The sequence below is a fragment of the Antrostomus carolinensis genome, unplaced genomic scaffold (assembly GCF_000700745.2).
Source record: "Antrostomus carolinensis isolate BGI_N321 unplaced genomic scaffold, ASM70074v2 scaffold10246, whole genome shotgun sequence".
NCBI classification, from domain to species: domain Eukaryota; kingdom Metazoa; phylum Chordata; class Aves; order Caprimulgiformes; family Caprimulgidae; genus Antrostomus; species Antrostomus carolinensis.
This window is the reverse complement of record NW_010319772.1, coordinates 64,952-137,040: the sequence shown is the minus strand read 5'-3', so window position 1 is coordinate 137,040 and position 72,089 is coordinate 64,952.

Sequence of the window (72,089 nt, the reverse complement as noted above, 5' to 3'; positions counted from 1 at the left end):
GTAAAGTACCTGTCATCATACACTATTAACACCTTCATGAAAGAGTTGCCATAAATCTACTTTATAACTAGAATCACAGTAATTTTTTGTGGAGGGTGATGATATTCAACTACAATACAGACTGACTCACTACCTAGAATTCTCTTAAATGTTTCTTATTTTCTTTAAATATTACCTACTTTGCTTGTTAAAACCATATCAAAGCATGCTTTTCAACAATTACATTTAAGCACATAGCTGTTGAGTTTACTCCCATTATGGTTATGATGGTGGTACAGAATACTTTCCAGAAAAAAAATGTTATGTAATGACTCACATTGAGTTGGTAATAATATGGAAGTCAAAAAGGTCAATTGTCCTGTCACAATTAAGGTCACAATCCTGTTAAATATCTTTTTTTTTTTTTCTTAATTAACTAAGTCTTGCTTTAAAGGCATTTAACTTTCCATCTTGTTTTGAGTGGTTCTTTAAACCAAAAATCCAAATAAGACTCCATCTTTTCAGGACCTAATTTTGAACATCTTACAAACTGGTCCTGGAACAACATTCCCTTCTAGAAGGTAGGACAAATCTATCTGACAAGAGTGCTTCCTTGCAATCTAGCACAACAGACACTGGAGAATTTCAGTTAGACTCTACTATTATGTGCTTTTTCACGTGTTCATAGCATGCAACTGAGCAAAACTAGATTTGTTGAGATGGGCAAGGATCTGAGTAGCAGTAATGCCTTTCCCTGTTTTGTTAATAATGTCTCAGTCACCCACTGGCTATTAATTTTGTTTCGATATTTCTTCAATTTCCATAAGCTTTTTAGAAGCTTACAAAAAGAAAAAAAAAATACAAAAAAGCCTGTTGCCACTGTGCTTTCTTCTCTAGAGAGATTTTAGATTACGGCTGCATTGTTAAACAACTTCTCATTACCTGTGAAATATTTTCTCTATATCCACAAAAAAAATGGAAAATGAAAATAAACACTGCTTAACCTCAAAAATATTATCTAATTAATTTTATTGTGTGCCATAGGAGTCTTTGTATCCAGCATGTCTTGCACAGCATAATAAAACCATAGAGTTGATTTATTGCCTAGTGTTTAGCCACAAAAAAAAAAGCGGTCAAGTGTCCGGGGAGCTCTGTCTGTGAGTCATGGTACCACTTCTGCCTCCCTTTGTTTGACCTGGACTATTGAGTCCTCTAGACTGACTCAGCAGCTTGAAGAAATGGAAATGACCAAGCTATTGAAGAAATGGAAACGAAAGTTCCTGTGTCAGCCTGACTTCCCATTCAACTACCACCTGCAATACAGACTGACAATGGGACATAAGGCACTCTTTATCCTTAAATAATCTTCTTGGATATGTGAATGTGAAGTGTTGGCCTGGTAGGCACTGAGGGTTACTGTTGATACTCAGACCTCCAGTTACATCTGTGACTACGTTGACCATGTGATGGACATAGAGGAACTTGTACTGGTTGGAAAGGAGCTAGGGAGTGTGTTTACTAGCGGGGCTCTTCAAATCTCCCCAGGCAGCACACCTCAATGCTCGAGGTGGCATAACTCTGTCCTTACTGGGACACAATGCTGCACATATTAGAGACTGAAACAATTGTGAGAAACTTATTTTGAATAGGTACATCATGGAAAGTGACCTACTCCTTGAAGTACTTCCTTTTCTTTCTGGTAATCAAAGGTGTTCTCTTGTTTGTCGCTGGATCATTTGTTGCTTGTTGTTCATAACATATTTTGGCATTCTTAATTATAATAATAACGTAAATTTTAATCTTCTATCTAATCGTTCTTCATCATTATAATATGCAAACATACCTGTTTATGCAGTAAACATATCTTATGCAATTACAGAAATTAGAAGCTGTTAATAACTTCCAATTAACTGTAATTTATACTATCATCATTTCATCATCTTATATAAATATCATTCTGCATCAGAAAACATGGAAAATAATTGCATTTAGACAGGGTACAAGGGTCTTGAAACTATGTGTTAAACAGGAAAGATACTAAACTTTAACAAGTACATTGAGTGTTTCCCCCCTCCTCGTACTCACAGCATAAACCTTATCCAAACCTTATAAAAACCTATGATAATTTTCACAACTTTAGTTGATTATTCTGCAACAGCATATAAAATGAACCAGACTGATGCATAATCCTAACAACAAAAGAGTGGAAAGAGCCTTTTAAGTATTATTAAAACATGTGACTAATAACGATTCCATATGGAAAGTGTCTCCGCACTTAGAAAATATACGAAGACAAATACTGTCAGATAAACAGTACTTGAGAAAGGAATCCTGACATCTTCCATGGTACCCCACAGAAAAGTCCTGAAAAGCTCATTCCTGAAAACCATTTCAACAGAGCACAAATGTGATACTGACGCCAGTTTAGCAAAGACAGCACAAAGAACAAAACCCTGGGTTACTGAAAGGGCTTTGTGAACCTGTATAACACCGCAGATTTAACAGAATCATCTTGAAAAGGTGACGAATACACAGTCTGTCACCATGCAAACTCTATGACATATGGCCAATAGATTGTTGGTAAATATTTAATAAAATGAAACATTAGTCTCTGACGTAAAACCTCTACTATTACAAAGAGGCAAAGGTACAGCAACAAAGCACGTGCGCTTTTTTGACAATGGTGCTGTGTTTCAGGTTGCCTATATCTACAGACTAAAATTAAAACTCAGTCTGTTACCACAGTGTAATACAACTCAGCAGAAGAGGCCTCTGTAGATTTTCTTTTTAGTTAAACCCAGCTTCTATGGTTCAACAGCTTGACAGCAGTGTAAAAGTAAATTGTTTTTGCTGGAACACGTCCTTCAAGTTATTACTATTCCAACTTTAAAATTTTTACTGTAAAAGTCAGTAGAGTTTGGGTGTTGAGTTTGGTTTTTCCCTCTGTTAATATCTTATACTTTGTGTCAGGTGTAAAACGCACATGTAGCACCGGAGTGGTGCTTCTAAATTAACAGAAAATTATAAAACATATCTCAATTTGCTAGTCACAGCTGCTTATGTGATAGAAGACTGGATTTTATAGAGGACCAATTAACTTTTAACTTTGGAATTGTAATTTTAAATCAGAATTACTAGTAAAAACTGTTTGGCAGCTTCAATTCCAGTGGAACTCCAGAAAATAACATATTTGTCAGCTCCATTCACGACTGGTGTGAACTGCCAGAATGCAAAATGCCTGCATTCAGATATACCATACCAGAGTTATGTGCAATATTGTCAATCCAAATCCTAAAATCATGGATGATTTTAAAAATCTTTACTTCTTTAGAACAGTGAACACTGAGGTGGGTTTTTTCCTCAAGTTTTCCTATTTTTGCACACTTAGAGTCACACTTATTTCAACTTTTTCTCATTTTGGACCACAAGACTATAAATGTAATTTCTTCATGAAAATGAAAACACAAATGCCATTTCCTGATTTCTGCAGATGAGTTTTTAAGATACCAAGTTGCCTGATAAAGTTAAAAAGTGGTAGAAGATAAAAAGATCTACGCTTGAAGATGCATTATGAAGACTGACAACTGGCAACATTGTGCATGGGAAGTATAAAGAGCGCTTGCCAAATTTCTGTGATGGAATTAATCAGCCGTCAGAAATGTTTTTCTCAGCCCATTTGCTGCAACTGCTTCACTTTCCTCTAGAAGCAGTAACTTACTGTCACACAGACCTACTACAGACAATGCAGCACTTGAATGGATAGACATGTGAATGGATGTGCCAGATAAATCGCAGGGTCAGTACGTCTGTCTCAAAAGCTGTTATCTAATAACACTTTTTTTTTTTTTTTTACAAATTAATCAAAGAACCTCACATTTAACTATCAACATTACAGATTAAACTTCTCTGAAATGCTGAAATGCTCCTTGTCCAGCAAAGAAAAGGCAGAATTTTTTTTTTCTTCTATTAGAAATAGCAACAATCTTTTTTAAAATCATTCACCCCACAGGGCAACAATATTTCTTCAGGACAGTCAAATCCCAAAACTGCAGTTATGCTTCTTTGTATAATGTTATAATCCTTAAACACTCCACACAGTGGAGTTATTTTCTGGTCAGTTTACTAATTTCATTGCCTCATTATTCACAGTCAAAATTTCAGTCAAACTAAGAACAAACACATATGTAACACTGAAGAAAAAAATCCTGGCATCAGTTCAAATTAGTAATAACATTTTGAACATTTGTTATTTAAGTTTGTTTAATTCCTTCTATCTTAAAGTGTGTAACAAGGCAACTTGTCTCTGCACCATCGTGAGATCATCCATTACCCAATCATGTATCAAGAAAACATGAAAAAGTCAAACTAGAATAGCATCTGTTAATGTGTTTAAAGTTTTAAAGCTGATACTGATCACAAACAGAGTCCACTAGATGGCATAAAGCAATAAATATCATGATAAAAAACGTAATGAAACCTCTGATTTCTGTTATGGTATTTCCTGATTTCTTTTATAAAAAGATAAAAATCACACAGTGAGAGAGCAAATTTCTGCTTACTGAAATATTAATAAATATTAATACTTGTTTATCCTACACACAAAGTACTATAGAGGGGAACAGTGAGGACACAAGCTTGTGTAAGGAAGTGAGGTAATATTAATATGAAATTTATCAACACAACCTTAACTCTACCCTTTGAGTTTTTGTATTCTAGTACAACATTACTACATAATCACACACTACTTCAAAAATAATACAAGACAATAATTTAGTTTTTTCTATATAGTTTTATTCACAAAAAAGAAAGTAGCACTTCCCTTCCCCCCCCCTTTTTTTTTTAGTATATTCGAAGTGACTGTGCCTCATTCTTACTAACTGTTAACAAGACATCTTTAAAATCAAGACCTGGCCTGGAAAATTTCTCCAGCCCTCAGGAACCTCTCCCAGTCACCACAACCTCTCAAAGATAATTAATAATGGCCTTGCAAGGACATCAGCCTCCTCTCTCAACTCTCGTGAGTGGATCCCATCAGGTCCCTTGGACTTGTGTACGCCCATTGCATTTACATGGCTCTTGATTTGTTCCTTCTCTACCAAGCTAAGTCTTCCTCACTCAAGACCTTCTTGCTGGTCTCTGGGGGCCTGGGACTCCTGAGGGCAAAACCCTAGCAGTAAAGACCAAGTAGAAGGAGGCACTGAATATCTCAGCCTTTTCCATGTTGTTTGTCATCAGGTCTCCTGCCCCATTTCGCAGAGGGCCCACATTTTTCTTAGTCTTTATTTTGCTTTTAATATATCTAAAGAAGCCCTTCACATCTCTCACCAGATTAAATTCCTGGTAAGCTTTGGCTTTCCTAACTCTGTTCCTGCACTCTCAGGGGAATGAGGAAAAGAAAACCGGTTCTTAATGTAACTAGATTAAACATTGGGTAGTGTGTTGGGTTTTATAATTTTATTTATTTAATATTTTCTTATAAACTTTCAACTTTTTTAATTCTGAATGTTATGAACAAATGGTTTTATGTGCATTTAATGTTACCCATGCTCAGTCTAATGTGATTTAAGATAACTATGTAACAGCAGCCCTCACCTCAGGTCATGACAAGTCCATAAAGCAAGACCCTGGGGCACTTTACCAGTAGCCCCAACTCTCCAGCTCATCCTCCACTGTTTCCAAAAGGTAGGTTTACAGCTGAGCTGCTCAGGCCAAGGAGAGAACAGTCACTGCAGGAGTTGGGAGGAGCAAAAAGGTTCAATACTGTTTACACTAAAGTCATTCTGGAATGCAGAAAGGTGTTAGGACACCACAGAGTCACAGATAGCTGGTGGATATTCCACACTTGAGAGAAATACTCTTTGGCTTCACTGAAATTTCTGATTTCTATATTTACACATTGCCTTGGTTGAGCACTTTTATGCCTATAGACTATTCTAGCCTATTGATGCTATCTGTTACTGTAGTAGAGCCAATACAGACCCTGCTCTAGAAACAGGGACCAGGATGCTCGTGAAGATGTTTGCAAACCAGACTGGTGCTATGTGAAAACTTCATAACATCAGCTGATGCTCTTTCAGAGTGTGCAGCTTCGCTTCTACTTTTAAACAGTTTCTGTAGTTGAACCTGACAGTTATAAAGCTATAGCCTTCCAAATACAAATTTATTTCCAGGAAGGTGGGGCAGCTTTTTGACCAAAACTAAATTATCCTTTTCCCTATATGTATATATCTACTCCCTATAGATATATACACACATACACACATTCCATATTCTCCCTATAGATATATTATTCAAATATGTATATAAATTGAAACATGTATGTGCATATACAAATATGTTTACAGATATATATTAATTTTCATTTCCTGGTGCACAGGGGGAATCAAAGATGATGAAATAAATTTAAAATCCAATAAAATGTCCTTTGCAAACAGTGCGGAAAAGCCTTTTGTATAAGGGAATCATATGAAGCAGACCATTTCTCCTCAGCATAGTAATACTTGGTAGTTATAAGTTCTTCTCTCCAGTTTTTCAATTAGACTGTTCCACAAATCAGAGCTTATCTCTAGGTGGTAACCAACAGACGCCAGCATTAGACTGGTAGCAGCCAAATTGTTACATGATTTTGGACAGAAAGTAGAATAGTCTCACAAATTTCTTCTACACCTTTATTTCTTTTGCTGTCATGTTTCTAGTTGTGTAGATGCACCAAGCTTTTGGATGTAGTCTTTCACTGATATTTAATTAGCTGTTCCATGTATTCTGCAAAGCCATTCCCTGTATGCTTTCTTTGTATGCTTCCTTGGATGCTGCACACATATATTCCCTTCCCTGTATGTATACATTCCCTGTATGCTTCCTCTGCATACTTTCACACGCTTGCTCCTTACTTACCTTACACTGAAGTGTTCTTTTACGTGCTACTTAAAACTTTTCAGCTACTTAAAACTTTTCAGATAAGTCATGTCTGCTCCAATAAGTAATTAACATCAACTTTAGCTCTTTGCAAGTTTCCTAAGCTGCAAACAAAATAATAGTGGGGAAGTACTCTATTTTTCATATTTAAAATATTATAAGCCTTTCTGCACAAAAAGCAGAGTATCTGCATATGGCTTATTAATACCACTAAATGCTCCACATTAACTATTTTGAAAATTAAAAAAGTAACAGCTAGACAAACAAACAAAAAGTAGCTAAGAAATAAATACTATAAATATATAAATCCAATATATAATATGGTGTAGAAAATACTTTAATATACGTATCATAGCTATCAGGATAGTTTGCTTCACATTTTGCATACTTACAAGGGTTGAAACTTTGATTTATGTTTAAGTGTGATGAGATCTACTTGAAATAAATGGGCTCTTTACCATCTCTTACTATCCACAGTAGGACATACTTGACACATGTCAGAATGACATAATGGAAGCTCTGTTGTAATACACTGTAGGCACTGATCAATTAAGAGAGCTTGACTTATACCACAATGCATTACTAAACTGACATCACAACAAACTTGGTGGGTTTTTGGCACTAAAACACTTTTCTGGTAGAGTTGTTGGACAGCACAAATGTAAGAGCATAAAAATGGTTCTTATAAAATAGGTAAGACAGTTATTTGACCTTCTCAGTGATGCTGGCCAAAGACAAAGCATTACAAAAGACTGCTGAGAAGAAGAAGATATGCTACAGTTTAGCAGTGCCCATATATATATATCACATAGATAAACCACATTCAATCAGGCACTAAGCTGAACACTAAGTTGCTACAGAAATTGAAGATGCTAATAAAGTGCCACGTTGTGGCAGTATCAAAACTCAAAGAATTCATTCATGTCTATGTTGAAAATTATTCTGTTCTGAATAACAATACACCATAGATTCCATTTTCATGGTTGTCCTTGTTAAAATCTCTCTTCTTTTCATTACCTATCAGCTGTGCCTGAAATATCTCACTATGTAAGTATTAAATAAGTCCTTGGAATATACAACTGCTCCCTAAAATGGGGAATTGTGCTGTGGAAACAGAGAATAGCCATGTTTGTTTACAAGTGCTACAAACCATTTTGTTAGTCTTGAGCAAACATTGTTCCTAACGTGATCACAGTCTGCCAAATGAAGCTCTACATCCAGCCTCATTAGGTAAAACCCAGTTTCTTCTTCAGGCAGTACAATGAACAACTTCATTTGTTGCCAGGTTACTCCATCTCTAATTTCTTTTGCCAAAGGAAGCTGGAATTGGCATACATCTGAAGATGTCACAATGAAAATGGGTTGGCACAATTTTGTTGAGAAATTACTCCTCTTTTATGATGAATTTACAAGTCAACACAGTGAGTAGTGGCTTGAAACGGGTATGCTTCTGATCTGTTTCTGCTATAACTGCTATGTGGCTTCTCAGGCCACTCCAAAAATCATCAAAGCCCCACTGAAGTGCATGCCTTAAGAATGGAGAGGAATATAGACAATCTTCTGAGATATTAATTAAATTCCTTCTACTGAATTGATAAGATTAATTAAAAGCACTAACTCTGGATGGCCACAGTCCCCATCAGAGCAGTATTCTGGTAAAGTCATAAAAGATCCAGTCCATTCCAGTGGTATTAGTAGTAGCAGAAAAGTAACTTTGAAAAATGTTACTTTCAAAAAATCTTGTAACTCTAGAAAAGCACATAAAACTTTGGATTGAGAGGCAATCTTTGGCAAAATGTTACATTTTATTCTGACTCTATTTTTCTACTGACACTATTTTTGGTACAAAGAGTTCTTTCTATTGCAGAAGATAGATCTCAGACCCTTTGTCCTTGCCAGACAGTAGTAGAGAAAACAGCCCCCTCCCTTTTTTTTTTTTTTTTTTTTTTAACTTAACAAACCAGGAACAGCGGGGATATGAGTAAGCAGGCAACAAAGGTATGTTTTCAACTTCCTAAAGATACAGTAACTAAATCTACTTCATTAAAAGCGAGCTGTTCCTTTATATTCTTCCTCCCTATCCTGGCCACTGGCAAAGTTGCATTATTATCCTATGAGTCATTCTTTCTTCAAAATATCTCTCTGGGTTGTACTTGTTAATTAAAGTTTCTCATCCTCTCTCTCTTTCTCTCTTACAGTTGTTGGCAACAGTCTTGTATCCTCTCTTTTGAATAGACATCTATATGTACTCTCCCATTATGAGAGTAGTAGGAAGGAACTGACTATCTTTTACCATGTGTGCCTGTTGAGCATACAATTACTAATTATATCAAATGTGCCTTGTGAGTGCTACTGGTGATTTAAATAGTACATTTTCTTCATCTCTTTAGGACAATATGATCTATTGTACAACATTTCTGTCTGATTCTTTGGTGGCATTTTAGCTAGTGAACTTGAAAAGTTCTTCAGTTTCATAAAGAAAAATGTGGAACATCTGTCCCTTTTCTGTGGATGTGACTCTGCAGTAGCTAAAACAGCCTGCTGTTCAGAAATGCAGAGTAGGAAATAAATGTCATTTGAATACGTGTGGTAATAATAGCCTAGTGGCAGTGCCATAGCCAAAACCAATAGTTATCTGAGTTGTATCTAGTAAATGTACTGATTTCATACCTATCTCATATGTACTGTACCTATCTATAAATGATAGAAAGAAATATTCACAACAACTAGGTTTCACTCTCGACCATACAAACATACATATATATTTCATGATGAGTCTGTCCTACAAAATATATAGACAAGCAACTAAGCATGAATGAATCAACTGAGTACAAATGAAAGGACAATAGAGCTGTTATTTATGCTTAATGAAACAAATTACAAATTCCATAGTAATTCAGTGCATAGCTCTGTACAGAGTAATAGCTCTAGCTTTAAGCATATGGCAGGACAGGCAAGGTAAAATATGTGTGAAGGGTAGCTGATGCATTGGAAGAGTGAGGTAAGCAGAGAGACAGCCTGCGCAGAGTAACACCTGAAGTTCTTAAACTGGAATCAGACCTCCACCATGGAGGCTAGGGTAGAAATGAATAATTAGAAAGAATGAGAAGTCTTCAGCTAGGACTGAATAGGAAGGGATAAGAATTCAGCAATGGATTTAACCTAGGCCAAGGAGCAAAAACCAGGAAAATAACCTAGCCCTTGGAAAATCAATCCAGACCTCATCCAGAAAACCATTCCTTTTGTAAGTAGAGACAGAATAACAGGGATTGCTGTGCTCTGGGTAGCCATGAGTCTGCCTTAAAGCTGATTTGCAAATCCCTCAAAGTCTTTTCAAGATCTATGTTTCAACGAATTCAATAGCAAGATAAAGATAACGAGAACGGGCCATTATATGTGTGATGTTTGATCTTTTTATTTCTGTCATGTATGAACATCAAAAGCATTTGTTGGGATTGCAGTTGTCAAACTGTAAGCCAGCATGTGAAAACAGCTGTCTATCCTCAGCACCAACAAACATGAATAGATCTGTCATCATAATTACAGCTCAGAGCTGGATTGTCTTCAAATACCAACAACAGTCTGCACTGTGAGCGATGTCAAATAAGCCTGACTCAACTGGTTTAGGATCCATTTTTCTAGAGAGCATAATGACAGCCTTTATCTTCTACGAAAGGTCGCAAAAGTTTCTGTATAAGGAAGTCTGTTATCTCTCATGTTAAATATTTCATGACTTGCTAAAAGAAATCATTCTAGAAATCAAAAAATGATTTACACATTTAATAAAATAATTATGCAGTTTATTTATGTGCATATAATTTTAACTTGATTAGACTCCAACAGTCTTGTTTCCATATTACAGCAGTAACTGTCTTCTGATATTGCTTTATGGCTCTCTCACAAATGTTTATTTAGATACATACAGTAGCTCAAGGGGGTTATAATGGAATACTGAGATTTTCGTCCCAAAAGAGCTGTACATTGGCAAGAAGTGACCAAGACATGTTTGAAAGTATCTCCTGATTTATCAGTGGCCTAGACAAAACTGATTTGTGAATCTCATTAAGAATTAAATTGTATAATGTAAATATCACACTGTCAGCATAGCTGGTAAGCAGATTTAGCATGATTATTACACTTCTCTGTTTATCACTGACAATATGAAAAGGAAACAAGCTTGTTTGAGGAAAAGAGCTAGAGACAGTCATTTCCTTTGGGTCACAGAAGAAAAATGGACCAAAAAATACAAACATTTGAATCAATTCCCAGTCTCTCTTCTGAACCAAACCCATGCAACTCACCTGTGTACTGACTTTCCTCCAGAAAGCAGATTACAGCGTTCCGATGTGCAGATTATAACCTGCCATTTTGAAATTACAACTTCTAATATTTTTTCTCTAAGGACACAGTTTCTCTTGAGTCTGGATATTGTTACATGGTCAATGTTCGTTAACAGGCAAGTCAGAATACTCTGCTTTCTCATCATGCATTACTTGTACATTCATGAATTATTTTAATTATCATAACAGTCACATACAAACAAACTACAAAAGCATTTTAGTAAAGTAAAAACATTAAGCAACTGGAGTTCCAGGTTATTGATACTATTATTGATATAAATCAAACTGGCTGCACAGAGGAAAAGACTTCTGCCTCTCCAAATCTTCTAGCCTGAGAGTTTGCACACATTTGAGAGGAAGGTTTGTTAAATGTGCACTTTTGGGGCAAATAGTGAAAAGTGTACTACTTTTGAATTACTATATGGAGTAACAATCTAAAAGAAGTAGCCATATTTCTAAAAGAAACAAGCAGGAAAGGAGAGGAATGTAAGAGTGGGAAAGGGCAATAGCTGGCTGGTAATTTAGTAAAGGAATAAATAAAAAGAGGAATTTCAAGTCCACTGTCACAGGACCTAGATACCAAACCCCTTGCTAGATTTACTTGAAGTTAATGATATAAAAAATATGCAGTCACAGAATCTTAGAATCATTTAGGTTCGAAAGGACTTCAGCAGCTCTTCTGGCCTATCCTCCCTCTCAAAAGTCCAAGACATATCAACTGATTCGATTTTTATGCATGTGCATGCTCCTGGAAACATGAAGTATGTTCTGTTTAAATTTTTAATTAGAAAAAACATTGTCATTATATTCTGAATATTTTTTCACTTAAAAACATCCGAAACAGCTCGCTGAAAGAATTGCAAAGATCTTAAAAGACAGAAATTACCCAGTAACACACTTAAACTGAAAAGTACTGGTAACAAACTGATAGTTACCAATGGAGTAAATGAAGGACACTGAAATAAAATCTGGTGATGACTCCTCTCTCAGCCTGCAGGTTGCAGAGTATGAGTTCAAACCTAAGTTCAATATTTTTGCCATTTCCCTTTCCATCCCTCCCTGCCTGGCAGACCCAGCTGTATATGCACTCTTGGTGCCTGGATGTGGGAACCGGGGACAGGAAAGCCGTTGGCCACTTCATTTCACTTCTAGGATACAGGTAAAGGGTTTCTCCCTCTGCCCCACGACTCTCAGAAAAAAAATGAGCACACTTCAGTGTTTATAAATACAAATATAACTGTGCAACACAGAGACACACATACATAACATGTTGCATAATACAAGAGAGTAAACGTGGCATAAGTCATTAGCTTAAATTCAGCTGAGCGTTAAAGATGCAAGTGAACATAAAGGGAAGATGAAAATCTAAATATAGCTCATTGGTGTTCTTTAGGATTGATTTTCCCAGTGTCACAGTGTATATATACTTGCTTAGATTGTATCAGAGAATTAACTGCAGCTTCTAACTGCTGAGAAAAAAAATGCAATAATGATATAAAAAAAGTAATAGAAGCAGTGTGGGAATGTGCACATTAGTCGGCAATTTGAATCATGAAAGAATTAATTATTATTAATTCTAAGCAATTCTTGTTTAAGCTGCCATAATTCCACTTCACACTACAGTTCAGTGAGATGACAGCTAATTCACATTTCTAAAGGCCATTTTTTGTTTCTGAGGAATCTAGAATCTCAGTGTGGTTTATACACTCTCTTTTTCAAAGTTTTTTCATAATTCATAGGTTAGAAATTGAGAATCAACTCGTACCACTTTAGGATCTACTTCCAACTGATGATGTAAATTGTGGGAAGGGAAGAATGAGGTTTTCTATAAAATGTTGAGTTCCTGTGTACCTTTAGGGTACTCTAGAACCATGGGGATCGAGGGAAGGTCATTATTTTTTAGGCTTTTTTCCAGAATAGAGAACTTGCATTTCGAAGAGGCCTGTATAATACAGTATTGTTCCCCATGACTAAGCTTTGCAGAATCTTCTTCAAGTTTCACACTGGCATATGTGAGGAATGTGCAAAGAACAGAGAATAAAATATACTATCACAGATCCACCAGTGATGCTTTCAAAGTCAGAAAGTATCATGTTATTTGTAGGCATGAAGCTGGGTTAATGGAAGACCTTTAAGAATCAAACAAGCTATTATTTGAGACATAATAGGCCATAATCTCCACTTCTGATTATGCAACCCAGCAAGAATAGATAGATATCCTCAAGAAAGAACCTCTGAAACCCATTCATCTTTTGTGTCAGCCTGCAGAAAGAAAGGAAGAGAGAGGGTATATTTCAATTCCATCCTGACTAGATGGTGAATATGTCTGTAACAGTCATTAACATTTCTTAGACATTTTCTTTAATCACATGCACAATAATGTAATTAAAGGTGCAAAACCACCAAAAAATTAAAGGCTTGTCTAAAGAAGTGGTGGTTCACAAACTGAATACACAAAACCTGGTTTGAGTCTGAATCATGTGGAGCTCAGTGTACTACTGATTTTTGCCAAAGGCAATTGTAATAATGTTGAAAAAGATTAAAATTTTAAATACAATTAAACTAATTAAGAACTTGTTTTGAAGCTTAAGTGGATGTGGCAGTGGAGAAGAGGTTTGGATGCAACTGTGAGTCATGCCAATTTCACTTTGAAAGACTGCTCTCCAAACACTTGAGTTGTACTCTGCGGTTAGGAAAATGAGTTAAACTGGTTTTCCAAAGCAGTGTGCCTGTAAAAGTGAGAAAGTTCACTGACCCATAAATGCTGTTTGCTACAGCGCCTTCGCAAGTCCTGTATCCTACCAATCGTGTAATAATCTGAGACTATATTTGAAACCGATAGGGAATGAAACTGAGAGGGAGGAAGGGTTGGCCAAATTAAATATGAAGCTTTTCAGTTTAAAAACTTGTCAGAAGCTTGTCAATAGGGATTTAAATATGTAGGATGAGCCACATTCTGGAAAAGTCATTTTCTCATCACTTTCTATACAGCTTGTTTAGATTATACAACAACTTCTAGGCATTTATATATAGATCTGAGGATTCCCACTTACAGAAAATAGAAGAAAATTGGAAAACTAGAGAAATGGATCACTTCTTATTTGTAAGAAACACTATTGTAACTCTCTAATAGAGTTTTTACTTACTCATGACACTTTACTCACTCATGAGCTCTGGTCTTGAGCTAAACAATTCTAGTTTTTCTGCTTTTTTGGTACAAAGCTTGTGAATTAGTCAGAATTATTTTCCCTAGTGTTGTTGAAGGAGCAGAAGCTACAAGTTGTCCTTAACTAAAATAATCTGCACTTACCTGTTAATATTTACAACTGCATTTGAAGCTTTCACTAATAAAGCTGGTTACTGTCATTTATTTTAAAAAAAAATTAAATAAGATACGTATTTCCTCACATGATTGACAAAGGAAATAATTTTTAAACAAAGGGTAAGAAATAACCAAGTACTTTCCTAAGCCAAACAGTAAATGAGGTAGTCTCATAAAATAACTCAACTATTTTTTTTCCCCATGTAAAGTCCCTGAACATATATGTTAACAAGGAATCATTGTTTTTTGTAGGGCTTTGTTTTCTCAGGGAACTGAAATTTCAACAATTTCAACAATTTCCTGGGAAAATATATACAGATCAGCAAATTTCATCAAATCGACAAAAAGATCATTTTGTGTTTTGACAACATTAATACAATTTCTTCTAGAAACAAAATCAGAAGGTATGCAGCAGTCCTCGCATTTCATACCTTGAATTCTCAATATACTTTTAAGCTTGCTATTCTGACCTTTCAAGTCTGACCTTAATAATTCTGACCTTAATAATTATTACTAGGGGGTAGCCTTCATTTTCACTAAGTGTACTAGCGAATCCCTCAGCAGGTGAAACACTTATTTTCAAAAGCCCAGTCTCAGTTATATGAACCATTTAAATACTACATACATTGACAAGGGATGGTTTTTTGTTTGTTTGTTTTAATGAATCCGAAAATAATAGGGCAACAGTTCACAACATATTTATAAAGCCAAAATTTTGGGCTAGCACTGAACTGAAAAATACCAAGTTCATTGATTTAAATTTCCAGCCTTGAGACTTCTCAAACTCTAAAGACTTTATACCAATATATCCTTAGTTTAGGGATAATTATACTGTTCCTAAAAGGTTCTGACCTAACAAAGTATGGTAAAAAAAAGTGTGGTTATCAGTTAACTCTTTTGTATAACACCAGGGAAACTTTTTGCATGACACTAGATAGATTTTGATCTAACTAATGGCTGTCCTTTCATGGATTACATTGGAAGTCAAATAAACACTAAGGTGAAAGTATATCCAGCAAGCATGTATACAGTTGATTTTAATGACTTTTAATGACTTCGTGTAAGACAGAAGATTACTAGTATTGTAGTCAATTTTTTCTAGCTCAGTTCAGCTCCACCTGTAGCTTCAGAATGTCACAACAGACTTTCATGGAAGGAATGAAATGTGATTAACTTTAAGCATGTATTGGTGAATTGGGGCCTGAAAATACAAATATAGATCAAAGATTACTAGTTCTGTCCAATTCTCTCTGGGATGGTACTTTCAAAGAAAATGTTCAAACTAGTGTACTAAATAACTATTTAACCTCGGATAAACAACAATTTGTTATATAGAATAGACTTCAAAACAGAGTATTGTACTGATGCCAACAACGTGTACACACCTGAAAAGGAAATTTTCTACTTTCATACACAGTTCCATTCAGTGCTAAGATCTTAAAACTGACCTAGTGCAAATAAGCATCTTTTCCAATGCTTCATTTAGCTCTGCAACAAGCCCCACGTTTCCTAAATATCTTGAGGACAAAATAACCACCATCTTGACAATAGCTATTAAAAAGATAACATAGTAACAACATGCTTATGAAGAACGAACCATTTATTGTCCGATTCTGAATTTTCCTCTGGTGAGAGCAAGCTTTGCAAAGAAATTATTCTCTTCACCTTCCCAGATGCATTCCTATATCTACATGCTCCTCCCCAATCAACATTACTTATGGTAAGTGCAGTTACTCAGTATTCTGTATTTTAGTGGGAAAGGGCTGGAAATAAAAGAAATTGCTTGGAATTAAACTATTTCTTAGCAGTTACATATAATTATATAACAAGTCCTAAACTACCCAGTGTGAGGAGTCATATGTGCACCTCCTTCCCAAATCTGATCATTATTCAGAAATAAGACATTCTTGAACCTCAGACCTCTGAATCCTCACTTTTGCTTTGTGTAAAATCAAAACTGTAATAATCAAAACCTAATGACTTAAGAGATATCATGTGTGTGCATGTACAGATTTCCTATTTGTTGCTCCCAGGACTGTTCTTTTATTTTATACAAATCCTGTGCTTATTGGCAGTACAGGATTCATCCTAAAAGCAGACATGGCATCTAGTCTCTTTTCTCGAAGTCAATGTTCTTAGCACTGTACTAAGCAGACAGTCTCCTTTTTGAATACTTATTCTCTTTAATTTTCCCTTACAATGAAACAGATCTTCAATTATAGGTCATTAGAATGATGGGGGAGAGTGCTATTGTTCAAACCAGACAACAGCCAAGTTCTGGCTGCCTGCTTTCCAGAAGTTGGACATCTAGATCTGACGTAAAAATTACACCTAGACAACTTTCTACCTGCGTGAGTGTACCCAACAACAGACTTGTAAACTGAGGATCATCAGTTAAAAAAAAAGGAAAACCTGTGAAAAGAGCTCAGTTCTTTGAAAGAAAATGGCTAGCATTTTACTGTTTGTACAATTTTACACTGTATAATCCTCTTCGAAGCCCTGACAGAAATGCCACTAAGAGGAAAGAGATTTCAGACCTTACTTGGTCCTTCATATCTCCTTTATTAGCTCAAGCAGGTCCCACATTGTGATTCTGCCTAATCTCGTTCTTGTGCTATGATGCAAAATATAGCATTTTGCATTCCATTTATACCTGAAAGTGAGGGGCTGTAGTCTTAAAAGGATTAAGTACTTCTCTATTTTAGTTGCCCTTTTATAAATAATTCTGTCTTTCTTTTAGTCTTTATCTTTTCTGATTCCAACTACGTAATTTCTATTGGTCAGGTACTGACCATTAGTACTTGTTCATAGCAATGCATTTATAGGCACTGCTACAGTACAGATAATAAAATAACAAATAATAAACCATTGTCAGTGAATGAATGATGCTCTGTAATGATGCCAAAGCCTACCTGATCAGGCACAAAGCCTGAATCATCTTCATATTAAATCTGATATTCTCTTGCCCGTTCTAGTGAAAGATTCGCTTTTCTTACCTGCTCTCCAGTCCAACAGAGAGCTTAGGAAGGGTATGCAGCACGATACTGTCATAAAAATAAGAAGGTGGAATACATCAATGGAAACAGAAGCAAAAGTAACTCACAGTGCTGGTTCCCATCATAGATGACAACAACTCAAAAAGTTGCAGTTCATGAGTTTGTAAAAAAAAAAACAAAAAAAACAAAAAAGTTGTCTATTCCACAAGCTGTTTTGGCCCCCACCTCATGGCTGTATGACAGTAGTTTAGTAATTCTTGATATGAAAGTTTGTCAGATGCATATTCCAGGCAATACCTCCTCCCCCTCGTTGAATCATACAGGCTGTGTCCTAATCAAATTATATTTTTGAAGTGTTTCCTCACTGAATCCCACAAGATTGTTTCTCATATTTCCCCCCACACCTGCTTTTTTAACTAACTATCCTGAGGCTGCCAGCAGAGCCTTCTTTCTACTCTTTCTCCCCCTACTCCCCACTTTCCTTTTTTTGGAAGGGGGGGGAGAGGGAGGAAGAGAGTCATGGAGTTATGTTCGTCATTTTTCAGTCCTTCACAATCTGCCCTGTCAGCTGATAATGTCTAAAAATACCAGGAAGACCAATGTTTATTTCTGTCATTTCAGGCTTATGTCTACATTTTTTTTTTCATATGGCTGAGAAGGAGGAGGTGACACCTATTAATGGCAAGAAAACACTTGTGTTCAGATCTATCGTGTCCTGTTACTGTCACTGACCTTCCCTAATATTTATAAGGAGGCTCATTGATCTCTTCCAGCAAGCACAATTGGATGCACTCCCTTACAGGCCAGGGACAGACAGCTTGCTGGACAGCAGTACAGTAGAGACATGGAATCTTTCTCCTAAGCCACTGCCATGTGCTACCTCATCATTACTCAGTGATTATACACAAGAACAAAACATTATGTCCTTGGCTGCCTACTGGTTAACCCTGCTTATCACAAGCCAGTTATATCATACCCTGTTTTTTATTTACAATGGAATCACTCGTCTTTTGAATTATTTCCAATTGTATTCCAAGAGTTCTCTTTGCATTGTAACAACCATGTACCACCTGTTTCCTCACAAACTGACCTGCAAGGGAACATTTATTTCATTTGTGCCCAATCATTTGCTAAAACAGGCTTCATTGCTGTGCTACAGCCTGGTGCTTTTCAGAACTTTTTGTAGCACTATAAAGCAGCTGAGAACAGCTGGTTGCCCAGATCTGCATCCTCAGATCTCCCATAGTTCCTGGCACAAAGGTCCAAGAGGGGAAAGGGTGACAGGAAGAGATGCTCAGGGAAGGCTGAAATGCAACTATAGGGGTAACAGCCTTGTGGGATTCATTACACAAACACTTAGATGTGCAATTTGAGTAGGACACATCCACCATGTTGAACATAGCGGTGAGGAGAAGGTATTGCCTGGCCCCTGGAACCATGCAGCAGAGGGAACAGGTGACCCACGTACAAGCTAAGGCAAAGTTAGGATTGCTTTCATTAATACTTGGGCTTGAACTATTACCCAGCAGGTCTCATGCCCTGGGGAAATCAGAGACAGTCTCCATGGATTACTTCCCCAGCATAGCACAATCACAACCAGTCTTTCAGTAAACATGCCTAAAAACACCTATTACTACTGAGGGCTGGTTTGTAGCTGCCACTTCAGCTCAAGCTAGTTCTGCCTCCTCCTCTTTCTCATCACAAATTAGTATTGCTTAGTAAAGACATATCATACAAAAGATAGATCTTATTATGACAAGGAAGCATGAAGTCTTAGCTCTTGCACTTACACTCAGCAATTATAGGATGTCAGAGATGAGCTGAAAAGCATTTATTCAACAAGCACAAATACCATTGTGTTATCTGAAAACACTAATTGTCACAGATCACATGAAAACAATCCAATTGTACTGGCACAAATAATGTCTACAGAGACATTATTTGACAGAGACAATGCAAATCAAGGAAGAAAGATATGCATTGCACAGAGGACACTTAAGAGGGACTGGCAGCTTCATTGCAAACTTTGCATATTCTTTATCAGTTACTTAAAAACAAGCTGTGCACAAACTGAAGCAGCCTGGGGATTTAATTGCCACATTTATTTTTAAAAGAATTTCCATCTAAGATAACATATGAGACACAACACAATGTCAATCATTATTTCAAGCCAAATTAACTAGATTTTAACAGGAATTGGTTGGAGAAGATGGAAAGGGGTTTCAAAACCCCTTTCAAAAGCACATCCTGAAGTGTTTTTGCAATATATATATATCAAAAGGCACATGATAAATCTGAAATAATTAGGTATATACATTCCTATACTGAATATTGACTAGGATTCAAAATGTGCAGTGGCCTTCATTGGATGCACTCTGTATTTCCAGTACACTTCTCTTCCCTCATGTTCTATAGGTGTAGAGTCTGGGTTTAGGCCTGAGCGAAGCAATTATACAGGGACTATAAAACCTTCACCATGGGACAGGAAATATCTGGGGCACAGCCTGATGTTGGACAGCTATTTTCTTTGATTAAGAAGTTTTCAGTAAGACAGTTCCTTTGTAAGGATGATGCAAGTATCAGGAAAAAGCAAAGTGTACATATTTCATGTAAGTTTTTTTTGCCTTTGCACCTTCAGAGTTAGGCACATTGCTAGAGCTCTCATTTCTTTGTGAAAAAGACTTACAGGCTTCCTGAATGTCATAGTTATATTGCTAGAAATTCTAGAGACTCTGTTTTCTGATCTTGCAGTCAGTACAGACCCCAGGTATGCTGTCCTGATTACTGGTAAGAAGCAAAGTAAATAGGTCAATAAAAATTGTCAAACCAAATGTTTATCTCGACATGCTGGATGGTATTTGGGAAAGCTCAGTTAGGTTTGTGGGCTGCCGTATAGCCTTGGCAAGAAATTCAGTCTGTCCAGGGCACCACCCTGAATCTATCTGTGGAAGAGATAACAGAATTTTTCTCCTTCTCTGGAGCTTTTTAGATGTAAAATTCAAGAGTGATACCAAAGTGTTCCTATGGTAAGGCAACATTTACTAAGTACTATGTATATGATAGCAACAGATACATGTCAACTGGACTTTTACCCTAGGTTCAGAAGCCTAAACTGAGCTAAAGTGACTGATCATTTTTCCATTTAATTTACCATATCCTCAGAATCTACCATGTATCTCAGCTGGGTAGATATTACAGTGCACAGCTTCCTGGTCATGTCAACAGCCTCTGTCACAGATGTACGTAGTTTATCCTCATACCAGTAGTAACTCTGTTCTTTGATCGAGTTCAGTTTTGCTACACCTCTCTCACAGGACATGTCTACATCCTCCTTAAGTGCTACCAGGGCATCTGTACTCCCAGTCAAACCCAGAGCAGAATGAGTCCTTCCAAAAATTCCAGACAAATTCTCAATTACCATTACTTATATCAGGAAAACTGCAGATACCCTTACATTCATCCTAGTTATCAAACTGAAAGTGAAGAGAAGGGAAAGTTGGTGAGACTGATCAGTTCACCAGCTAGATTACATTAGAACTGTTCCTGAACAGCTGAAATAGCGACAGGCAAGAAAGCAGCATCAGGGATATTAGATGGATGCTAAAGAACAAGTTAGGAGTATCCAGCCTAGATATATAGTCTACAGGAGGATCCAACAGCAGGGACAGAAGCAGAAAAGAGGGGAATAGGTATTAGAGAAGCTAGATAGGGATGGGAAACTGGCTGTATAATTACTGTTCATTGACAGTAATAGGAAATATATCATCTTCCCTATCAAAACTGCACCACAACTAACAGACAGAAAGATAATTTGGAGAGATATGGGCAATATTTGGGCAGGTCAGCCTGGAGAAAGATCTGTGCACATCTTAAAAAGAAAATAAAAAAGCCTTATGATTAAAACATTCATAGGTCTAGTTACAAACAGTAAGTGAGAAACAATAGGAGAGAGAACCTCTGGAGAATGTACCAAATTAAAAAAAAAAAAATAAGCAAAACGTCAACTTGACCAAGAAAATTGGAAAAAAGCTAGGAGAAGGCAAATTGCATAAAATCCTTATACAGAGCTTTTTTTCCTCCACTGCTACTGTCTTTACGTCACTAGTCACTACAGATGTCATTTTCTTCTTTACCATTCCACATGAAGCTACAAGTATATATGAAATATACTACACACCCCCCATCTGAACATGTATGTCCAGCCAAAGCTAATATTGAATACATGAGGAAGAGCAAATACTGAGAAGGTACTACTGTGTAGAAATCAGGATTAAAAAATTCTATGTTCTTGCCTCACAGTTGCCATGCTCAGTTCACTCTACTATGCTGCCTCACTGTGAATTATTACATCATTCTGTCTACCCTTGCCTCAAGCTATCTCATTGAATTAGCATTTGCATATTTATATTTCATCTAAAAATACCTGTAAACATATGTATATAAATACTGTATCCCACCTGCCCATCAGCCCCAGTCACCTCCCACCTGCTGCTCACTAATAGCACAGTCCTGCATCACCTCCCACTCAGCTAAGCAATCCTGTGCTAGCTGCTTTCGACATACTCACAGCTATATATATTTATGAGCATGATAAAACCCTTCTGCAAAGTAAAGATAACATCTTTCTTGCAAGAGTTACAATGCATTTTAGAGTCACTGTAATGCTCTGGGGTTTTTTTACACTGTATTATGTACTACATTTACATATACATGTATGTCTGCAATTCATCTAGTTCGAAAAAGTATATAGCACTAAGAATGAAAAAAAACCCACAACCAGCCATGTTTATGTAGGCAAAAGTATTTTTTCTAGCACAATAATTAAATCTTGATAATACTGAATTACCGATAGATCTTACAAAAAAGTGAACACAATTATGTTTTATTGTAGAAAGGTGGATTTCTTAGGGCAGCTATAGTCGACTGTGGAAAGACAGTCTTGATAACTCGTATTCTATACATTCTGTATCAGTGGCTAAATAAAGCCATGGTTAGGAATTCCTAGTGTTACTATGCCATCTATCTATTCCTAGTACAGTGCAGATACATTCCAAATCTATCACTGAACAATTTTCACGCAATGCAAATTTTCAGTTTTCTCTTGCTTTTCTTGTAAGGCTTTTCAATTGTGTAGTATTTGAACTCACTGCAAAGAGTATTTCATGATTCAAGCTGATTTCAATGCTTAATTTCTTCCAACCATTCTAAAATAAAAATTCCCCTATCTTGCTCTTTGCCCTTTTCAAGTGCATGTTAACAAATACCATAACCTTTTTGCTCCATACTTTTTATTTGACCAAGTTATACATAGCAATTTCTTTTCATGGTCCATCAATTGCCTTAATCTCTAACTTGTCTCTAGTGGGCTGAATTAGGGTTTAATGCATTGAGGTCTAGGGTTGTCCTTCAATTCAAAGAGTTAAACACTCCTATTCTTGTTGATTTAAAAGATGCTCATGGTTCATGGGGTAGAGCTGCAAATATGAAAAAGTTTATAAAACTCTCAGTGCAGGTTAGATTTGACATCCTCCTAGAACAGTTTGCAAATGCATGTGGGCTACAACATTTCTGTATTACACGGATTTACTTGGTGCAAAATTGTGCTGTTTATAAGGAGTTTAATGAACTCTATGATTGATGGAATGGCAATTGCTATTTGCCTGATTGACTATCACATGAACATAGTATGATCAAGGGATGGTCTCACTCTCACTCAAGTCTAAAACACTTTTTTTGTATCCCCACAGTACATGAGGAACACCCAGAATATTTCTGGGGGGGTCAAAATCCAAAGCTCTGGACTGAAAATGTCAGAGAATTAGACATGTATGTACACCTGCTAAGTGGTACCTCTTGTTTTTTTGGCAGGGGCAGTGAGGAACTTCTTCCTCCTGTGGTCATTCCCCTGCAGCAGTCTTACTGGCAGCTTATGATGTGACATACAGCATATTCTAGGCAGGAATGACTCCTTCCAAGAACGTCTCTTGGCAAGCAAAAGAAAATATACTTAAACTTTTGACGCTCTATACCTAATAACTTTAGGATCTAAATGTTTTCTTAGAACAAGACTGGGGTTACACCAGTATCTCTCCACCCTTGAAGAGTCAGCAATAGTGTTCGGTTGAACATTAGATGGCCAGATTTTAAAAACACCAACAAGTTGTGTTAACATATTACTTATAAAAACCTTGTTTCCAAACAGGGAGTCTCTAATAAAGTTTTCGTTTCATTGGGATTTTTAGGTGTTAAGCTTCTAAGTATTAGAAATTACCAGGAAAGCAAATAAAAATCTAGTGTGACTCCAAAAATACTGTAACTATCTCCAGTAAAAGAAGAAAAAATATCCATTCAGGTCCTTATTTTAATTTTCTTCCCTGCCTCTCCTTAGAGCTCAACTAATCAGCTTCTAAGTGAAGGGGTCCAAGCACAGGCCTACAGGATGCCAGACTTGATAAAATCAATGTATTTTCTGAAGATCTGAGATGAAATCTTAATACAGATTGTCTTATGAAGCGGCAAGAAAACAAAGTACACATTCCAACGTAGGAGGCAAAAAAGTCTAGGAAAGCATTTTAATTATGTTTATGCTTTTCAGTGAGCATAATAATAAGTACAGACAAGCAAGTAGGCAGCAAAAAAACTCATGGGGATTATTTGTAAACTGCTGTAAAGTTAAACTAATTAATTAAGTGCAATTGATATTCAGTTGCATTATCCTCAATAGGATAGAAGCGGGATTTAGTTAACACGGACATTTGTTTGAAGTGTATTTCTGCATCAAAGGATCAAGACCTCTTTTAAAAATTAAAAGAAGTAGTTCCTCCAAACAAAGGAATTATTGCAATTTGAATAGTAAATAATGACAGTCTGATAATTTTTAGGCAAAAAAAAAAAAGTTCAGTTTTAGGCAAAGTATTTAATCTAATTTTAACAACTTTGCATATTTCACTGGCTATAATGGTCAAAGGCAGAAAAGGTAGGTTTCACAAATTGCAGGTGAAGACAAAACCAAGGAAGCCATTCTGTTCAAGAGGAAACTTACTTTTGACACATTGCAAAACAGGGAATTTTCTGTTTACAGAATTTTATGCTTTCTTTTGGCTCTACAAAGTTCTCGTATGTTCCAGAACATTTCCACTGCTTGAAACAATCGTAGTAAATGACCAGAAATACTGACTGCATTGTATAGTGGCCCTTTCCCTAACATTAAGACAGAATGTTGTAGAACACAGGGTACCAGTTTACTATAAGAACATACATAATTCCTTGAGTTTTTTCAACAGTCCATGTCAATATTAACTAATTCCCCTAGCTCAGGAAGAGAACTTTTGCAAGAAACAAAGGTGCTGTACTCATACTCAGAAGTCAATCAGTGGAAGTCAATGGAAGCCTGTGAGTACCAAATGACAACAAATTTGCAATTATTCTAATTTCTTCTTTATACCTGCTGTTCTGAATGTCACACTATGCCCACTTTTGCATTTCTCAGTTGCCATCCTTTAAAAGACACCCTTGAATGCCAAGCTTAAGCTTATACATATCAAGAAGTTCTGTCCATAAAGGATAGTGGGAGTTCCATCTGTAAGTCTTTGCAGACTACTATGGTAATCATTGCTAATCACCCATGTTTCCAAAGTAGTCAATATAAAAAATTCCACAAACAACATTTGCAAAGTTCTGACATGTGGCAAATGTTCAGTAGCTATGTTTAGCACACGCTGGATAATCCAAGTTCTTCATACACATTAAATTAGCAATTTTGACTCATGATAAAAAGAGAAAGAAAATAAAGATTTTTAGAATCCATTTCAACTATAAGAGGAAAAATGTGTGTCATGCAAGAGGTGCTTCCTTAACATAACAAGCAAGGTACTTTTTCTAGTTTTGTACTAGTAGTGTTATTACTAAAGCTTTTCTGTTGTTCAGCACAGAAGAATCCTTGGGTAGTGCATAGCTGCTACAGTTGTTCCTACACTACCCTTTCCTCAGCCCATATTCTGAGTACTGAAGCTGCAGAAAGGAAACACAGGAGCTGATATCCAACTGTCAGAATAGTCCCTCAGGGAAAGAACAGATCTGCTTCATGTTATTCCTTATGAAGGCTTCCATGCTTGCTCCAAACTTCTGCAGCTTTTATTAGCAGAAATTCTGGTATTCACTCCCTTTGGGGAGGAAATGCTCAGTTGTTTCTCTTAGAGAAAGTATCGTGGTTATATTTATCTTCTTTGGAGAAAGTACAGTGACTGGAAAATGGATTATCTTCCTACTAAAAACTCAGATTTTTATTGCATAAATTTGAATATGTTATTTGTTAATGCTACTACAGTGTCTTATGCTTCCCAGCTCAGACTTCCTCTCCTCTTACACAACACAGCCACTCTTAAACATTAGAAGACCAGTCTATAAGGAGAATGTTCACCTGCCACGGATCATAGGAATTGTAGTCCAAGAAAAACTTAGCTAAGAGCAGCAAACTTATCTCCTTGGAAGCACTACAGCAGAAGACTCACAGAAAAATTAGAAGTGGCCACAACTAAAGTATTTGGCTGAAATGTTGTGGGAATTCACTCTTTTTTATTTTTATTTTTTTTTCAAAACTAAACTAAAAAATGCAGATGAAAGTCTGAAACTTTGTGTAAAAAGCAAAGAGGTGAGAACACCTTTCTTATTTTAAGATCCAGGTGAATACTAGTCAGGTTATTACCATGATTACTAGCATGGCATTTGACAAAAGAGGAAACTGAGTCATTAAGGAGCGTACTTGCTCAGAGTCAACCACTGAAGTGGTGACTACATGGAAAGCTGAACCAAGCAGTCAGAAGCATCCATGAGGGACAGAAGGTTGGGGAGAGGAAAGGACTGTACGCGTCACAGTTCTGATCAACATTAACAGCTATGGAACTTCATCATAAACTTTGCCTCTTGAAACAGCCACCTTAGCTCTGCTCACTGTGGCAACTTTTGTTGCTGTGCTGTCATTTCCCCCTACAAATCATATATTTCTTCTGAATGAGGAAGAAGAATTATCCCAGAAGGGATCTCTGCCTTTATTCTTCTGAAAAGCTTTTGACTTCATGTTTCCTTTGTCCAGCTTCTAGGCAGCTATTTAGATGAACACAAATGCTCAGCAGAGATGCAAAACACATGAGATTAGCATTCCTCATCAGCATATGCACACATATTATCACAAGATTCTTACTAGATGCCAAGAAGCAGGCAGAAGCATAGCCCAGTAATACTACATCAAGGTAACTTATTGTTCTGCAGTGTGGCAACTTAAATGTTCTATAAAAGATTTGCTTTCATTTGCGTGTTTATTTGGATACCCTTTCAGTTCTTTATGTCTAGTACAAAATGCAGATTCATTCCAGGGGTATTCAGCCATGGTAGAAATTCCACAGATTCCCCTCTCTTGCAGGATCTCAGAGTGTTAGTAAACATAACAGACAACCAATCAGTCAGGCTACAGTAACACAGGCATCTCCAGAAGGCAGTGAGAAAGCCTTAAATAAAACATAGTACCAGCCTTCAGCAGAGTGCATTGAGACAAATGCCAGGGATGTGAAAGGTGTCGCTGGGATTACCAATGACGTGCTAATGGTTGTTCAAGCAATCTCTGTGCCTCCTTCTCTCTGACTCACTGTCTCCCTTTGGAGGCTCCTCTCACGTCATTAAGGGACTGAGGGTTATTCACAGATCACTGACTAAACGCAAGCTTTAGCTTCCCACCTGCATTCCCCTGGTCATATGAACAGGACTGAGGTCACTGCCAAGCAGCCTTTGAGCTTTTTATCAATAGACCTAATGAAAAAACTGAGCAAAACAAACAACAAAAACTTGAGTACCTTCTGCTCTCCTGTTTCTATCTCCTACCACTACCATCCCACAAAATCAGGACTTGCCTTTCTGGTTTGTGCTGGTTTCCCCAAAAGGTAAAAAAATTCCCCTGATCACAGCAGAAGTTGTTTTATGGTTTCTGACTCTTTCCAGAAGTTTCTGACTAATAATGCAAGATGAAATATATACATATATATAATGCCACCAAGTTTTATATGAGAATCCAGCTTCAGGATAATTACTAAAGAAACCTTTTGTTACTACTAGAAACAAAGGAGCCACAAGTCAGCCTAACCATTTACTTATACACCTGTTTCTAATTACATTTTACAGTGTGCTGTGATGCTCTCACATGCTTTTTATACCATCACTTTAGTAAGAAGTGCTGCAGGCACTGCAAGTGCAATGTCTTTGACTCAAGCCTCTTCCAAGTCACTATTATCACTCACTCAAGTGCTATACTGTTGATTTTTTAAATTGGATTCCATGAGTTAGTCATCATTCTCAGTGTAACTGTTAGGTTAAGGCATTACATCCCCAAATGAGACAGGCACAGAAGAGTACAGCCCTAATACAGATGTTATTGTATTGCTTCAATGGCACCTTTGACTGCCCACAGTGGGTTTTTTTCCCCTTTCCATGCAGAAATAATCTGTACTGCATAAATTGTATTTATACCAATATAACTGCAACAGTACTATGGGAATATAATGAGTACAATTACAATCTACACAGAAAAGTAGTATAATATTTGTGTGCAGAAAAAACCAAGAAGACTACTTTCTAAAGGATGACAAAAATGAAGGACTGAAATCCTACATCTTCAGTCAACACAATAAGCTATTCATTTGGCTTTAGCCCATAAAAACAAACATCACAGGTGCATGACTGTAACTCATTCACAGGCCTCATATGCATCATCTTCCTCACAACCTCATGTGTAGTTTTCCCTATATTGCCTTCTCTCCATCTCACTTATTCTCCTTCTATTGCTTTTATCCAGGTACTTATTCTTCATCTGTAATCCTCACCAGATGTTGTGATATTCCAACAGTCAAGATGGTACCTTTTTCTGCCTACAGCCCTCTTAAACAGAAGTGAAGCAGCAGATTCAGTTCATCACCCTCTGGTATTCCCAGATTACTCAGCTAATTCATCACAAAAGCCTATTCCATAACACTTTGTATCAGAAAACAAGATTATTATTTTTCTCCAGAGAGAACAATTTCTGCTGCTTGCCAAGAACATTTGTTTCAGGAGGCTCAAGCCTCTATTGTGCATAAGCACTTCACATGAGAACTGTAAAAAGGGTTGGAATGAGGCAGACTCAAAAATCAGGGAGAACCTTGAAAATAGGAAGGGTAAGGATAGAAACAGACTTAATCTGCTTAAGCCTTTTTGTCTGCTAACACTGAAATGGAGATGGTAACCTAGAGATGAGATGGTCAGCAGAAAAAACACTCAGGACTTCAACATGCTAAACCACTAGAGCAAAATTTTCCAGATTGTATTTCTTAGCACTCCAGCACAGCCCATTAAATGTAGCTGTGGCAATGAAGTAGACTAGGGAGGTTTCTATTTTTCATCTCCTCCCAAGCACTCCGCGGAAGGAAAATACCGCGCCAAGTTCTCAGTTTACATTTTTTGACAGAGTGATGCTCTTAAAAATTAGTTGTACCCTCCACTGAAAGTATAGTTTTCTGCTGTCATGACTAAATCTGCTGAAATAACAAGTCAGTTTATTTTCACACCCTACAGTTCTCTGTGGTAAAGAAATTCCAATTTATTTTTGTCTCTCTTCTTCCTATTTTCAACATTTGTGACACTTCTACTTTATAAGATAAACATTTAAAAAGGAAGACGTCTCCCCACTACAGAAGTGCACTTTTATCACACTGGCTTTTAAAAGAAAAGTTCAGTTCTGAAAGAGGGGAGAAATCACATCATCATAAAATTAATTTGGATAGTCCTGTATATGAATTATTCATGTTCTATTTTATAGTCCCCTTTATTCTCCAAGAAATATCAAATGATTCAGCAAGCCTATGATTTTCTGTGTTAATCAGATGTCTGACACTATACTCAGGCCTGATCATGGGCCAAAAGAGAAAGAACTTCTTTATGTAAGCTAACTGCAAAGACTCTTGATGAATCCCACTCAGTTGCATGTCTTCATGTAACAAAATGTTCAAATGCAACTTAATTATATTACTGAGAATAGAAAATTCCATCCAATGATTTATAGCCTGACCACTAAGACATCAAGAAAGTAGCCTGGCTGATAGTTCTGCCAGAACTATTATGTACAAAATGAACTACAGCTTTCAATTTTTTTTGAAAAAAATAGATACTGTCTCCCTAGTTTATTTCTTTCTTTCAAATCTATTAATACAGCTATCACAGCCTATGGTGTCTTTTCCCAGTGTTTCACACATCATCACTATTTGTAGTCAAGGAGAAGGCTATACACACATGCCTTATATAGACACATATTTAAATATATAACAGCTAATTTATCTTTCTAACAATTCAGAAAAACAATCTAGACAACTTTCTGTTTCATTTGATTATTGTCATCTCACCCGCTGAGGGTATCATTATGTGATGTTCCACAAATCCATCAGTAACACAAAAAGATAGAAGAATCCAGCATATTTGGCCAGAACAACACAGAAAATCTGTAGCATCACCTATATAGCTATATAGATCTGTATATGGTCTATTGAGTCAGGATCTTCCAAACCCCTCAGCTTTGGATCATTCTTTTTCTCTCATGTTGGTGGTTAGGAGAACCTTTATTAGCACACCTGTCAGTACTCAGTACAAATTCTTTAGTCTGTTTGTAACAAGTTATAAGGAAGATTAGGTCTTAACCACCTAAGGAAGTACTGTTACTCTTACCAACAGAGGCATAAAATCAACTCTAAACTATAATTCTTTCCATGGACATTATTTTTTCCTGTGCCACAGAGAAAGGTTTCTGAATAACAAAAGCAAAATGAAAAGAGAGGCCCCATGTCAGAATAAGAAAATTCCAAGTTACAGCTCAACTAATCTAAAGTCCATCATGGTCAAGGAAGGATGTTCTGCTCCAACCCAGCTCACACTATACACTTCTGACTGTTTTCCTGACAGCTGATCAAGCAGCAGCCAGTTGAATCCAATCACCATTTTGATAATAGCATGATTTTATATTAGCTCAGCTGTAACACAAAGCTGTGACCTAGAGTATGTCTACACAAGAAGTTAGAGACTAGTAAATCTGCATAATCATCGTAAAGTTCATGGTCTAAGTTTTATGAAGATAAAAATATGTCCTCAAGTAAGCAGGTTGCTTTTCTAATGTTGATGTTTAAATTACCATTTTTATATGGTGTAAATTCTGAGATAAGTATGACAGATCATGCACATTTTGAAATCTCACTGGAAAAAAAAAACTATATATACCTCCCTTTGAACTGATTTTAAGCCATGTTACAATATTTGTAATTACCTATATCCTATGTAAGATAAACCAGTAATATAAGGATCTAGCTTTATTTGAAAAATAGTAAATAACTAATGAGCAATGACAGGTTACTGCAAGGAAAAAAACTGTCCAGTAAGATTATCAATTAGGGTTTCACTGTTGCTGCAGTATCTGCTGCTAACTGAAAATAACTGTTGTGATTAGATAATTTTTTCATGTTAGAATTTAAAAAATAAGGCTATAAAATAGAAAATTAAAAAAAAAAACCAACACATTTTCACATTCTTTTTAATAAGCACAGGTTAGTCAACTCATCAAGGCCTCAGTGCAGATTCAATCTGATTTCTTCATTATTGCCTTTATGCACTAGCAATGTGCTTAGGAAAATAAAAAGAATCAAAGTCACTGAACACTGAACTTCTAACTAACCCTTAATATCTGACTAACCTGTGAATCATAGAATCATCAAATGGTTTGGGTTGGAAGGGACCTTCAAAAGTCATCTAGTCCAACCCTCCTGAAGTAAGCAGGGACATCTTTACTAGAGCAGGTTGCTCAGAGCCCCATCAAGCCTGACCTTGAACATATCCAGGGATGGGGCCTCCACTACCTCTCTGAGCAACCTGTTCCAATGATCTACCACCCTCATATTGAAGAACTTTTTTCCTAATATCCAACTTAAATCTACCCTTTTCCAGTTTAAAACCACTACCCCTCGTCCTATTGCTACATGTCCTTGTGAACAGTTCTTCATATATGATAGACATATGGACTGATGGAACCAAGCAGATTATACATACACTCACATACGAGGGATGAAGAGGAAAACATGGAATGCAATATAGCAAGAGTGAGTCTTGATACACTAGACTGTGCATGTCTCAACTGTAGCTTTCCTTTTTTGCATCTGAAGCCCTGTTCCGGGAATGAGAAGAGCAGTAAAACAAGGTACGCAAAGAAAAAAAGCCAACCCATACACGTAATAAATATTGTATGTTCCTTTTTTACTTTGCACCTTTTTCCTGTTCAGTGGCTGAACTTCATAGAGCACCTACTCTAGGACCATCCTAAATTGTAAAGTCTCTATTGTAGGGACAGCAAAGAGTACAAGGAACTAAAATACAGTCAAAAGCAATCACTTCTTTGCTTAACTTGTGCAGTTGGTACAACAGTTGTGTTGCATTAGTTACTGATTCATTGTTGGCTGGAGGGCACCATGGTCTTGGATAAAGCTGACTGAACAACAAACAAGTATGCTGTAGAACAAAAGTTTGCATCAGTGGCTGGTAAGTGTGCCTGACAGCACTAATTGCCTTTCAGTAGTTTGTTACAGATTAAGAGGATGAGCAGAACAGCATCATTATAGCGTCATCAGTTCTGAGCAAAACAAAGAAATTATTAAATAAGTCAGTAGTGGCAATTGTGAAGAAGAATAATGAAAACTTAGTAGGGTATGAGACAGAACACAAAAATATACATACACCATGTATTTAATCTTTTAAATAATCACTTCAATACTAGCCATATTATGTTAATTAATGATACTGGAGCTCACAGCTATGGCATTTCTTGGCAAATTTTATGAAACAGATGTCTGAGCCTGAAGACACTGGCTTCTATTTTTCCCCAAAATAGTGAGCTGTTAGCATTCTTTCTGCTGCTAACATATTGAAATCTGCTGCCATTTTCTCTCCTGTTGTCTCAATGTTAAATCAGAAAATAGGTTGTTGGTTGGGTGAGAGGGGGTAGGTGTATTAGCCCAAACTGAGAAAAAAAAAATAATAATAGAGATACGAATAGACTCCCTTTCACGGCATTGCTGTCCCCCAAGGAATATTATACCACAGGAGAGGTTGCTGGAAGTATTTTCAGTAACTGATGAGGAAAAAAGGAGAGTGAGTGGAAAATGCATATAATAGGGTTAGGAACACCTCTGAAGGGATGTTCTGTTCCATGTTTTGGTAGGTTTCTTTGTTACTGCTAAAGCTACTTGGAAATTGAAAGCCTCTATTCCAAAATTTTGATAAGGCAAAGATTTCACTCGGGAATACCCTAAGAAATCTTTTTACTTTCTTTCCAAATAATTCTGATTTCCTCCTCACATTTTTTTAAATGGAAGTACATAACAAAATTTCATTTTCTAGAAATTGATTCTGTTTATTGAGACTTGTTAAATGTGAAAAAGCAAAATATGACAATTATTTGCATACCAGGTCTAATAATGTAAGTCCTTGATTTTATTGTGCTGGTTTAGGATATGTGAAGAAAGGATTTGCAAAATGCTTTGAAAAAAGGTAAGAGGAAGTATAGATGACTTGAAGATAAAAACAGCTGGGTAGTATACATTAAAGCCTTTTTACTATAATGTAGAGAAAAATTTCCATAAATAACTGTGAGGAGGAGGAAAAATTATTTCATTTACTAATTACATTTTTTTCGAGTAAAAAGAACACTCACCAGTGAAACATCTGTTTTAGTCCTTCCAACTTAACTTCTGAATTGGTTAATTCGGTGACCACTACCCACAGCCTACTGACAGTAACACCCTGTCCTGTATGGGTACCACATTAGGCCTGTAAATGGTAAGATACACAACCTTGATGAAAAGCATGTTCAACAACTTCACACACTAGTCCACTGAAGGGATCAGTCACAACATGAAGCAACCATGAAATCACTGTAAAAGAGCCAGATCTCAATGGACATTCCTCAACAGTTTCCTGGTTCAGGTCTGAGAACATTCAGCGTACAAACTTGGTTCTCAGTACGTATTCCTAATTCAATTTTTATCCTACTTTGACAGATGGAATAAGGAGCGTGAGGTAAGCCCTTATCTCTCCATCAGTTACCACAGAAAAAGCATGCATAATGCTACTTTCTTGTTATTTAAATCATATTCTTAAATGTGTTTAAGGAGGAACTTTTTAGTTTTGTCTCAAAATCCACTGTTAGACAAGCAAAGATCACTATGTCCCAGAATATTTCATCATCCTGCTAGAAAAGCCTAATAAACAAAATACAACAGCAAAACAAGACTTGTCTGTAGTACCAAAGAGATGCTCGCAACTATGTTGGTCAAAAAGAAATAAGTCTGTGGGGGGTTTTGGTTGGGATAGAGTTCATTTCCTTCATAGTAGCTAGCAAGGGGCTATGTTTTGCATTTGTGCTGAGAAGAGTGTCGATAATAGAGGGATGGTTTTGTTATTGCCAAGCAGTGCTTACACAGAACCAAGGTCTTTTCTGCTTCTCACACCACTCCACCAGTGAGGAGGCTGGGGATGCACAAGAACTTGGGAGGGGACACAGCTGGGACAGCTGACCCTGACTGACCAAAGGGATATTCCAGACCATATGAGGTCATGCTCAGCATGTAAATCTAGGGGAAGAAGGAGGAAGGGGAGGATATTCAGAGCAATGGCATTTATCTTCCCAACTAACTGTAACGCATGATGAAGCCCTGCTTTCATGGACGTGGCCCTAAGCATCTGCCTGCTGATGGGAAGTATTGAATGAATTGCTTATTCTGCTTTGCTTGCATGTGTGGCTTTTGCTTTATCTATTAATCTGTCTTTATCTCAACCCACGAGTTTTCTTTTACCCTTTTGATTCTCTACTTCATCCAGCCGGGGAGGAGTGAGCGGCTGTGTGGTGCTCAGCTGCCATCTGCGGTTAAAGGACAACAATTTGTTTTTTAAAAGTCTGCAAACTTGACATGCTAGCTTTATAACACCAAGCCATTTAGAACCATGCTGTATTGTTTTAGCTTAGATTTGCCTTACTGAACTTTACAAAGCAGTGAAATATTTGCAAGGAGAAATATTTCCAGTTACAGAATATGTTAGGCAGCAATTACTTGGAAAAACTAAAGCCAGCTTCTCTGTTTTGTAGAACTTTAGCAAAAGTATTCAGTGATACTGCATTCAGTTCTGTGAATTTTCAGTTACAAAGCTAAAGAAAGTTATCATGAACTCAGAGAAGAGTAAGAATGGAGCTAGCAGAGAGAGAGGAAAAAATAAAAGGAAAATCTCAACAAGTACAATTTGGTGAACAACGGGGGAGATCTGAAGAAGTGGGTTATCTGATAAGTTTCTTCAGATGTTTGAGTGGTACAGTTAGTGAGTAGGACTATTTAACATTGGAAATCACATAATTCAGAGTAATCTGGTGTACTTTACAAATTCCAAAAAATGCAAGAGATTAGAGAAGAAAAAAAAAAATCTAGTAGTCAAATCATCCAAGGACAGCTGACTTCAATCACAAAAACTTCTTTCTAGGTAATGCACAAGGCTAGAATGCAGCAGCTCTGGAATCACTGGTCAGGGGTGTTCTACATACCAGCAGCAAGCCCAGGAGCAGCTCATCTTTCATTGCTTCAGTTGTGCTTTACTAAAATAGGGATATTGGTACGACCACTTTCTCAATCTTTGTTTTATCTATTTAAACTGAAAACCCTTCGGGGGAAAAATTACTTCATGTTATGCGTTGACAGAGTACCTTGCACAGTGGGATCCTAATTTCAGTTGAGCTCTTCAATTGCTGCAATAATACAAATAATAAATGATAATACATTAGACCACCAAAGAACAGCCCTCTAGTTTAATAAATGTAAATCCTCACTTGAGATAGTTAAATCTACTCTGAACTTAGAAATATAAAATATATTTCAGGGAATAATCCTGTACCAGTAGGGGCATAGCTGACCTATTTTTATCTCTAGCTCCATGAATCACAGAAGTTAAAATGGATCTATTACAGTATCAAATGTATATTTTGAATGATATAATAGAAGGATAAATCTTTTGAAGTTTCTTTTCTTTCAGGCTCAGCACTCTACATATTAAGCACAATGTAAGGTGCTTATCTTTGAAATATGGAATAAAAACTCTTGACCTTTTAAACGTGAAATCTTGGTGAGCTTTGGTATGGCTTGGTCTAATTATATTATAATGGATAGAAGGTAATCTCTTCTGTATGTTGTCTAGAAACATCATTTCTTAACAGAAATCTCAGGGAAAATAGTGGACCTATAGCAAAGCAGTGATGTAGCAATCTTTGTTGAAAGACCAAGATACCATGGCTTCACAACAGACAACAAGAGATGCATGACATTGCTAAGCAACGCTATGAGCTAGTGAGGTTTTCTCTGGCTTCATATGGTGTGGTAGTTAAGGAAGTAAGAGCAAGAAAAGAAAGACAAAAACAACCAAATGAACTGAAGAGTGTAAGAAAAGCAAAAGAATAAATGGAAAAGCAGGAAAAATAAGTGTGAAACAATAAAGTAATTGTAGCATATCAAAACTGCTGTTCTAGGAAATCCACAAAATTATCATCTTCTAATTAAGAAATCATGAAAATCAATATGTTTACCAATGTATTTCTCCAGCTAAACTTTCATTAGTCTGTTTTCCTTTAAAGTTTATAATCATAAATGGATTGGAAAACGCTTCTTAAACTATACTTTAAAAGAAATCACCATTTTTTAAAGCTCTTCTGGTAGACTAGAGAATTTTTGAAAACTAAACAAGTGGTCTCAAATGTGACTGATGGAAGGTTAAGCATTTCAAAGAATAGAACAATCTGATAAATGGTAAAAACCTTTTCTTCAACAGCTTGACAAGTTATTTGCACTCTAGAAAGCAGAGCTGTTCATTTGTCTCCGTCTTTTCTCTTTGTAAAATTAATTCTCAGATTATGATCACAGGTTTGTCTCTATGATCAGACATTCCCACGTTTTCTTCTTTCTTAATAAAAATATTCACTATTGCTCATTTAATCCCCATGGAGCCAGTGCTGCTAGAAGTCTTCCCACCAGAAAAACCAGCAGATAATGTGAAAGTGTGGCTTGAATGATTCCTGTATATAATCAAATCCATGCTCATGGGCAAGAAGATCTAGTCTAGAGCAAAGGTATCATACCAGTACACTTTCAATCTAATTCTAAAAGGGCATAAATTACACTTTCTAAATAAAGTCTTCCAATTCCCTTCCCCCACTCAGATTATTCTTCAGTTCTTTCTAAGGTCTCTAACTCTCTTGTGCAACTTTTGTCTTCTGCCAAAGAAATGACATTTGGTAAAAGATTAATGGACAATCCCAATTCATCTCTCATTCAACACTGAGGAGGTGTATTGTCACCTTGTCTACATATATCTCCTTTCAGGGAAATACCTTCTGACCTTTTTCCCAGAGAACTTCCCAGATAAACTAAAGCTATCACATAGGCCACAACAGACTCTCCAAATCATACCTTTAAGAGGTCACTGTAACAACCATTAGGTGTCCATAATCATTGCATCAGTCAAAACAGAACCAAGTTCCACTTACCATTGGTCCCCTAGTTGACAAAATTTTTTCTAAAAACAACATAGCTATTGAAAAATAAAAATCACAGATAAGAAAACAAAGTATCTATTTGACACAGAATACGAGTCTATGACTTTCTATGCTATTTTAATTCAAGTAAGTCTAAGTTTCTAGTTTCTTACTGTTCTGTAAACATTGGGCAAGATCCACACGACATTAACTCCCTCAAGTAAGAGTGTCAAGTACAGACTAAATAAACCACAATTTCAGTGTCATTATACTGTTTTCTATCTGGTTCATTAAGAGCAGCAAAAGTAATCTTAGTAAACAAGCAACAGTTATAAGCAGACTCTGGGCTGCAAACCTGTACAATAGTACTACTGATGAAGTTGTCACTTCCTAACTATTATTTTTGTGTGGGAAGACTGTTTTTCTCCAGTTTTCTAAGAATTTTCTGTCTTTAAGTGCCTACAATGAGTAGCTTATTTTGCAGTGTCTGTCAGCCCAGAAGTTGTTTAATTATTCTCTCCATCTTAATGAAAACATGCTTCTTATCTCCATGTTAATGGCTAAAAAAATATCTTCTGTTAGACTAAGAACTTTCTACTCGCATATCTGGCATGGTTAGTCGGGATTTTAAATACAATGTATTTAGAGAAGCTTTTACTCCAGTTAGAATGACCCCCATTCCTATCCTTTTTTGTGCTACACTTTTAAATCTCTTCTATCACTAATACTGAGGGACATCAGGGAGTTATCCTTTAATGAAGTCCAGGAATTACACAGGAAACTTTTAAAATATGTCAGCTGCTGTGGTAAAGGGACTCTTGATTCAGTTTGGGGAATGAGAAGTGGTTTTCGACCACAAGAGGGAGCTCCTATTGTTCGCTTATGTGCAACAGCAGCGTGTGAAGGCGCACAGGATAATTTGCTTTGAATCCATTTGGTGTAGAATTAGAAAGGTCATCAGATATATTTTAATAAGGAAGATAAGCACAGATGCAAGTTTGAATTCAAATCAATCTTAATTAAAGACTTTTTAAATGAAACCAAAATTGTTCCAGATTTTGTCAAACAAAAATTGCCACATTTTTAACAATGTTTTTGATAGTAAAAACTAGATTTATGCCTGCTACTCTTCTATGGGTAACTCCATAGTTTCTGTGAGACCATTTATGGGATGGAAAATCTCTGCCATGATGAAGTATGGCTGCCAAATTCATCCTAGCTCTATACATAATAACAATATACAAATGCTAACGTTGCTAGAACAAATCTCAGATTCCCCATCAAGTTCTACCATGTATAAACTGCAGTACTAATAATAGAGTCCTTTGAAGGCTTAGAATACTCTAGAGTCTCTTACCATCAAAATGAAATAATTACCAAAAAAAAAAAAAAAAGTGAAGAAAGAAAATGAACTTGGTCTGAACACAGAAAGCAGCAGTTGCTGGGTCTGCAGCTAGTGAAGACCCACTCCAGTGCAGCCCAAAGAAGGATGCTCCAGAAAGCTGTGAAAGATACTGGAAACACATGAGTAGTAAATTACACCATTACAATGTGTCCTCCTCCATGGCTGGACTGTTTTCTGGAGACCATATTTCTTTATGTCTATTGAGTTCTAAATGTCTTGAATTATGAGGCTTTGAAACAGTCGAGTCTTGTTCATTTCTCCATACACACCTGCACACAAATACACACACACACTTGAAGGGCCTTGGAGTTGAGGATGATGTAAATTGGATATTATAACTGTGAAGCATCAAGAGAACAAGAGAATGATTCAAGCACAAAATTAAGTAGGGAGATGTTGCATTTTTTTTTTCATATGGTGAAAGAAAGTATTTCATGGATGGTTTGAGATGAAAACTTCAAAATTTTATCTGGGATCTCAAGCATTGCTTATGCTTCACTGGCAGTATTACTCCACACAACCTAACCAATTGCATATGTGTCCAGAACGAAAGTACAAACATGCGTCCTTTAGATGAGTGTATTTTAGATATTTGCCTGTAAGTGCTCCTTTTCATGGCCCTTTCGGTCATTATTTGAGTTTTCAACAGAGTTTATTTCTAAAGAAGAAAAAAACCTAAGAGGTATTGTTTTATGTGCAGATCTGTTTCAACATTATTTAAACATTTATGTATTGGTGTATGTTCTATTAAAACCAGAAAAATAACAAGACTGTGGTCTACTGTGCTGACAGGCTTAGCCACAAGTTGTTCCAATATCTCATTAAAAGATGACCAACTCGTAATTCCCAAAACATGTATGTAGATCATTAGTGGTTTAAATTAAGTGATGTTTATTGATTTTAAAAGACCACTCCTTTCTGCACATAGCAGTTGGCATGTTCACCCACAAACCATTTTACCCCCAATAACTTCCCTGAAGAAAAGTGAACCACCTCCGAATTTATACTATTATCATTACTAAATCAAAAAAACTATTAAAGGCTTGCAGATATATAACTCCATGCACATGGCATTGGAGTCACCTTATTTGTGCAGAATGTTTTGCTACATTGCAAATCTATACGTACTATTTGGTTTAACTGTGATATAAAACGTCATTAAACTCAGCATATTTCTCAGTGTTGTGTGCTAATTTACAATTCCATTCTGTTCATGTGTCTTCTCAGTAAATTGCATAAAATCAGATTTCCCTTTGTTTTATTACAATGTAAAATACCATTTGTAGCTTAATAAAAGTGATACAACCATTAAAAAGAAAAAAAGAAGGAAAAAAAAGGAAGAATAAAATATCATAGAAATCTCCACTCTCTCCTCACTGCAAATTAAAAAAGCAGTTGAGGAGAAAAAAGAAAAGAGAAAAATCTTATTAAGGGTAATGCTATACACATTTATGTAATAAAAGTATGTCTGACCTTTTTGCAGTCCCCAAAATTGCCAGCTACTGTAAGGCTTTCCATAAACTGTCTGCCAAATTGATAGAAAAACTGGCCACTTTCCTGCAGTTCACATCTGTGTTCAGTTTGCACGCAGTAAGAGGAACGTAAGATACCCAGAATATTTAATTTGCGCCAATCTGTGACATTATTTCCAATGAGAAAGCTACTTCATCATGGGAAAGCAATGAAACAGGTGATCAGTACTCTTGATAAGGTATATTTTATTAATAATAACTCACTTGAATATAGAGCTTTCTTCTCCATATTTAAGTCAGTTAAGTCACTTCACAATGTCTGACGCAAACTTTTCCACTGCAGTGTCATTAGAGAGAATGCACCATCTCTGTCTTTGTATTGTCCAGAGGCTTGAATCACAGTCCAAATGTGGAAAACATTTGCAAGGCTTAGTTTCACTATTAATGAGCATTTAATGACACCAGCAAACCACAACATGCGCTGGCAAAAGCAGCAGCCCTTTCTAAGGAACAATACTACAGTAGTCTACTTTGGAGTCTGAACTTTGCCATTTGTATGTGTGAGATTTTCATTACAAGACATGATCTTGCAAAAATCCTAATTGTGTAATGAATGTATCTGTGTTAGCTCACCAGACCTTTTTCTGTATCTACACAGCAACAAAGCATCTGAAGCCATCCTTTGGGGCTGCCATCTTATTCTTCATTTTCTCTGGGACACAGTTGCTTATGCCCTCTCAGAGTTCCCAATTCAAATCTACTTGAGCAGTTTCATGACTCCCTAATCCTCACCGTATCTAGCATTAAATCACAGAATCACAGAATGTGATCTTGCAATCTTGTGCAAGTAAAAATGCTTGCTGAATTTAGGTAACTGCTGACGCAGAACTAAGAAGTTGTGTCACAGGTGGTACAAAGAAGTAAAATGTCTATATGAGATTTAAAAATTTCACATATCCAAAAGAAAGAGTCATGTAAAAATATTTAAAATATTCCTTTAATGGTTTACCTCATGACCTTGTCCATTCCTATCTCTACAAACACCTGATGAGATTTAAAAATTTCACATATCCAAAAGAGTAATGTAAAAATGTTTAAAATATTCCTTTAATGGTTTACTTCATGACCTTGTCTATTCCTATCTCTACAAACACCTAATGTCTCTAAAATGTTTTCCAAATCTAACACAGTGCTCAAACTTGACCAACAGTAATACAAATGTACAGTGTAGAACTGCACTGCAAGGTACTGGCTCTTGATTGTTTTGCACAGCAAAATGCAATCTGATGTTTACTAAGGGCAAAGTGCCAAAGAATTGGCAATTACATTTAAGACACAGAGGTAAAGAATAAATTAGTTGGAAAAAAATCCGTCACATGAAGCCCTTACCTTTTGTGTTCTAGAGACATGCCATTCTGTATCACATGCAACGTCAAGCCTCTACTCCCAGATCTCTTTGGAAAAGTAGTGAAAGCTGGACTCTTGCTTTTGGGTCTTCTCTGCCACCTGCAGAGATGGGCATGAAACCAAAAAGTATTTGTGATTGTGGGCATTCCACTTGAGGCATCCTAAACAAAACTTCTGAAGAAGTAGGAAATCGTCACTTTCTGAAAAACACTTGTCTATTTCCATTTACTAAACTGAAGATATTTACAGTCACCAATTCCATTTGGAGGCTAGCCAACACTACCAATGTTAGTATTTAAATAACAGTACCAAATGTAAAGGTGTATTGTGAATTTTTTAATTTTTTTTTTTAGCAAAGTGGTTGAAATATAAAAGGTGCAACTGCATTAAACATACAAACACGAAATTAACACAAGTCTATCTTGAGACCAGCCTTGAAAATTGAAATTTGAAAACTTGAAAGATTTGTTTCAATGATAATTCCTAGCTTTTTATTCACAAAACTAGAATACAATTCATCGTGTTCTTGATACACATTCTTAAAAGATGTAACAACAACGAATGCCAAAGCACTAAATTACAAATAAAAATATCACTAAAAGATATTCAAGTTTTTCTGTGTGTCTTTTAATAGATAAAATATATGTAACATAGTCAGGATTAACAGTTTGAGGATTTTATGTTCACATGAGTGCTAAGCCACAAATATTTTCATAGCAATCTAAATATTTCAAGGTAGGATTTATTTCCATACCTTGTTTATTTTCCATAAGGTTAGCCTCTAGTGTTATTATTTTGACAAAGATTTTTTTCTTCCTTCCTCTCCATAAAAGAAAACACAACTACTAATGACTCTGAAAGAGAAGTGGGAATATCCATTTGTCTTTTGGGGACTCATAATTAGACAGCAAATAGAATCAAAGCAGTTTAGTGACAGCACACTTATTGCAGCACACCAAGAAGCCAGACATCTAAAGAAGAGGAAAAGAACAACCACAGCTATTTTACCAGCTAAGCAATTATAGATATTTTCCAACTTATATTTCTCCAATAGAATGGTCCTGTTCCCACAATAAACTTAACTAACTATCTGGGAAATACAAATCAGATCACATTTTCTGTGAGCCTCAAATAGATTGCAACATGAAACTGAATGCCAGTTTTTTTCTTCTCAGTGGCGTACATCCCTACATAGCCTTGTTCTGTTCCAGCGCTCCAAGTACAAGTGGTGTGAAAACAAACAAAATGAGTTCATTTCTGGCTCTGTAGTTTTAGTCTGCACTTGGGAGAAGTTTGAGGTTTTTTGCTTTGTCTGGTTGGGGGAGCTTACCCTTGCTCCCTTGGGGGAGCAAGGAAAAAGCTCCTGTCAATTAACAAGGAGGAGAAAACTTCACAAAAGCAGACGGGTCAAAGAAAAATTTTTCATTTCTTGTCAATTATTCCCATCTCCTTCAGCCAACTCTAAGATCTTACAGGGCACTCCAGACTCAAATATTTGGCATGGAAGGACAAAGAAAGAATTGAATTTGACCTACCAGCATTTTTTAGACTCACTCCTGTCCTCACTCTTGACTCATTGCTCTCCCTATATTACAGTACTCTCATATATTTTTTGCATTAACTATTGCACATAGTTGCACTTGCAAGCTGGTCAGTAAGGAATTTAGAAAGCCACAGAAAAGGAGACTACTGCCAACGTTTGTGACAGGTTTTAAATGCCATAACAGTATGAGACAAGAGGGGCAGATTGCCAGGTTAGGCAGGAAAGAAAATAAGTCTCAGGGGAGTATTTGACAAATAGTACCCTTGGCAAACTGGACTACCGAAATGTACTTTTTAAGATGCTATTAGTTGTTTCGATGTAGATTTGGACTTACAATATGGATATTATATGTCCATACCTAAACCAGCTAAAAAGTAATCAGCAAGACTATAATTATTTGAATTAAGATGTGTAACATGGGTATTTTCCCCATGACCTGTAGTTTTATCCCTACCTCTTAAATGTGGTCATGCAGCCACCTGGAATAGTGTCTATGCTAGGTTTCATACAGTCTAGAGTAAATTCACTGAGATCAATAGACCTATATAAATATAACATTAAAGTGCTATGCAGATAAGTGACAAAAGGACTAAATCTCATATTGTTAATAAAGCAAATTTTATGTAAATTGTAATGTAGACATATATAAAATATAGCTTATATTGTGTAATTATATATGAGGTTTGATGACAGCTGTCACATTTTTATGGAAAATATTTAAATATGATATTAGTAGATGAAGATTATGAAATTTGATGTTCCCTTGGTCTTCACCACAATGAACTTTCATGAAATTACTTCACAGCGCTCTTTGAAAGCTCTGCAGTATTCTGAGCTGCAACAGGAGAGAGGAATTCATAATTAGTAAAACCTCCTCCACACCCACACTTCCTCACAATAATCTCCAGAGAAAGGCCCAGAAAAAACTTTCAAATGCAAATGTTCTTAAATGGGAAGTCCAAAAAAAGATTAAAAAGATAAAAATTAAGCTAGCCAGTGGCAGAACAGATTTTTAAGTAATTAAAAAAAAGTTTAAAAGAACAATTTAAAAAATCAAGCCTTACAGCATTAAAATCTGATGGCTGAATTCCCCATCTAAATAAAAAGAAGAAAGGCTTAAAACAGTTTTAAGTGAGTCGCATCTGTTTTTCAAATAATATTGTATGCTGACTTATTAAAAGAAAGTGCTTTGCTTCATTTTCTGTATTTCTTTGCACACATGTTGGTCAGATAGCTCATAAAGAAATGAACAATCATTTATCTACAGGATGAATACTTAATATATTATATAATTGACTTATTTACTATGAATTACCATAGAAGGAATAAGCAAACACATTCAGATAGACAGAAAAGTATACTGCCACCAAAATGGATAAATCAGTGCTTAGGTAATTATTTAACAATTACATTCTAGCACAAACATATATCAGAAAAAAATGCAACATGTAATTTCATTCTGTGAAAGTTTAGTGAACTGGCTACTTAAGATAAATGGAAGGCGGCTTAAGGGAAGTCACGTTAGGTCCAAGACTAAATCTTGGATAAAAACCTTTGCAAAAGTTATTCTCTATGACTAAATATGAAGCACTGAGTTTTCTAGATTTCAAACTCTTTCTGTTTGTGGGAATCACCAGTGATTTCAAGCCAGCTAAAACTGGATGTTGCACAGGGTGTTTGGACTGTTACTACCTGCTGTACTATCTAATTACTGTTGCTTCACAAACACTTCTGTCACAAACCCAGCAAAGCAAGCAGTCTCCAGTCTCTTAATCTACCTATTACTGTAACATTTTTGAGCCATATGCTGAGGTAGAATATATTTCTAGAGATAAGTCTAGCTCCCTCATAATTTTAAGCTTTAGCTTTTCAGATACTGTCAGGAGAGCTGTTGCTTAGCCAGTGAAGTATACCTGTCCTGAAAAGCTATGAAATGTATTGCCCAGTGGGGTCTTTCCCAAGAGTTTCATTCTTCTTTTTGCTCTTAATTCAGATAGTTCTTATCACTAGATATGCAGGATGCACCCAAATGAGTACAAACAGAAGCCAGATATAAAAGATTATTTCCCTGATAAGCCATTCAATGTTTAGTTAGGTCCTTGGTTCACTCCTGTGTAACCCTAGATGCAGAGCTTGAGTAACTCATGAGTAAATTAGAACAATACGTCCTTGTCTTGGCACGTAGTGTATGCACATTCACTTCAAAGAAAGAACTGTCTTCTGTTCAAAGCCCTCTTCTCCCTGTATTCATACGGAACTAACAGTCTTAAAGAAAGTATGTCAACAACGTTCACTAGGCATATTGCATTACACAGCACCAAAGTGAGGTTCAAACCTCAATCACTAATGCATATATGGCTTTAATGAGCTTTTCTTCAGTAGGTCAGAATTATTATTCTCATGTCACAGATGGAAAATCAAGATAAGGAAAGGGAATATCATCTCCTTTCTAAGGTCACTCCATGCATCACTGGCAAACTCGGGTACAAACTCAGGAGTTTTTTGGGTAGCACTCACTACTCTATTGTAGGCAGCACTGATTCTGATTGTGTGAAGAGCCTTAGCCAAACTCCACCAAAATCAAGACTCATTGCTTCCCTAACACAGAATTCTAGCAAGCTGCACTTATGTCACAGGATAAGCATGACTAACAATGAAAATACTGATATTACAAAAATAGGCTCTGTAGTGGTAAAGGAAGTCAATCTATATTTTAACATTTGTGCATCCTATTTGAGACATTTCTAAAAATAATCTCCTTCTTACTGTTGTCATTGCTTTTCTTGACTCGAGGGATGCCAAGATGGAAATAAAGATAACTAACTGAAGCTTCAGTTGTGATGGTGCCTTTAATTATTGACGCATGGTTCCTACTGCTCAAAGCTGACAGCCAAAATTAATTATGACAGAATATAACTTCAACAACAGATAAAGTACAGAAATGGCACTGGAACGTTAGGATTGCTTTATATCCAGAGGAGTTAAACTCAAAATTCTTAAAATTAAACACTTCACAGTCACAACTTTTGTTTGTTTCCTTGTATTTCTCTTACAAAGACACAAACAGATGAGAACATTCATGATTTCCCAATTCTATCATAAAATGCTTTGCAGAGACCTTTGACTATAAACTTGCATGGGAGTAAACCAAAGAGTTACTTAAATAGCAATACCAGACTTAACAGCTCAGCAATGTGTGAACATGCTTTAATCTTGATCCAATGGTCAAATTATGGCCAAGAAAATAGCTCCATGGGTTTATTTTGTATTCATTTAAGGTTTTACACCAGTGCTGGAACAAAGCCACTTACAATACTCTACCATAAACACATTCTTTCTCCCTTAATCTCAACGTTCACCTTTCCCAGTTCTCTAAATTTCCAGACAGAAAGGCAGAACTTTCATTAGATGCTAAGGATAAGGCCCCATGAATCTCCACCTTGTCCACTAGTTTCCTGTGAAAGACACAGGGATGCTGTGGTTATAAACAACAACACTAAAAGAGGTGATCCACAGAAAATAATGTATTGAGAAGAAAAACAAGAAAAAAAAGAAAAAAGAAAATAAAAAACCTTGTCTTTACTCCAGTTCCTGAGTGCCCACTAGCTTGGTGCGCTTTCCTTTGAAGTCAAGCCTGCTGCTTCATGGTGGTTGTCTGTGGATTATCATGTCACAGTAGGATTTCTGGCTCATAACCACTAAGCACATGCCATGTGGTAAACTATAAACACATATTTATATAGGGCACAAATATGGAACACAGAATCATTAAATGTATTCAGCTGAACACTGACAGTCTACTTAAGATTAAAAAAAAAAAAAATAATCAGGCCATAAAGAATTCAAAATTGTGTCACATTATTTGCATTCCTAACTCAGCACATTCACATACTATTCTATTACAGAAAAATTTCCTTTAATAGTATCAGTGTGTCCGGCTTTATGAAAAAGAAAATACATTCCTTTATAGCACTGCAATGACAATGATTAATTCATACCAAACCAAAAAGTCACTGTTGGAAAAGTGCATGTGTAATTATTTGTGTATTGCATATACACAAGGCTACAACAGATTTTTTTTTTTTTTTTAAAAAAAAGCTTCCGGAGAATGTACTACCCTAGCATTATTCAATGAATTAGTAATTCAAAATTGTTAGCAAAAGGGCAGTGTCACGTTTTACTGTTTCAGACTGGATAATCAATATTTCAGAGTATGAACAAGACATGACGTAATGTTACAATACAAACATCTTGAATGTATGTGAATATTAAATGGGAAATAAACATTCAGTTTTCCATTATTCACTTCCATTCCTTCATGTTTTTCTCTATATTATTGGAATAGTATCAGATCTCTGTTCAAATTTTTCTTACACAGAATATATTCATTTATGAGATCACAATTCTTTCCATGGAAACCAGGTGAGAGATTCAGGATGTGTAAGTTTAATGACAGGTGAATAGGCCCAGAAAATGTTATTGGTGTTGAGGCAGAGAATATGGTACAGATCTGTCTAGTTCTCTAACTGAAAACTGCCATGAAATTCTGTAAATAGCAACTTTGGTAAACTGAGAAATAAAAGATAATTTTCTCACGTTCATTATTCACATAATAAGAAGTCAAAGCATGATACATGAAAGGAGAAAATATTGCCAGTTTGCATAAGGGATATAAAGAAACTTGTTCCTGTTCCAGCAGGTGGGTTGGACTAGATGATCTTTCGCGGTCCCTTCCAATCCCCAACATTCTGTGATTCTGTGAAACTTGACATCTCATACTTCTGTGTGGTGTCAATTTAGCCAGCATTAAAAATCAGGCCCTCTGTAAAACTGCTTTACACACCTGGAAGTCACAGAAGCACTGCAGGTGAAGAGACCTTCAGTGGGCAGAGCAGTCTCAGTGCACAGTGCCCTGGCTGGTGCATGACACCCACCCGCCTCTCACAGAACACCAAATCCAAGGAAAATTTGGGTATTCCAGCTACTTCAGAAAGCCATGCTTCTCCTGTAGTCACTTTTATTTACCTGGGGCATGCCTGGGCATATAAACGCTCGAGGCCCAGGACCGACTCCGGGCAGCACCGACAACACTTTGAGCACAAGGGAGCTCTTCCAGAAAGAGCAGTAATGCTACAAACTAAAATAAACCTGGAGGAAAGGTTTTAAATCAGTATCACTGATGAGACAGATGTACAAAATCTTGAAATTAACAGTCAATAAATAGAAAGGTGGGTGCTAAAGTGTTAAATACCTAGAGAAATTAACGTACCCGTAACATGCCTGTCGTGGTGCACAATCACTGTTCCACACAGCGATAAGTCTTTCCAAAGGAAAACAAAAAAAACAAAACAAAACAAAAATTCATAATAAAATAATTTTTTAAAAGTACCTTGCATTATTCTTCCCATGTTACCACCGAAGTGCTATAACACTTCCCCAGGACAAACCCTCGTCAGCAGCAGCGGCACCGAACTTCTCCGTGTGCAGCCAGCGCCTGGTGGCGAGACCCCACAAAGATGGCGCCCAGCCAGCAGCCCCTCAGCGCCAGCGCCACCAGCCTCCCCCTCAGGCGCTGCCGCCATCTCGCAGCTCCCAGGCTGGCCCGTTCTGTTCAGGGCAGCGGCTGCCTCTGCATCCCCCTGCCCGACCAGCCCCAGCTCCGAGGGGGGTCTGGAGCATGGAGGCCAACGCACAGGGCAGCCACTCGCCTTCTCCCGTCCGGTGCTCTACAACCGCTGTGGTCCAGATGCAGTATGCCCCAGAATCACAGAAAACGGGTATAAGTAAGCAAATAAGGCGAAACAAATAATTTGTTCAAATCAGAAGACGACGGAGGAACAAAAGGATGCTGTTTAAAAGGAATATGGAGGGGAAAAAGGATGCTGTTTCAAAGGAATATAGGCATTAAAAATGAGCAAAATGTTCTGTTGTTTTGGTTTTTTAAAAAAACTTTTGTTAGCAGTGAAAAGTATATTTACCTGTAAGAACATGTAGCTGTTGAAGAGAAATATTATTTTAACCAATTTTTGTGTGTGTGTGTTTCCAGAACCAGAAGCCTGGGATAAGCACCACAAAACAGGGAAACTGTTTCACAAACTAAATGTTGAACTGAATTATTATACTTTTGCAATTGTTCTTTTTCTTTGTAATGGGCTGAAAACCAAAAAAGCCCTGAGACAAACCGCCGCAGTCACAGTTCAGTTGCTAGCAGTGCCCTGGTACAAGTCTAGGCCCCATATAGTGAACTCTCTTACAAGAAGCTGGGAGAAGTTGAGCTAGATTTATAGCACCTTGGTTTAATATAAAGATTATGTTTTCAAAAGCTTGGGTTGACCTGACCCTAGTCTCAAACTGGACAGTATCAACTGTTAGGGAGTGTGAAAGTTGTGCCACAAAGTTGTTGACAAATATTCATTATGTTTTCCCAAAGATACAAAAACTGTTTTCATTCCAGCAGCACAAACCAAAATCATTTATTTTCCCTAATACATAAAAGGGGGGAGAGGGGAAAACCCCAACAAAACAACCTTATAATCATTCCCTTTAAATAATCAGCTAAACTCTAAAATGAAATCACTGTTTTCCTTCAGCATTTTCCATCCAGCCATAGCTACAGCTACCAACATATTTCATTAGACAGAAGGTGAAGAGGGTAAAGAGACTGATAAAATCAAATTAATAGTTTTCAGGGTTTTTTTTTTTTAAAATTGCTTTTCTCACGCCTGTAGAAGGTGAAAATAAAAGGCGTGTAAAAAGAAAGAAGCTGTTTAGCATCCTCCCCAACAATATGGGGAAATTACACATTTCTTCTGGAAGAGATATTTTAGCACAGTAGGATGTTCTTGTGTTGTGACAAGATAATGTGTGTGTAAAGCACTCCTATAATTTAGTTGTCACACAGATGCGCCAACTCAAGTGCATATGTGTCAATGGAGAATTAGCTTTGATCTGTAAAATACTTCAGATGGTTTCCATTCCTTAGACTGAATCAACTCAGTTTGATCAGAAATTAATCTGACCATCTTTCTTATAGCCTTTTTCAGTGTGGAATGTCAGTGGAACTGACGCTGTGACTGCATGGAGTTGTTTACAGGGTAAAAAACTAATGTCAGCATGGATAAAAATCACATTTCAATGGTTTTTATCTTAGCATTTCCTCTTTAGAGCATCCTAGACACTTAAGGGCCACCAGGATAACACACTGTCCAGCAACTTTTTCTGGAAAGACAAAAAAAAAAGGTAGTATTTAAACCTGAATAGACACTAAACTTTGGAACTGAGAAATACATTTACTGTAGCTTTTGCAATTTCAGCATTAGAGATCCAGATATGAAAACAGAGTTATTTTTACAACTATGCCTGCCAATACTATAATGATTAACTTAAACATACAGTCATGCATCTATCTCCTCTCATCTAAACATCTGCAAGTTTAAAGAGGCAAGCAGATACAGATGATAATATGAGTCATTTAACACAGCACAAGAAAGAGGACCCAGCATGACAAATCACACCCATACTTGTTCTTAAGTTAAGCACACTACATGTTTGGCTTTTCCTGTCTCTGACCATTTTGCTGTTTCTAAAGACTACTTTTGTAGAGTGAAAACATCTACTCTGAGGAAACTTTGGGGTTTGGGCATATTTTGTTGTTGTTGGGTTGTTTTTTTTTAATATCATCATGCTTCAGTGGTCTGTCTTCATTGCCTTCTCAAATGATTCTTCTGAGATCTTGGACTTCAGACACACACTCTCATTTTACTTATGTAAAATACAGTAGCTGGGATTTCATCTTGATCTGTATTCTTGGCTGCGACTGTTGGACTGCAAAAGGACTAGTAGAAACAGGTGTACACAGAACTAAATTTGAGTAGGATGAGATTTGTTGTGAGAAAGAAAGTGCCGAAATGGAATGCAAACATGGTAAAGACAGCATTCTTGCTTAACCCTGAACAAAAAAAGAGATGTGCAAAAAAGTATGTACGTACTTCTGGGCCCATTAAAAATGTAGCAATTATATCTGCAAAAATTTATTATATACAAGATCTAGGTTTGTTTCTGGCTTGAAAAATAGAAATTTGCAAAGCCAGAATGTGAGTAGGCAGAAAAACTTAATAGATCTGTCCTCAGAATACATTCAGAAAGACACTTGTATACATTGTCATATAAAGAGTTTAATGGTTTTCAGACACACAGTGTCTCCAATAATCAAACAGAATTAAAGTGCAATTAATTACACAGTTTGAAATTAATATGCTTGTTACTTGATGGTACCATCTATCCCTAATAGACTTCAAGTTGTATAACTAAATTAGAAATTGTAACCACAGCACAGCGTGACTTGCTACTTGCACAGATAAAAGACAGTGGCCATTAACTGCCTTTAAGACCAAGAATTCACTGAAGACAGGGCTACAATAAGTTTCCAAGTAATATACTACAGCGAAGGTGAAAACAGGCATTCCCTACTCCCTGATGGAAAAGGTAAGTGGAGTAGTTGAAGAAATAATAACTCCTAGGGCCAGAAAAACTGGCCTAACTACCAAAGTATAGAAAACATCAACTAGCCAGTGTTCATTTGATGAAGGTTTGAAGAGACCATCCACAAAAGGAATCAGTCATGACTTTGCTCCAGTTTGTTGATTCGTTTCTCTTGTTTTAGGTAAAATAACACACACAAAGCTATTTTAGAGTCAGTAATGAGCAAAGAATTGTATTGAAATTTCCAAACGTTTCACAGCATCTGAAGGGCAGAGAAATGATATAGTGTCTCTCTCCCACTTCCTTAAAGTAATGCAGACACACATACAGACTACACAGAAAAGCTCTGTAGGACAAGGGAAAGGAATGAACTTCTGGCCACCATTTGAGAGCCTTTCAATAGGCTGCCACTTCTTCTGTACAATCAGGAAGCAATGTTCTCTTACTCATCACACGATTTATTTATTACTGTCATAAAATAGGATTCGTAGGGGTTAGGATTTGATGGAGATACATACTACAAATCTTCAACAAGCAGCAACGTGGTCTATAAATTTGCTTTACTTATAAAGCTTTTCTAAAAATAACACACAAACAAAATTATTTCAATGGAACTTTTTGAGTTTGCTGCTTGTCTTTGCCTTCAAAACAGAAGTTTTGCAGACAGTAAGTGCATCAGAAATACTAATTCAGTTTTAGAAAAAGGGTATACATGTAACAAATGAGCAAAAATGTGAATTGACTACATTATTATATTCCTAAAGTTTACATAGCCACCAGTATACATCTCATAATATTATCATAGTATTTGTGAAAGAACCATTATGGATTAACACAAAAGACCACAAATTATAAGCACATGAATGACAACACAACCATCCATTCCCAAAAGCTGACACCTGGAAGTGCCAGCTACGTTAATAATTATAAATTGACCTTAATTCACAATATTATAAAATTTTTACTTTAATATTAAAAGCTAGAGGTTTCCTTCTGAGAATTACCTTAATTAAAACTGACGTATTGTTTTTATCCACCATATACAAACACTACGTCATACACATGGCTTGTACTCATGTCTTTACACCAGATCTTTGTGTAAATAAGCTTTACTTACATCAGTTATCACTAGATAAATCGGTTCTTAGATTGAAAAATATTTAAAAAACCCCCAAATTTACAACAAAGTCAAGCTGATGTAAAATGTAAGATGGAGAACCAAGGACTGCTACTCCACCCCCTAAGCCTCTGCTTGGTAGCAGCACACACTGTCCTGTGGGAGCTACTGCTTGGATTTGATTATACAATCAACAAGCTTTTGCACCCGTCTGCCTGTGAATCTGTGTTATTTAGTGCATTGGACAAGTGCACTATTAGATCCAGCACTTGTGAAGTTAAAACTGTCTGTTTTACAAGGTTTTTTTTGAACAGGGCTTTTATATGGAAAAAAGGACAACTATATCTTTATAGAGGATTATTAAAAGACCCTCTTACACCTTAGAACTAAACTTTGTGTGCAAAATTATATGTTGCTGTAAAGCCCTAGTGAATCAACAGATGAATAACCACTGTAGCTTCAACAGTTTGAATTTACCACAATTATTCTTTCCCAGTTTTAAAATCAGAGTGAAAAAAAAATTATTCCGCTCAGCCATGTGTAAATAGGACAGACCTGAAGTTAGAAATATAGATTCCAAAATATCAGTAGAACACTGTTTTAGTAATTTGCAGCTGAAGCACTAAAAAAGCAAAACAGAGATACAGTTAGTGTCCCTCTTACCATCTTAAGATTCAGTATCTACTGAAGTCAGCAACAACTTGTCCTTGGATTTCAGTTGGCATCAATAGGTTCTTCACAACTTCATGACTTTGTTCCCAGCTGGTGACTGTTTGCTAATTTTCAATAAAACAGTAAGATAAAACAAAATTAATCACAGTGACAGTGAGATGCAAGAAATAAGTAACTCCCTGGTTCAAATGTATGATGAAAGCAATGAAATATAATCTTACAACAAATTCTATTACCAAACTTTAGTTGTTATCAGCTACAGGCTTTAATAGTTGGAACAATTTATTTTATTCATTATCTCATTTTAAATTGTTTTTACCTTCCCTGGAGTACCTGGTCTTCAGAAGGTTTGTATTTTATCAACGTCTTTATTGTGAGTCAGTGAATAGCAGGATTCCCAGCTGGACTCTTGCTTCTGCTCTTCAGCTGGATTTGATCCGACTCTCATGAGCTCAGTCTTGCGTCATTCAGAAAAATTATTCAAATAACTCCAGCCTCAAAGTTGTTCATTGAGAAGTTTTTTTTCCCTCTTCACACATAGAACAAGCTGTGTTATTATGAGCATAATGTTCAGCCAGCTTCCTGCCATCCCCCTGCCCCGCCTTTTAAATTCAAGGCCAAGGTCAATTTTACATTATCTGCTACAGAGAGATTTTAAACACACCAACCAGATGTTACTTCCATTTTAAAAACATAGATATGGAAAGCGGTTTAAGTTATAACAAAAGAAATCTGAGGATGTTGGAACAGTTTTAAAGTAACTCAAACTAAGAAGGGAGTCCACATGATGTTGCAAAGAAGTTAATATATCATGTTGAAAATACAGAACACAAAGAGAGATCAGCAATCCTGAAAATTCTATTAAAGTATATGAAAACCTTGGGAATAAAAGAAATATGACGACTCATATATTAGCACTGTTATTAATGACATTCTAAATTGTCTGTCCAAACAACACACCCAGAAGCAGCACCTACTCTTACTTGCAAGAAAAATTCTACCACCAATTTATAGTAAAAACTTTCTCTGTGAAAATCTTTTGTTCAACAATGACATCATGATATTCACTTTGGAAATCACTAATGTACACTGCATATTTACAGCTCACTGGAACTGTCAGCTGTCAGTTGGGAGTGATTCCTGGCCCATGCCAGCTACTTTGTGTCCAAGTCAGGGAAAGCACTGACCAGGCCAAACAAATGGTTGGACTAGATGATCATAATGGTCTTCTCCAACCAAACTATTCTATGATTCTATGAAAAGAGGCAAGGAGTACTCTAACAGGAAACAGCACAGGCAATCAAGTTTCAGTGCTGGGAAATATTCTGTTACCATTGGACGGGAATTACATCTTGGCACTGCCTATAAACCATAAAACCCTACTTTGTGCAATGCTAGCTATACACTAAATATTTGAGGCCCAGATAAAAGCTCTTGGAAAAAGGCTACATGTAATGCACTCTCCTTTCATTAACACAGCAATAAACAAATATACAGGAAAAATATTATTACCTTCTTTTAAATGGACTTTTCTTTTGAGTTTAGAACTTATGAAAGCTCTGAAATAACTTCAGTTGTGCTGATGGCAGCCTTACATTATTCTCTGAGATGATACAGCAGGGCAGGTTGTTCCAGCCCATTCTTCAGTTCCAAGTTCTCCAAAAAAATTGACATTGGGTTTCGTGATGGAGCCACTGGGGACTGAAAGGCAACTCTACCAGCTCCTTCAGTGTAGTAACAGTGCAAGTTCCTTCCACTAAAGAAACTAAAGATATATATATACACATATATAAAAGATATATATACCATGCAAAGCCATATCTTGGCATCAGTGAGATTTTTTTAACACATTGAGCCAGCATGCACCTAGTTGCAAGGCCCGCGTAACATGTTCAACATTTGGGATCTCCATTATTCCAGCATATAACCTAACCAAAATTTCATTTATGAAAATCTTAACAATAAGTCAGGAAGTTGCTTCTCCGAGTCAGCTATTCTACCTTTTATACTTTCATTTTTCTATTCACTGTAATCCAAATAAGGATCCATGATGTCATACACACCTGCCCATGGTGTGTATCACCTGTTTTGCAGATGGTGGGTCTCTTTCTTTGCATAAAGCAATTTTCAAACCAGACCTTCATTCTGGCACCATGGGGCAAATTTTAGTCCCACTAAAACTTACTGTCCAATTGTCTTCACATAATCATAGCCACAAGCCCAAGCACTGCTGTAATGATTCCAAAAAGAAACAAATGTGTAGCAGTTTGAAAATATGCTTTATTCATGCAAGATCTAATGGTCTGTCTGCTTCTTCCAGAAGACTACATATTGTGACACTCTGCTCAGTCTAACAGATACTACAAACAACTCTTCTTAAAGCTGTGACCTTTATTTTTGTTTGCTGGTTTTGCATAATGTGAAAAGACATATTAACAGTCTCTCCAGTAACAGTGAGAATTACTGTAATGGATTTATTCTTTGCCTATGTATTTTTTCCACATACATAAATTTCCAATGAATCTTTTTTTTTGTAATGAAAATTCAGACTTATGTCTTCATATTCCTCCTGACTGGTGTTTGATTTCACTTTTATTTTTATTTCTGTCCTCTAACATAAAATATATTTTATTTAAGAACCCAAGGAGGCGGCAACTGCCTTTTCAGGACAAAAGGATAAAGGCATTTCAGAGATTATTTTTGTGGAGTAACTCTTGTTACCATGATTTAACTCTCATTTAACAATTAACTGGTATGCCAGCAGGCCAAGTTGAGATACAACGACATATTGAGACCTTAGATTTCAATGTATACAATACATTGGGAATGTATACAATACAGATTTGCAGGTTTGTTGTCCAGCTAAGTATGGAGGTCATTTATTTATCTTTTTATACATGATTTCTCAAGTTTGCTGTTAAGCTTTTCTTCTTCCAAACAAAACACATCAGCACATTTCAGATTTCCCCAAAGATTTTATCTTTTAATACATGATTTCTCAAGTTTGCTGTTAAGCTTTTCTTCTTCCAAACAAAACACAACATCAGCACATTTCAGATTTCCCCAAAGACATTTTTGCCTAGAATGGCAAATCTTGATCCTTACACAAATGCAATATATTATGATGTGCAAGTTGTACTTGTTAAAAGTGCTTTGTAACAATTATAAGTTCTGCCGTGTTCATCATATTTCATATTTGTGGCAACTTAAGTACTTTAACAAACCTCTTCAGAGTTTTGTTGCTACGGCACACTGGAAAATGGAGATGCTCACACAACCTGTGACTGAATGGAGCTGGTCATCTTCCTCTCCACTGCAATCTACGTACACTAGGCAGCAATCAGAGTAGCTGCAAGCATTTTTATGTGACAAGAAACAACAGTCTAGATAGATGCAATGAAGTGAAAGAAACATTCATTCTGCATTGAGAGAGCAAACAGCAAAACCCAACACCAATGCTTTTCCTACAGACTTGTTCTCTCTACAGTTATAAATGTACTCCTTCTCCACTTTCTCTCTTAGTTTCTTTTTTCTGACACTGCTATTTCTAAAAAGCAATTTTTTTGGAGTGCAGTTTGGATGAAAAGTTGCATTGTGCTCGGAGGAATAGATCACTGACCCACAAAAGCTTTTGTATGGTCACCAATCTACCTTCTGCACACACTTAGGGATTCTCCAAAGTTATCTAGGCTGAAGAAATCTTATCAAAGTCTTTTGTATTATACCAACTGCAGAAGCTTCAAGGGGAATTTTATGCTAATGATTCTCTTTAATCTCCATATAATTCAGGCCAACTAAAAATAGATCTTTTACAAACAATGAATCATCATGACTTTAAGTAGATGCAGTTCTGCCACAATAAAGTTGAAATCTCTGTTCCATAGCACCTTTCTTTGCTCTCTTCACATAACAACCACTCAACAAGCCACTGACAAAAATGAATACAATTGTTTTTTCTTCTCCCCTCTTACTTCAACTATCACTAGTATGATCAGAGTCAAATAAAGAAACAATTCCAGGTACCATATTCATTTCAAGGATAATTCCAGAAGAGAAATAGAATTTAACAATGTTTTAAAATTAAGAAAATTAGACATAAGATTGTCAAATCTTATGGCAGTAGCAAAAGCCAGGGTAATTTATTTTCTGAAAGAAAAAAAAAGTACCTAATCCCAAAGTAGGCTGTAGACCTGCTTTTACTGCTGTTCCACCCTCCTGGAACGTGTGAGAAATCAGAGATACATGCAATGACTGAACTGATTTGTATGATTAATTAGAATCTATGTTACCTTGCAGATCAGATCAATCTCACAAGATTTTACAAAGTGGTATTCTACACACAAAGATTTCTCCTGGTATGTCACTACTAGGAGACAAACAGCTTTGCCAATGTACCTCTCAGGTAAAGCAGGTCTGTGTAGTCTTGTATCCTTTCTTACCCCCATCTCTACATCTTGCTGATTTTTAAAAAATGTGGCTAAGAAAACTGCTTTCTCCTCTAGAAACATAGTTCTCACTTCGTTTGCATGTGTTCTGAATGTTTGAGGTGTAAGTTAAATTGGAACTGTGCACTTATTAGGATTCAGATTTTTATATTTTCTGCAGGAAAGCATGGGAAATTCTTCCTTCTGGACTAGTAGTAGCAGATCCAGTTACACTAAAAGCAGCATAGTGCTGTTAGATGTGAAGGAACATTTTCTATAATTATGTATGTACAAAAATACACATTTCCAGGAGCAAGATATTAAAATAAAAATAGTAATATACACTAATACAGTAATTCACTTTTCTCATCACAGACTACAATGATGAATGTTGGAGAGAATTCTGCTACAGGAAGAGCTAAATTCAAAGTTTTCTACAATCAACAAAAGCAAAGGAAAGGATAACAACTAAGTAAAGTCAGGACCCCAATAAAGCATTAAATATAAGGCAAAATAGTGTCAAGAAGTATTTGACAATCTGTGTTAAAAATAAGAGGTTGTTAATGAAGCTGAGAGAAAGTATAATCTCAAATTAAAATTAAAAAGAAAATTAAGAGGGAATAAGAGTACATAAGTATGTAAGGAAGTAATACAAACCTAGGGCTGTCTTTTCACATGTTGAGTAGCACATTACCCCATAAATAAGGGTCTTAAATTTTCCATTATTTCCACTGTACCTGGAGGAGGAGCAAACTCATGAGAAAGTATGCTGGAATCTACTATATTCTAAGGGTCAGAAGACTTCTAACAAGATTTCCTTTAAATACCTCTGTTATTTTTCACTTAACTGCTGACTTTTTAATCTCTCTCAGATAATCTATGTTTTGATCTGTACTAGGGTTATACATAGAGAAAAGGAGAAAATTCTTGAGTGTTGCTCTGTGTTGATACTTGGGAAAATTACTTGGGTAACTACTACATAACAGGTAAAAGAATCCAGTTTTCACACAAAATATTTGAAAGCTCTCATCTTTCTTTCTCCTTTCTATTTATTTTGGCTTTTATACTTATTTTCTTGCTTTTTAAACTTCTAGCTTTCCTTTTCTGCTTACAGTAGCCACCTTCCTACTACCAAGCTCTTTCTCCCTCTGTGCTAATCATCATCAAATGGCTATATTCATTGAAGAATGAACATTAAAGTTTGACTCCATTTCTTGAGTTACCTCTAGAAATTACTGTAGAGGACATCCAAGGAAGCACAATTACATAACATAGTCTGAAGGCAATTAATAGACATGAGGTAAGCTGGCCAAGAGAAGATCCACTAAGGAATATTTACTAGAGCTTACTAAGCCTTGGAATAGGCTGTTTAGAAAGGCTGTTCCTGCATGAAGTGGTTCGCATGTAGCATCAAGAAATCCTCAGAAAGGTGGAAATTTTGACAACTTGTTATCGTGTAAGAAAACAGGATAACAATTTACAGAGCACAGCCATATGAATTATTCTTTAGACACTCTGGGCTCAGAGTAAGCATGAGATTTTTGAAACTTTCAGGTCTTATTGCCCAAATAAGCCAGAAACAGCCCATGTCAGGTGGGTTAAGTTACCTTGCATGTGCTGTATATCAAGCATATCAGCATGGGGAACTAGCATAGAGGACTCTGGTAAGCTGCCATGTAGTTTTACTTCACGTTCCTTATGCACACATATTGTTATTCCCTGGAGTTTTCCTTCTCAGGAATATAATGTACAAATTATTCCCTTACATGAGTTTGCTTACAAACTTAAACTTATGCTGGGAAAGTCTTTCCTTAAAGTTTGCCAAAAAATTTCCAGATTTGTATCTTTCATTATGTTCATACTACAATGTCCATTTTGAATGTCCATGGAGCATGTTTGTAAAGACAAGGGTCACAGCACTTCAAAATTTTGTATTTACTGATTACTTTTTAGTAAAATGAGCACTATAATACCATACTTACCATAGCCCTTTAGTAAAAGTGTATTTGCATAGCTGGTATCAATGTGAAGTTATAAAGTTTAGAGTTTTTTACATTTTCACTCAAAAGTATATTTCTAATTTTTTATTAATGAAGAATAACACATTTTTAAACAATCAGATAGTAGTATTTAAAACTGTACACTTCAGAAATCTGTAGTATACAAGTTACATAACATTAATAAATTTTATAAGCACCTGATCAAAATTTAATAACTTATTCTCTTTTGAAGGTGTTCTTACTATGTCAACATGGTGCAAAAATTAATATCACTATTCTGATTAAAAATTAGAACTATTTTTTTTTTCAGAGCATTCTTATCTTAGCAACCCAGAGTGTGCTAAGCAATATACTCCTTGAGAAGATGGTCAAAAATCCATCATCTTCCTTCTCTCCCCCACAAAATAGCAAATGCACCTTGTCCATTATGAGTTTATTTTGGTGATACAGTAACAAGTATATTGGTAGGGGGATGAGAGGCACACCAGTTACTAGTATTATTTCATATCAAGATACTACTGCTGGATGCTTCAGATGGTCCTGTTACAATGAGTTCTATACCTCAACGTATATTTATCTCACTGGCCTGCTGGAACAATGATTTTTTTTGAAAAAAAGCCATCTATTTTTCAAGTAACAGATGGATAAACAGATGGGTGGAAAAGTCCACTGAATAGTGTGTTGGCTGCCTGTCATTGCCTGTATGACAGCCAGTAAATATCCTATGGATCAAACCTGTAAACTAACATGTCCCTATTTAACAAATTCTTTCAGAACGGTACATGTTTGCTTGCCAATACCCCTATAAATGAAATGCCACTCTGGATAAGGTAAATTTTTGCAAGGAGACCAAATACCTAAGCACAGCTTGTTCCAAGATTGACAAGCGAAAGCAAACAGGGAAGGAAACCCCATGGTATAGTGCCCATTTTTACAGATTGTCTATGAAAAGGCACCTTTTCCACACCTGGAATGAATTCCTGGAAAGAACTTAACCTTCAGTATGTTTACAGTTAGGATAATAATTTCATATTGCTTACCTCTCTTTTTGTGAGAATGTAATTTTTGTTTTGTATTAAGGCTTGCACAGTGCTTAATTCAGGAGCCAGTCATGAGACACCTACCTACATCAGATCAACAGCAGAATACATATTTCATCCTTTTTTGGGACAGTCTCTCTATTTTGAGCTAACATTAAATTAATGAAAGAAATACTGTCATGACATGAAATTCCATATTTGCTGCCACTTACGCCTTTCCATGTCACATGCATCTTGCATTACAAATGACAACAATTTGCTCGTCTGCCAAAGCCAGCATGGTTATGAAGAATGGAAGGCTCCTGATTACTTTAGGGTGTTCATCAGCACAGAGCTCATTATGTTTAAAAGAGTAGTTCCTCCACTTTTCTTCTAGCCTACTGTCTAATATTCTCTGAGTAATTCCTAGCTCTTCTACTGAGACAGAGTAGGTAATTTTTTCCTTATTCAACAAACCATTTTACAAACAGAGGTAAAACTCTTACAGGTTTGGTTCCACAGGCTGAAAAATGGGATGGAGTGAGATTAAACAATTTCCTCATACTGTATTGAAAAATCTGCCTTGAAAAGGAGCTCAGTTCTCCAGAACAATGCTCCAATGTCTTCACCACAGGGGCACCTGATTCCTGAATTTCTGAAGAAAATCCAAAAGCAAATATTCAGGCTGAGTAATGATATGTGAATTTAATTATTAAAATTGTTTAATCTTCAATAATTTTTTACAGGTGGTAGAAATAGATTTTCTGATTTTCAAAAAATTCCTTAAAAACAGCATTCCTGAAAAGCAAATGCAGCACTTGTTGATGCCATAAATGGAGGATAAAATATTTAATTGTGCCAAGATGAAAAATAATAGAAAAATAAAATGGAAAATAATTTCATTAGAAAAATATAATCTATTAGCTCAATACCAATGGATGGGGTAAATTTCAGTAAAGGTCTGAAAATGTATAGACAGTTAGAAAAAACTGAGAACAATATTTTGCAACACTATCAGACATACAAATATGGGTACATCCAGCAGAATGGTGTCTGACAACATTAAACTGATTATAATTTGAAAAAGAAATTAAAAACTTAGTGAATTGGTTAGGAAAAAAGATTTGATCTAAGGGAGAGACAGTGAAGATGAACTTTGAAACTTAAAAATAAATTCTGCCATATGAAGGTATTAGTACAAAGAGATGTTTGCCTTTACATAACACCTTTTCCCTGAGGATTTCCAGATCCTGTAAAGAGGTTAACAGCTTCATGAGATATCAATTAGTTTAATATTATTTCATTTATATGAAATGTGGCTAAAGTGACATAATAGGAAAGAAACCAGCAAACACTTGAAGAAATTAATCTTAAAAAATAAAAATTAAAAATTAAGAATAATAATAAAAGAACCTGATCAGTTTAGTCTCCCAAAGCATCTGAAGAGGAGAACAGCAAAGTGTTGAGCAAGATCCAAGCTGCAGTGTTGCTCCTGTCCAGCACACTGGAGAGCCCAGACAAAGCCAGGCTCTCCGGAGTATAGCAGCAGACTAAAGATATAAACCACTTGGTGGACAGCACATTCCTGTTCCCTACAGAACAGCATCACGTAACAAAACACAAAGCACTGAAGTGATGCAATGAGCAAATACAAAACACACGCAAGGGATTTCAGATTAGCAAGGTTCCTACTCCGCTACGGCAGATGCTCCTAAGCAGAGGCAAGGGACAAGATAAAATTGGGCAACCCATTGGCACAGGATTACACAAACATACGTGGTGTCAAGTCCTTAGTGTAATACAATTAATTGATGCCTTCTTCGAAAGCGTCACAGAAGCCTGTGGATATCCTTTTTATCTCCAGAGTCTTCTTTACAAGGCTCTAGTACAGCCAGCAAGATGTAACACTGAGCAGCCCTCAAGCCATGCTGACACTGTTCCTTGCCAGTGTACCCAGAAAGAGGAAACTTTAGGGTTTTTTAAAAAACAGCTATCATTTTTTCAGCCTCTTTTGACACATGAAGCACATGTCTGTGAAGAGGTTACCTGGATTCAGTCTTGCCCGGGGGCTGGATTGCTCCTGAATGGTTGGTTCAATTTTCTTATGCACTACAGCAGCCATTTGAGTGACTGCATATCACTAGATCTGACTGAAGGGGTGAATTAAAAGTGGAATATTCTCTTTTAGTGTAATATTACATGTCTATGCATCTTGCTGTACACTTAGTCATCACTCCATGTGTGAATAAGCCCCGCTGTGAAAGAACTTCTCTACTCTGGGCATATTACTATGATTGACAGAATCTGTCAGAAACCATCGTGAGATTTTTACCCTCTTTTCTTTAACTTAGGTATAGCAGAAAGTAAAATTTTTAAGTAGTAGAAAAGTTAATAAAAATGCTAGAAACATAATTGACATAAAGAAACCCGGGCATTTTATTTTTACCTCTCAAATCTGGAGAGTTTCTAATTTTGCCAAATGAATTTTTGACTATTTTTTTTTAAACATAGAAGTCCTACCTTCCAAAAATAACTAAATAATTCCACAGAAGCTTAGATGAAAATTGAATGAAACTTAGATGTGTATCTGAACTAATTTTTACTCCTTGACTGCCTAGTTTCTGGAGTCTAAGGAATATCTGTGTCCCAGTTATTTAAGGCAATTCAAAATCCCCAAAATCTGACAAGATCCAAGATTTCAAAGTACCATCATAGAGTACAAATTTACTCTACTGAATATGAGCAACACAATTCAACCAAGTGTTCTCAGCCTTCTGGGTACATACAGCTTTGTAGCTACTGCTGGCTTGATATTTTCACATCGCAGCAGGGATGGGTTTATCCCATGGAATAACAGCCAAAGCGATGCATGAAGTAATTGTTCACACAAAAGTTAAGTACAACCAGTGGAGATTACTGCTAGTCTTTTCATACTTTTATCCTCCTATTCTCCTTTTTGTCTGACTTGTTCTCAATATCCATGTCATAATCAGACTTCATTTTCTCCATCATCTAGAGAATTTTAGTCACTACAGTAGCAAGATTACTTCAGTTTTGTTTTTTCAACATACAGTGAACAGTTAGGAGCATCCACTTTCTTCACCTCTTCAGCTTTCAGCCTTGTGCACCTGCCTGAGATTCCCTGCAACTTCAGATATATTCCTCTGACAGGTGATATTAGATTATTACACATTTTGATGCCAGCTTCAGCTGTGTTGAAGGGAATGATTTAACCAGCCACATAGAGAGTCCCTCTGAAACAAAACAAGGCTAAAACACAATTCTGTCTGATACTGTCAACAGAGGATGGTCTCCAGGGCTTCCACTTACATCATTACTCCCCAGATGGATGCTCTATTTGTATAAATTTACCACCACCAGACTATAGGTGACTAGTTCTAGAAGTAGTCTGGAAGACATCCAGAATGGTTTATGTCTCTACAGCCACATCGCTCTCATAGACACCTCCAACTTCAAACTGCCTGCGGTGTCTAGGAAGGACTCTGGCCCAACTTGTCTATGGAGACAAGTACAAGCAGGTTCCAAAGCAGCAGCTAGATGATGTACAGGCTCATCAAAGACATACTCTCGCTTCCCAAATATAGTCTGCTAACGTGTTTGACCCTGGAACGTGAAAGCTGAGTTGCTACAGAGATGGTCTGGACAGTAAGCCAGGTGGTAAAATCTGGAAACCAGGAAAATCTGGCTTTTAAAGGCTACTTTAAATACAACATAGTGCTAGCTCTATCAGTTCCTTGCAAAGATGCAAGAGGCTTTTATGATTTGAGTGATCATAACAAATCCTTATTACAGGTGTGTGCTAAAAGTGTGTGGAAAATTTTTTTTTAAAAAAGAAAGACATGGAAGAACTAGGTAGTGCGCATTTTATTACTAAAGCTGTAACATTAATGTTGGGTTTAGACCCTGAAGGTTTGAGTCACACCAGATAAAATAAAAAAAAGTTATCAGTACCCTTTCTCTGTAAACCCCTTCCTTAAATGGGTCAGCATCTAAAGTGACAGTAACCCCCAAAATTGTCATTTTACTTTCCTTCATCTTTTTCTGTTTTTCTCTTTTTTTTAATTCCTTTTTGGGTTTTTGGGGGGTTTTTTGTTTTGTTTTTATTCCTTATGTTAAGTCATTAAACTATCCTTCTAGGACAAGACAACAAAAACTGTCAGGAAAATAGTTTGCAATGTATGAGCAATGTAGGCTGATATAAGTTTCATATCTCTTATTCAAAAGTCTTGGTAATTCACATTAAATTAGTTCATAAATTTATTTGTTGATAGAATAAAAACAAAAGCTAAAAAATCTCCAGAAAAGATTCTCCTATTCAAGCACCTAAAAACAAAGATAAGAGCACGTGGGGATTTTCAAGGTGTTTAATTCCCACTTTTTTTTTTTAAACTTCCATAAATAAAAAACAAACCTTCAAAAATCCAGCTTTTCATTTATTTCACTTAAATTTACTGGTTCTAATTAGAAATGCTGAAAAATTATGAATGTAAGACTTAATAAAGTGTGTTTCTGAACTCATTCAAATTAAAGAGGAAAAGGTCCCATATAATCCTCAAACTTATTTGGGGGTTACAAGACATTCAATAGAAACTTTGAACTTTGGTGTGCTTTTTTAAGCTGAATCCCCAAAAGTTTCCAGATCAACCTTTCAATGTATTAATAACAAAGCTGCTTAAACAAAACTGCTGTATAAGAACTGAATCTAGTATTACAAGTACTGTGCAATTCAGTCTTCCCAAACTTCTCCCCTAATAAATCCTTTCCAGGCCTCTAAGCTGTGATTCAGAAAGAGAAGAATAGTTCAGGGGTAACAGAACGGTGAAGCCTTGAGTCATGCACACTTTGTGGGAAAAGTTGGTGTATCATTAAGTAATACAGGAGAAAAGAAGAATTGACAGGAGCCTAGTCAGCCAGGAGAGGACAAAGCCTGCATTTGCCATGGGTGACTCAATGCACTCTTCAGCAGCAGCGTTACAGACAAACAGCTCTCTGCAGGTCCAAAAGAAGTGGGGTCTTTCGAGAGGAGAATGGGGAACTTTTCCTTGGCAATTTGCTACAGCCCAGAATGTCTCTCTGCAGCATCACTCACATGTAAATATGAGTTACGCATTACAGGAGAAAATTCAAAAACTACTAGGGCCTCCTTGTTACTTCAGCTATGGTATATATACTACAAAAATAGCACTATATCAACAAAAAACCCCTCAAAATAAACACATTTTAAGCATCATTGATGAAGAAACTGGAGTTCAGTAATGTCATTTGCCATCTCAATTGTCATTTTGGTTGCAGAAGCCCATCCATCTGTATACGTCCCTGTTCATACATGACTGTTTCAAACAATGGTCACATCACACAGCAACAGAAATATTGACATTAACTAATGTAGTTTTTAATTAAGCATTAACATAGATTGGCAATACTCCTTGGCTTTCTGATAAGAAAATGAGTAAGGCAGTTATCAAAATTGCCAGGGAAAAACAGAACAGAATGAAAAACTCTACCAACATTTTCTATCTCCAACTACTCATACATCAAACATAAGTACCAGAGCTAAATTAAGTAGCACTCACATAATCAAGTGGCCTAAAATGAAAAATGGACTTCTTTCAGTTCATTCCCCCATCAGTACAGAATAATTCCTTACATGATAGTTGTCATTTCTTCATCAAGTTTGCTTTTAAATATCCTGGCAAAGCCACCTCCACATTTTCTTTGAAAAAAATCTATGTGTTAACATAAAGTTTTCCATTAAGTTCACCCTTATTCTAAAATCTATTTATTCAATTTTTTTCTCTTCAAACAACCCCAAACTCTTTGCAATGGTCACTTGTGAGCCAAACACTTAGATGTCAGATGTGTACAGATGCAGTACGGTATTGCAATAAACATATTAGCAAATGCAGACCATTATTTTTGTTCACATTTAAGAGTTTACAACCTGGTATCTGGAGACTGAACCTACAGAAGTGCTCTTACACCAATATACTTCACCTTTGTAGTAGCTTCTCCAGGTGTGTTTATTCACCCTCTTTCAAGCTTTCAACTGAGAATTTTATTTAATTTAGTAGCACTCTCTATATTGTCATAAATACCTCTCTATAATTTAAATTTGATCTAAATTCCAGCAGATCTGCTCCAAATTTTAAAGAAAAATAAAACTGAGATGAAAAAATGGCCAAAAAACTCATTCACTGTTTTCTTATATCTTCATTTTGGGTTAAAGAAAGAAAAGCAGAAATTGTCTTTGCTTCTACTTAAAATCTGAAAAAGATACGCCTGTTTTCAGATACACAAGCTATTCTATTTCCTTCAACATTTTGACTGAAAATGCTTTGCATTTTCCAATGATCATAATTTTAAAGAGATGTCATATTCTCACTAGGAGTAAGGTAGTTTCCAAGAAACCTTAAATTGTTTCAGTAACGTGAAGAGAAGTGAGGGATAGGATTTACATAGGGGAAAGACAGAATTTGAGAATAAATACTTTGGCTCTCAGTAAGCAGCAACTGAAAGATACTACCATGTGAAAGCTGATCTGTGTCACATGAGCTGTTTATCCCTTCAGTCTACATCTAAAGACTCCAGTATCAATAAAGACCTTAACAGTGGTAATTAGCACCATTTCAAACAAATTACACAAGTCTGCAATTCATTCCTTAATTGATACTTCACTCAACAGAAGGTATTTAATACTCACATAAAACAGGATTTTATTAGAAATTTGGTGAATGTTTTATTTTATAGACAAAGTGGCATGCTAATAAAGACCGAGTTAGAGCTATGATCCCATTCTGAGACTATGTTGGTGCAATAACAATTTTGCAGCAGGAACTATATTGTAATTATACTAATAAAAGCTTTGTTGTCAGTCAGTTCTCTACATGCATGCCATTTATAAATAGGTATATAAATATGTAAATCTATACATATTTTTTATTCACTTTTTTCTGGTCAGAAGTGACTCAAAACTGTGACTATCATTTAATTAAGAAGATGAAGTGAAACAGAAGCCTTCTCTTCCCCCTAACTAACACTGGAAGGCAGGGGAATTAAAAAATACTGTATTTGCTATTTCAGATTAATTGAAGCTGTGGTGTGCAGTATTTCCATAAAGCCAAGCAACTTATGAAATATGGATGCAGGCATCTAACTTTTAACATTCATGCCAGAACATCCCAGTCTGACTTGTCACTGGCCAGCCAGGGAGGCAGGCATCAAGCTGGGAACAGGACTGTCCTGCTCACTGACCACTCCAGTCTGGTCAGCACTACACTTACTTTTACATCAATCCATACAAAATTTATTAACAATTTCACAATACTCTACAATATTGTATTCCCAATTTAGGTTTCTTGTAACAGTGCACCACACAACAAATCACATAACTTTTCTGCTAACATCAGCTCTGTGGAATAAACTGTACCACTTTTAGGAACGCCTTGCCTTTCTCTAGTTTTTTCCTCAATTTGAGAGCTGCACTTCCCTTTTGCTAAGGGGAAGAGCCTCATTACGGTGTACTGGAAATATCTACAGCAGATGGATTGTTATTAATGGGAAGACAAGTATATGTTTATGTAGGCAGGGGAACCACAACTCTATTTTTAAATACGGACTTAATTTATTTCAATAAGGATACCTGGAACTACACAGAAAGCAGACTGCTGAAACAGGTGATGACACTTATTTTTAAGTCTTGGAAAAGCTTAAATAAAGAAAATAAGATATAATTAATGAAATGTAATGTTTTGCTCTCTGCCAAGATTATAAAAGAAAATAATAATATATTTCTGCAAGAATATATTAAACCCTCTCATGAATGAATCTTCAATGAAAGGAATCTTTCCCAGAACAGCCACTTGTGTTAAATGGAAGGAAATTATGAAACTGAATCACAAAGTGGTAGGGCTCATGTTCATATTAAAAAGAAAAATAATAGGAACCAATCACCCACTCTTCATCTTCTGTAGCTGCTACTGGTTTTTGGGTTGTTTTTTTTTTTAACTAAGCAGGCAAAATCAAACTCTTCTATTAATGAGTATGTGTTGACTCTTGTACAAAGAATAGTGATGACTTCTTCACAGCTGTTCACATTAGCTATTTCTAATTTATTGCATAGGCTTAAGCAACTTGAATGACCAATTGAATGGCCAATAAAACATTTAATCTGAAAACATTTTAAATGAGTTCAAGCTTTTGGGTATTTTTAATTCTTAGGTGAGTGAAGCTTGCTAAGAAATAAACATTCTTCCCTTTTCTATGTTATTGTTCACTAAATTTGTGGTTTGTGAGAATCACTGTCGCCAGCTACATACAGATAGCAAAGTTTATTTCATTAAAGCCACCCACAGTGTTGGGCTGTACTTGAATATGAGCACCTACTTATCTACCCCTCTGGCTGTAAACGGCACTAAATATAATAAAAACGCACCTAGAGATGTCAGTATTTAACTTCATTTATGAATTTGTGTAGAGACTGAGAAAAATTAGAAATTTTAAGCTAGTCCCTTTCAGAGACGTATGTTGACTGACAAAGTTTTCTATTTGTTTCCCTGCAGATAACTCAAACAAGGAACAACCACAAACAAAATATCCACCAGTTTGACTCATGTTTTGCAGCAAAATAGCAGAATTAGTTATTGCCAGAAGAATGCAGCTTTGTTCTCAAGGAACACAAAGCCATCCCTTCGCCAAGCGAAGTTCTCCACCTTCTCTTTCAGGTGAGGACACAGAAGGGGGCTGGTGCCCCACGTTACCTGCTCACTTGGGCTCACCTTGCAGAGCCCTCTGCTGCTATGGGCTCTGGAGAGCTGCAAGTGCCAGACACTTCTGAGCTCAAAGCACAACTCAACTTCTGCATTATTCAGTCTCTGACCACTTACTCTCCAAACACAGAAGACAATCCACAACAACCTCACAAAAGGAGCACTTTGCACCATACCCCTGTTTGCAGAGAAACTTGAACTGTCACAGAAAGCTCGGAATTGCAGCTCCCCCAACAGTTATGTCAGCGAAGAACGTTGGTGGTGACAGATAAGAAGGAGAGGATGCCTGGGTGAGCAGTGCAGTCACAGGCACCCTGCAACGCAGAAAAGAGAGGTCAGAAAAATAAAACTCTGCATGGTAAAATACATTAAATAATTTATTAAAATATTAAATAATATGCTCATTTCTGCATGTAGACACAGTCACAATTCCTAAACTCTTGGTCAAACATCAGAAAGAATTTCCTATGTGCATTTAATTAGATCCTCAATATTTTTTGACACACATTTGGAACTTTTCCAAAATATTAGATTATGATTAAATATATATATGAAATTTTGGACATTTTTGTAAATAGGATTTTCATCTTAGTTTTTCTGCATAGTGGGCCTTGTCATGGCTCACTGGTTGAACAACTTCTGGCAAGGAGCCATACCATTCCTCTATTATTGCAATTTATGCAGCTCATTATAATGATGAAAAATCCATTGAAGCGGAGGGCTTTCATCCATCCATAACCCTCTATAATTTTTTTTAAGCCAGAGGCTAAATCCTTTACTGAGATTTTGATAGATCTTAAGGATCTGTACTTTGTCCTTTAGAAACAGCTTTTTAATTAACTTGTTTATTTATTGATGAGTGCAGATGATAGGAAAGGAAAGAAACAAAAGTAATAGGGAAAGCACAGGTTCCCAGCCTATTAACCTCTGCTATTCAATAATGCACCAAAACCCCCTTATCTTTCATTTTTTCTCTCTCTAGATAGATAAGGCAACATGTTTTACATTCCACATGGAGGAGAAATAAACATCCTTACCAGCAACGTTTCTGCCAAAACTGCACTTATCAATCTTTTTCTGAATTAGTTTAATATTGCTTTACTGATGTGCTCCACTGCTGCTCATCACATACTACTTCAAAGAATTCTAGAAAGGATAGTGGGGAAAAAAAAAACCAAACAACAAAACCAAAAAAAACCCCAAACCAAAACCAAACCTTCTATAAAAGATAATCGCAGACACTGCAAAGAAAACAGTTCAAGATATACCATGAATTGGCATTTAATGACAGTTTAACATGCTTGCAAGTCAGCTGACATGCTTTTAAGTAGAAAATCACAGATAAAAACCTGAGCTGCTACAGACTCAGGTCAGTATATTCAAGAAAAGGACAGTGTGATAGATGTGGTTCCTCTGTCCCAAATGCAACATACCCATTTTAACATACTGTCAGGCTAATAAATTTTGCTCAAAAAGGATTAATAGCTCTGGTTTAACTAAATCACTTTCATTTCTAGGAGTAACATCACCTGCACAGATTTTACTAAATTAGTTATTAAAATAAATTCATATCAAGTGATTACAGATTGTGTGCATTTAAGCTAATTACTTTAAGTGAAATCACAGCATAGTTATGATTCCTTTTTGATGCAAACCACCTGCTTTTCATGCAACATTCAGGCATCTAACAACTCTTCATGCCTGCATACACTCTACCTAAGCAGTTTGCTGAGATTTTTATGCCATTGCCCTTTCCTGCCATAAAAAGCTCTTACAGCACACGCTGCCAAGGCAAGCAGTCAGCTACAGCTGCCTTCTCCTTGGATTTTGGAAAGGAAGCAGTGGCTGCAGTGAATGTAAATAGAGCTAATAATAATTATTAAAGGCAGCAACCAGGTACTAGTCACACCTTCTAATGTTTCTCAAGTTTTCTCACAACGACACTTTAAAGCCTTAGAGCATTTCAAGCTGCTGGATTTAACATCAGGTCAGACCCCACATAATTGCTAACTGCCCACCAGTGTAGTGTAATTTGGGGGAAAAAATGGAAGCATGACTCAGGCGATTTGAATTATATCTCCACTTTAATCATTGAAAGCAATATTCGCAAAGAACTGTCTTCCAAATTAAACACTTCTCCCCACTGCAGAACATACTGCTTTCCCCCCTAATTTAACCTGCCCAAGAAAAGTCACGTGCAGTATTCTTTTGGAAAATGATAAAATGATTCTCCTTCTCCAATAATAACCCTCAATCTTTATCATTACCCAAGGCAACTTTAAATTACACAATGACCAATTATACTGTGTACCACTAGAGGTATTCCTCACTCTCAATATCACTGAACAATCCTCGCAGGCTTCAGTCAACAGCCAGACCCAGCAACATTTAAACATCTCACTGCCTTCTCACCCAGGATTGCTTTAGGGACAGGATGAGCAGCTAGTAACCTATGGATCCCAGATCTCTAGCTCCCTGAAGCATTGGCAGTCTTGTTTCGGTAAGGTGTGCCTCCCATTGCTCAGAAAGCTCTTCTGGAAATCTATTGACTGGCTATCAAGACTAAGGAAATTGCTCATTTGGAAAGACTGTG